The 62,959-nt window shown below is 35.8% G+C and overlaps 2 protein-coding genes and 1 long non-coding RNA gene across 3 annotated transcripts; 1 reads left to right on the top strand and 2 right to left on the bottom strand.

Annotated features, from left to right (window-relative positions):
- The first annotated feature begins 5,346 nt into the window (after positions 1–5,346).
- Positions 5,347–17,050, top strand: HEMD (uroporphyrinogen-III synthase family protein). Its single transcript, XM_039029274.2, has 9 exons — positions 5,347–5,634; positions 6,865–6,952; positions 7,166–7,232; positions 13,867–13,982; positions 14,481–14,576; positions 15,710–15,765; positions 16,226–16,311; positions 16,435–16,569; positions 16,655–17,050. Exons 1-9 carry the CDS (start codon positions 5,356–5,358, stop codon positions 16,719–16,721), a joined length of 990 nt encoding a protein of 329 aa, XP_038885202.2. The 5' UTR covers positions 5,347–5,355; the 3' UTR covers positions 16,722–17,050.
- A 1,464-nt stretch (positions 17,051–18,514) lies between these two features.
- LOC150036442 (uncharacterized) lies at positions 18,515–35,157 on the bottom strand. The gene is made up of 4 exons (XR_016529051.1): positions 35,035–35,157; positions 34,768–34,852; positions 19,667–19,802; positions 18,515–19,567 (listed from the first exon to the last, which is right to left on the bottom strand). It is a non-coding gene; the product is annotated as an uncharacterized LOC150036442 (long non-coding RNA).
- Positions 35,158–42,446: 7,289 nt separating this feature from the next.
- Positions 42,447–44,674, bottom strand: LOC150036441 (uncharacterized). The gene is made up of 7 exons (XM_090313127.1): positions 44,621–44,674; positions 44,494–44,563; positions 44,103–44,208; positions 43,644–44,009; positions 43,482–43,538; positions 42,796–43,138; positions 42,447–42,569 (listed from the first exon to the last, which is right to left on the bottom strand). Exons 1-7 carry the CDS (start codon positions 44,672–44,674, stop codon positions 42,447–42,449), a joined length of 1,119 nt encoding a protein of 372 aa, XP_090169253.1.
- Positions 44,675–62,959: the final 18,285 nt, after the last annotated feature.

The raw sequence follows: 62,959 nt of genomic DNA, 5'->3' as shown, positions 1-62,959 counted from the left end.
CAATTTTTTAATTGTTAATAATAACAATAATAATAATGATGATGATGATGATGATATATTACCGAAACATACTGTTTCAATTTTTTTTCTTTTTTAATTTTAAAAATCTAATATAATAAATTTAATTTTTATTAACTTATAATAAAAGAAACCATGTAATGTTTAATTTAAACAACTATGTATAACAATAATACTAATTTCCTACATAAAATTTACAATTTCAATATAAATATTAAATTTAGTTAATTTTAAATAATAAAAATAATAAAATAAAAAAGCGAAATTTTTTTTCCGCGGGACCCGAATCCCCGAATGAGGATTCCCTAACCCCGACTCCCCGAAACGGGGAATGGGGTAGGGATGCAGATCAAAAGTTCCCACGGGGACGGGGAGTGCATCCCTGTCCCGTCTCAACCCTGTTGCCATCCCCAACTATAACCCAGACTATAATAACCTGTACAACAAACACAGCCTATTAGACCATAGACTATAATAACCTACACACCAAACATAAACTACTATACCACAAACTATAATAACCTACACTTCAAACACAAACTATTATAACATAGACTAAAATAATTTGCACCATAAACACAAACTATTATAACCCACAGACTATAATAAACACGGACTATTATAATCCATTCAGCGTCCCAAATGCCTCCAAAATGTTACCAAATAGATTTATTCCTAAAAAATTGAAAACAAGGAAACAACAAACAAAAAAAAAAAACTATAATATTATCAAACGACTTCCATTATTTTGTTATTTTTTTTTTCAAAATAGTACTATGAACCTTTTTTTAGTGTTAAAAGACATTAAAATTGAGAATTCAAACCTTAAATCTTTTGATTGATGACATAATATCTTAACTAGTTTGAATTATGCTTAAATTGACATCTAATAACATGCACATGCTGCAGTGCGGTGACTTAAATGGTAAATATGACCAGATTTATTTAAATATATTCCTATTAAATAGTTATTTCAATAAACAAAGTGTTAGCATAAGTTTTAACTTTATCATTATCTACCTTTTGTGTTTGTTTATTTTTTTATTAAAAAAATAATTCTTTTTTTTTTTTTAAAAAAAAATGGGAAATTGGTTTATATTTTGGTTTGCCAGTGGTGGCGCTACGATCAAAATTACCACGGGCGAGCTTTACCGTGGATCATGTGTTACCGAATTCTTAATATATTTTACCTTTTCAAATTTCGAAGGGTCCACAAAAAGTCTCGTGATACGTAAATAACCAATTTTACTTTATAACTTCCAATCAGAGCCTATCCATCAATTTTTTTAGAACAACAATGGTCAAAATGTTTAGATTGAATCTCGTACCTTTAAATAAAAAAATCGTATAAATTATTATTGAGTTAAATTCATTTGAACTTAGATAGTATTTTTGGTAGATAATAGATTTATTGTGACAAATTATTTTTTAATTTCATCTTATTTCAACTACTCAAAATATTAAGGAGTTGTTTGGAGTGCTAACATAATATAAGATATAGGAAGTTCTAATGTTTGGAGAGTTTTGATGTCTGGAGAGTTATGATCGAGTATGTTCAATCACTGAGATGATATACAATACACGGAAAGAAAATGATGGTGAGATTTTCGTAAATAGGCCCACAAACAATTAAAATTGGTGAGATAGGATAATGGAGATGATATAGAATGTGGGGATATACCATCTCAGGTTACGCTCTCAAATAGCCCCTAATAGTTCAAAAAAATGTGTACCAATCTTTATTTTGTGGTTCAATTTGTCACCCTATAATGGTTGAACTTTCATTATTATCTTCCCTTGTTGTAACAATTTAATATTTAATAAGTTCTAAAATTGAAAATTTTGTTTCTAACATTAAATCTTGAGTTTTCTTTATTCTTTAAAGAATAAAATATTTTATATGAGGGGTTAATAAAGTTTTGTAATAAATTTGTACATCTAAGATAAATGTCTATCTTACCACACACAAACACACAACAAAGACGTATTATCTTAAATTTAGTATTTTCTCTCTGTTACTCTTTTAAAAACAATTGTCTAAAGGATGAGTATTTTTTGTCGTGAAGTTTTGAGTCCAACCTTTAGTATTTTGAACTACACAACATTTTAATTGGGTTATTGTATCATGGAGGGAACATGTCATTACATCGATAGTTAATGTAAAGAAATACATACCATAGAGGACTTGAACTTTTTTAAAGAGTGTAATAATCATTCCTCAACCTAATTGCTCGTGTGTTTGTTTCTCACTAGAAAAGTGATAAAAGTTTTCACTTTATGTCAAAGTAAGCTTAACTCAACGGTAATTAACATAACTTTCTATCCTAGAGGTTATTGCAGGTTCGATTGTTGTACTTAAAAAAAAGGGCCTCTCTCTATATAAGTGTCTTTAATGTGGCACATTTGATAAGCAATAGACATGCCACTTTATGGGTCATTTAGTTTAAGTTTTTATAGATGCCTGAGAATATATGTTAATAATGAATGGAGTAATAAAAATTAATCACAATAAATTCTTAATTTCTTATAAATAACCAGTGATGATTATATGTTCACAATGAATGATTAAATTAAAATTAATCTCAATAAATAATTACTTGATTATTAAAAAATAATAAAGTAATAAATTATTATTATTATTGAAAAAATGAAGTTTAATATTAACTTAATTTAACTAATCCTAGTTTATTAATTAAATATATTTAAGATAGTATTGACTAATAAATTAATAATTTATGTAAAAAACAATTCTATTCATTTAATAAATTTTTATTATAAAAATAAGTTAAGTAAATATTTTAATAGATCGTTATTGATTTATTAAAATAAATATTTATATTATTTTGGTTAAATTTAATTAATTCAAAGTAAAATTATATGTAAAATGAAAAAAAAGAAAGAAAGAGAAAATTTACCGTTTTGGAAGAGAATAGAAAACCCCGTGAAAAATGAAGATGCCTGACTTATTTTCAGGCAAAGAGTTGAAAACTTCGGTGCACTTGATTGGAAAATTATTGGTTAAAACTGCGTAAAAGTGTCCTACTCCCCCATAGAAATTTGCAGTCTTCAATTTCTAATAAAATCGTTGATGAATAAATGGTAGAAAATGCTTGAATTTAGAATTGGCACACAAAATTGAAGTGTTCTTATTTTTTATTTATTTTTGCGGAGAGCTTCGAAAATATTCTCATTCATGTGTTGTAAATATTATTAAAAAATAAATAATTTTAATATCAAATGGCAAAATAGTTTTTTTTTTTTTTTTTTTTCATGCAGACATGATTTTTTATGATGTCTTAGTTAAATCCTTTCTTCAAACGGAATATTGTAGTATTTAAAAGTAATAATCAAATATAGCACACGTATTCACATTAGATTTCTTAAAATATTAAGAAACGTTCAGAACAAGCAACTGTGAAGTTTAGAGAGTTGTTTGGTCATGAGACCTCTTGTGATCGATATTTTTTAATTGTGAGTCCGCATGTTCTTTGAACCAAGCAAAGAGAAGAGTTAGCAACTCCACTTTCCACTTCTAGTTATTTGGGCCAGACATCCCTTTGGTTAGTACTGTGAACTTAAATTTATATAAGTATCATACAAAAAGAACAATGTATATGATTCTTTGATTCATTCTTTTGGAGATGTACTTGGCCCTATAGTTGAAATGTGTTAATAAACAAAACAAACTTGTTGATCTTCTCGATAGGCTCTTGATTGGTTGATCACCTTCGATTGATTTTTGATTTACTAATCTTTGTAAATCGCTTGGACTTGATGATCTTTCATCTTAGACCAGCTCTTAGGCTTGTTGTTCTTTTTATAAATCTTGGATTGAGTTTGTTAATTTTGGATCTACCCTTACTTGTTAATCTTCCTAGATCAACCTTTTAGCTTGTCAATCTTCTTGAATCGGTCAAGACTGGAGACAATCATAGCTCTTGTCGTACGATTTGATGTTGGTCATATCTCCCTCTATACAAATTTGTTTTAGCTAAACAATCATTAATTTTTATACATTTTACTTTGCTCTTTCTAATTATATTTATAAATTGAGTAAAATTTTGACCAATTTTGAATTTTAATAACCTTACAAAGTTTATACCTAGATCATTTTCAAATATTAAAGTACAAGTTTTTTTTTTTTTTTTTTTTTTTTTTTTTTTTTTTTTTTTTTTTAAAAAAAAAAACTAGTTAGTTAATAAGCATGGTTAGAAGTAAAAGAAATAATCATTACACTAAAACAAAATTGTATCGAGAGAAATAGATCAAATTCATGCATGATATTTGATGTATTTTGTATTCAAAATATAGAATGATAATTCAATTACTTAAAAAGTTATAATAATAGTAAATAATATGACAAATATAAATTTACAAATATAAATTTATACCCATAAATTTTAGGTTGTATTAATTTAAACCTTAAGCAAACAATTGTATCAATTTAAATCTTAAACTTTGGGGATAACATCAATTTCTACTCCAAACTAATAATTGTATAATTTAAATATGAACCTTCGTAAGTACATCAATTTAAATCTTATTTTCATAATGGTATCCAAATAAAATATAATGGAAAATTTAAATTGATATAATTATTAGTTTAGTATTTAAATGAATAAAACATAAAATTCAAGAGTGAATTGATTTTTATTCTAAACGATAATAATAATAATAAAAAAAGAAATTTTCTATTAGAAAGACGTTTGGCTTATCATCTTTTTGAAGAGTCCTAAACCCCAATTTGTTTTGAAGTTAAGTATTTGCCCTACAAGATCTTTTTGCTTTTTAATTATTTTTTAGTTCTTCCTTTTTGAGATTCTTACTTCTAATCACTAAAAATGAAAGATGACCCGTCTATTTATATAATAGTTTTTGCGTAGAATAACTTTTAAGAAAATAGTAATTTAATTAAAAAAAAGAAAAACCCTTTTGTGTGATCAACTAATCATCACGGCGGTATTGGAAAGAAACCCACCGCCGAGCCCGGCCCTAAGAATCTGAGCTGGCATGTGTTCCAATTACAGGACGCACTGCATCCTATGGTTCGGCCGGGCAATTAGGACGCAAATCTGAAAGCAACCGACAACCTTCATAATTTCAATTTTTTAAAATCATAATAATTAATAATCACGAGCTCCTTTTTCTTTTAATGAAAAAAATTCCCGCCGTCCACTATCAATCGTCAAAATTTCCGTTACTTCGATGGCAGAAATCGAGTGTGGTTCTCCGTATCACAATAACGATAAAGAAACCTGTCAACGAATGAGAAGACGAAACGTGGCAGAAAAATTTGGCCCTTTAAATAGTGAGAATAATTAGGATTAATTAAGGGCCATGAGTTTTGTTATGTTAACATCTGGCCTGACCCTCTCAGTTTTTCATCTCCGCTCAACACGTTTCCCCATGGCTCCAATTTCTCTCTCTTCTTTCTCTCATCCGGCTTCAGTTGTTCCTTCGCCTTGTCTGCAACTTTACCGGCGAATCTTACTTCCCCGTAGAACTCCAACTCTTGTTTGTTCTTCCTCCACTTCGATTACGTCTTCCTCAATTTCGGCGCCGGAAGTAGTGGTTACAAGAGAGCGCGGCAAGAACGGGAAGCTCGTTAATGCTCTGGTAATTTCTCGCTCTCTCTCTCTCTCTATTGATTTTGTAATCTGAGGATGTTTTTGTTCGGATTGTTGATTTATCTTTTGATTCCTCGGGCTTTTCTTTTGCTTTGTTCTTGTCCACCACTTTGATTCTCATCATGCCAAGGCATTGTGTTAGTCTCTTGTATCATGTGGTGCAGCGATTTGTAACTCTTTGCGTTTACTGAATGTTGAAATAAGTGCTGTTTGTTCGAGTATTTTGATTAATTGTTGCCTTCTCAAATTCTTACCAGTTTTCTAGATCTTTCCGAAATTGTTAAATCATTTTGAGAATCGTACTACCTCTACAACTACTGGAATATTGTCGTTCTTGTCGTTTCGGAGGAGACAAGAATGAGCATTCCAGTGGATGTTTCTTGCCGCTGAGATAAATTGGAACTGTAATGGTTTTTAAGCACCAAAGTAGTTTCTGTTTTCCAATAATTAAAATATCTTCTATCATCGGCTGTAAGATAAGAAGGCCTCTAAAATCAAATGACTGATTTATACTCGAAAAATGCTTCGGTTCAATTTCAGTACTTATGTATATTCTCAGAACTATGTTGAACCATTCCAGAGCTCTACATGTGGCGGTAAACTACTAGCTAATCTCGATTCTTTTCTCAGAGAAAGCTTCTTCGTATAGCTACTTATTGGTCTTAGGAAGCATTGATATGAAAAATATTGGTACTCTTTATTGAGTCAAGAAAATGCTCATATCAACTTCACCTTTTCCATGATGCATTTTGTACTTTCGTGGTGATTTGATTAGTGCTTGTATAGGTGGAGTACTTGGATGGAATCCTGTTAATTGCTTAGTCTGGCATAGTATGTCATCTAGAAACTAATCCTTTGTGTCAATCAAGAATAAGTATGGTTTAGGATGGAGAATAGCCATTATGTTTTATCTCGAACTTTTGTCCATTATCATCCCCCAATGGATAAATGTTTCTGACATGAACATAAGGTTACATGTATATCAATGTTTCTCTCCTCGATTCCCTTCCACAAATAATAATAATAATAATAATAATAATAATAATAATAATCATAATAACCCTTAATTTGATTGCCTATTCTTAATGGAACTGTTGTGAAGGTAAAATAATGGGAAAGCAAAAGTAGTTGGCCTTCATATTTTTGCATGGATGAGCAAGCTACAAGTGATGTGTGAAACCAATATAGACTGTGTTGATATTCCTGATATTGATCACAGGCAAGGCATGGAATAAACTGTTTGGAACTTCCCCTCATTCAACACAGACAAGGACCTGACTTGAATAGGCTACACTCTGTACTTAGTGGTAAGTCCTTCACAAATGTTTTCTCTCCTTGAACTCCTAAAAAATCTTGCCATTCTTGTTGAAACGATTCTCTCCATGTCAAATGCAATGCCACATAATATTGCAGGATGTATTTCTGATGGCATTTAATTGACCGCAATAATTATTTGTAATTTTCAATGTTAAGATTATTTTAGACACAAGTGCTTACAATCTTTTCTTCTTCATTAACAGATTCTGTATTTGACTGGATTGTCATAACTTCCCCTGAAGCTGGCTTGGTGTTCTTAGAGGCATGGAAGTAAGGTTTAGAACTAACTCACTAGACTCTCATCATTCTTGTATGTCACGCAATTTCTTTTTTATTTTTGGATAGTTGTTAGTTTCCTAAAACTTCGCAAGCTTTGAAGTTGCGTAAAACTTGATTTCTATGTATAGGATGTCATTACTTTAAGAAATTCATACTCATCGTACTTGTTGGTCTAGCTGTTAATAATCTTTTTAGTAATGGATGGTTTATTTCAAGTTACAGGTGAAACGGCCTATGGAAACACCATATTACTATTTGATAATATACATTGTTATGCTTCTACCATCAGATAAATTATATTTTATGATGAAATATAAGAAAAGAGAGACTAATACACAGTTTACGTGGAAACCCTAGGACAGGGAGAAAAACCACGATATAGACCTGTTTCTTATTATTTTTAATTGATACACTGAATACAAGAGAATAGGGTGAATAAATAGACCCTAGAGAGCCCTAGGGTAGAAGACAATTACAATAATACCCTTAGGGAAAAAACCCTACTTTCAACACTCCCCTTCAAGTTGGTGCATAAATATCAATAAGACCCAACTTGCTAATTCAGTAGTCAAAATTTGGTCTAAGTAACCCCTTGATGAGAACATCTGCCACTTGTTGACTTGAGGGAATATAGGGGATGCAAACGCTCCCATTATCCAGTCTTTCTTTAATGAAGTGTCTGTCGATCTCTACATGTTTGGTTCTGTCATGCTGGACTGGATTGTTTGCGATGCTTATTGCTGCTTTATTGTCACAAAACTACTTCATTGGAAGCTCACTATCTTGGTAAAGATCAGACAACATCTTCTTCAACCAGATTTCTTCACATATCCCTAAGCTCATCGCCCTGTACTCAGCTTCAGCGCTACTCCTAGCCACTACTCCCTGTTTCTTACTTCGCCAGGTGACAAGGTTACTCCAGACAAAGGTGCAATACCCAGAGGTTGACTTTCTATCAACGACAGAGCCTGCCCAATCATAATCGGTAAATGCTTCAATAGTCCTTTTTTCAGACTTCCTGAACATTAGACCCTTACCAGGAGTCCCCTTCAAGTACCGAAGAATACACTCAACTGCAGTCATATGCTCCTCATATGGAGCTTGCATAAATTGGCTTACCACGCTTACTGCATATGAAATATCTGGTCTTGTATGGGACAGGTAGATCAACTTTCCAACCAACCTCTGATATCTTTCCTTGTTAATAGGAACTTTGTTGTTTATAACACCAAGTTTTGCATTATACTCCACGGGTGTGTCAGCGGGTTTACACCCAGTCATGCCTGTTTCTTTGAGTAAGTCCAGTGTATATTTCCGTTGCGATAGTGAAATACCTTCTCTTGATCGAGCCACTTCCATTCCAAGGAAGTATCTCAGCTTACCAAGGTCTTTAATCTTAAATTCTCCGGCCATTCTTGTTTTGAGCCTTGTAATTTCACCCTCATCATCGCTAGACAGAACAATATCATCAACATACACTATGAGGACTACAATCTTCTCGGAGTCGGACCTTTTTGTAAACAGTGTATGATCTGAGTGCCCTTGTTTGTATCTCTGTGCTTTAACAAATGTGGTGAACCTATCAAACCAAGCCCTTGGAGACTGTTTCAGTCCATATAATGACTTTCTCAGTCTACAAATCCTGTGCTTGAACTGACTCTCGAATCCAGGAGGAGGGCTCATACAGACTTCCTCTTCAATTCTCCATTCAGGAATGCATTTTTAACATCTAATTGGTGAAGTGGCCAATCTTTGTTTACAGCAATCGACAACAAAACCCGAATAGTGTTGAGTTTGGCCACGGGAGAGAATGTTTCAGAGCAATCAATTCTGTAGATCTGGGTGAAACCTTTAGCAACCAGTTTGGCCTTATATCGGTCCATTGTCCCATCTGATTTGTATTTTACGGTGAACACCCATTTACATCCAACTGTCTTCTGCCCTTCAGGTAAAGGCACCTGTTACCACGTCCCATTTTTCTCAAGAGTCCTCATTTCTTCCATAACAGCCGTTTTCCATTCAGAACTCTCCATTGCTTCACGAATACTGCTTGGTAGTGTCCAAGTTGGTAGTGAGAGCTTTAAATTCGGGAGACAGATTGCTATATGTCATGTAGCTGTGCATAGAGTACTTCGCGCATGAACGAGTACCTTTCCTCAGTGCTATTGGAAGATCGAGAGAGGCATCATGATTTTCCAACTCTCTAGGTTTCTCAGCATGATCTGTCATCTGTATATCAAGGATTTCAGTAGTATCTTCCACTTCCTTATCAAAGACTAGCATTTTTCCTTTACTGCTATCATTCTTAGCTATCTCCTCATCTGTCACATTTTCAGTATTTCCACCTCCTTCATCCTTATCTTCCCTGCACTTGTCAGTCTCCATACATATATCAACATCATTAGTTTCAGGAATACACGTACTTGGACCAGATGCAGGGTCTGATTCATGGACCGGAGTTGGCTGTTCAACAGGTGGCGTCCCTTCCTTTCTAAGATTCTTCCTATAGTAGGTTATCCATGGAATCTAGTTGGTAGGGAGGATAGGACAGGCTTTTTCAGAACTAGGAGAAGGTATCGGGGCGGATTCCCCTAAAGGGATATCATAGGAGGACCAGTTAGGCTCTTCACTCAAGCTCTCCCCCTGAAGATGACTAACGGGGAAGAAGGACTGATCTTCAATGAAAGTAATATCCATGGAGACAAAATACTTACGAGAGGACGGATGATAGCATTTATACCCACGTTGGTGGAGAGGGTACCCAACAAAAACACATTTCTGAGCACGAGGGGTGAATTTTGTGCGATTTGGGCCATGGGAGTGGACAAACGCGACACAGCCGAAGACATGGAGGGGTACATCAGAACTCAGGCGAGTAGTCGGAAAGGATTATGAAAGTCAAGGACACGAGAGGGCATGCGATTAATGAGGTAAGTAACAGTAAGAATGGCATCTCCCCACAGATAGGATGGAAGAGTGGCAGACAACATTAAGGACCGGGCAACTTCCACCAGATGATGATTTTTACGCTCGGCTACTCCATTCTGTTGGGGAGTATAAGCACATGAGCTATGGTGGACAATCCCCTTAGACACAAGAAAGTCATGGAAAGAGGTGTTCGTCCATTATCACTCCTCAAAATCCCAATCTTTGCATGGAACTGGGTTTCAACTATGGTATAAAATTGTTGAAAGATGGAAGACACCTCAGACTTATCAGCAAGTAAGAACACCCAAGTGAGGCGTGTGTGGTCATCTATGAAGGTGACGGACCAACGTTTACCAGTGGAGGTGGTAGTAGGCAAGGGTCCCCAGACGTCACTGTGAATGAGGGAGAAAGGACTGGACGACTTATAAGGTTGAGAACGAAAAGTAATACGACTTTGTTTGGCACGAATACATACATCACAATTTAGAGACGCTATATTAATATTGCGGAATAAATGTGGAAACAAATATTTCATATATTGAAAGTTTGGATGTCCTAAACGATAATGCCATAACATAAAGTCATTTTCGGAAGTAGAAAAATTTAAAGACATAAAACCAGTTCTATGATCCTCCCTAGAAGAAGCATCGTCAAAAAGGAAGTAGAGCCCCCTATCGTGCCGAGTAGTGCCAATCGTCGTCCCCGACTTCTGATCCTAAAACACAACAAAATCTGGTGAGAAAATGGCCTTACAATTAAGATCTCTTGTAATTTTACTGACCGATAAAAGATTATATGAGATTTTAGGCACATGAAGTGTATCACGTAGTACTAAACCATTAAAAGGAGAGGTATTTCCTTTCCCTGCAACCGGGGCAAAAGACCCGTCTACAATTCTAATACGCTCATTTCCCGCACTCGGACAATATGAAACAAACAATTCTGAAGAACTGGTGAGATGATCTGTGGCCCCTGAATCTACAATCCAGGGTTTCTTGTCATTAATGCTAATAAGGCCAAAAGATGGAAATGTACCTGATTGTGCAATGACACTCACCCCGACAACACTCAAATTGGTCTTATTATCGGTTGAGGGTTGATGCTGTGTATTCTCATTAACTGAGTCACTTACGAGTGCACGCCCAGAATTTGATTTGTCATGTGACTGTCGTCGCCTACTATTTGGGGGCCTGTCGTGCAGCTTCCAACATTGGTCCTTTGTATGCCACGGCTTCTTACAATGCTCACAGATAGGTGTGGGCTTTTTATCACTGTCGGCACTGGAAGCCTTTGTGCATCAGTGGAAACAACCACATAATTGTTTATAGCATGTGACCGATCCTCTTCCAGTCGAACCTCTGAACAAATCTCTCTGAGAGAAGGAGTAGGTCGTTGACCCAATATGCGACTCCGAACACTGTCAAATTTTGGGTTTAATCCAGCCAAAAACACATACACCCGATCTACCTTTTCAAGTTTCAAGTACCGGGCCCCATCTTATGCACAGTTCCAGACAACCTATCGGCAAAGGTCCATCTCTTGCCAATACACTGATAATTTATTAAAGTAGGAAGTAACATCCATGGTCCCTTGTTTGCATTCATGGACCAGTTTGTGTAACGTGTACAATTGAGATGCGTTCTGTCGCTTTGAGTACAGATCCCTGGCTGCCTCCTAGATATCTCTAGCAGTTGCTACATACAGTAAGGGTCGGCCAATCTATGGCTCCATACTATTGAGGACAGAACGTAATAGAGAATCCTCCCCTTTCCAGATTCTTTCTTGAGGATCGCCTGGGATAGGTTTCAGAATTTCTCCTGTCAGATACCCGAATTTGTGCCTTCCTTCTAGGGCCATTCTGATCGACTGGGACCAGGAGAAATAATTCACCCCATTCAGTTTTTCTCCTACTAGAAATCCTACAGTATTTCCCATTGAACCAGTTAAGTAAGTTGTATTGGGTAAAATAGAGAACGAATTTATCGGATTCTCTGTGGTGACTGATTGAGGGTTTGGGCCAAGGGCCGTTTCCAAATTTGAAATCTGCATTTGAAGATAGGCCAATCTGGGTCGAACATCGTTAGGGTACTGGGCCGAACCACCATGATTTGGTGCGGCTGGAAAAGAGCCTTCGACCGGCGGCTGGTTGTGAGAGGAACCAGCTGGGTATGCTGGAATCAGGGCGTCGGCCGGAGAGAACACGATTGGAGGTTGCGGCGGTGTCGGGTCGGTAGCTCGGATCCGTGCCTGGGAAAAACGCGGTTGGACAGAGGTAGATGCGATCGGCTGCGTCGGTTTCTCTCCTCGGGTCGGCTCCCGAAGCGGTCGTGGCTGGGCAGAGAAAGGAATGGCCGATGACTCGTGCGGCATGGTCGGCGCGAACGAGGGTTGTTGTGGCCCGATCTCACAGTTCTGTCCTTCGAAGGAACCCTCGATCGACGTTGACGGCGCCCCATGCGGCGGCTGGACGGCGGCTATGGTGGCTGGAAGAAGTTGCGGTAGGGCAGATTGGAGGTATTCTTTTACAGCTTCTTGGATAACAGCTTTTATGTCCATGATTGGAGCTTCGTCTGTAGATGTCTATGGTTGGTTCTCGTCAATGACGGCTAGGGTTTCGTCGCCATGCTCTGATATCATGATGAAATATAAGAAAAGAGAGACCAACACACAGTTTACGTGGAAACCCTAGAACAAGGAGAAAAACCACGATACAGATCTTTATCTTATTATTTTTAATTGATACACTGAATACAAGAGAACAGGGTGAATAAATAGACCCTAGAGAGCCCTAGGGTAGAAAACAATTACAATAATACCCCTAGGAAAAAACCCTACTTTCACCATTCTACAACATTGAGTGCGTTGTTGGGACCTTTTTTTTGTTCAAGCTGTATTGCTGTGTGGTACATGAGCTATATCATTCATTTTGAAATGTATTGTTGGTTAAGTGAGTCAAAATGTGTCTCTGAATTTTATTTTATCACTGGTCGTCACTTTCTTGCTGTTGAATAGCAATTTGCATAGTTAATGGGTACAAATTCAAGATTGATCAATACTTTCACATCGTGTTTTCCATTAAAGCTGTTTTAGGTCATCCTTGGGAGTGTTAACTTCGGGTGTCATACGGGCCTGAATTCTTTATAGTGTTAAGTAGCACCTTCGCTTTGTTCGTAATGAAAAGGTTTTCGGTGAGTGATACTGTTAAGAACCTGGAGTGTCCTTCACCTTCCTACGAGTAAATGACCAAGGAACAAAAGAAGAAAAGAATAGAAAGAAAGAAAAAGTGCACAGAAGGCTACAGATTTAATAATATTTCATTACTCATAAAGAACTTGACAACAGAGAATTGGTGATATCAATAAGCAACAATCAAGATAAGAAAAACAAAAGAAAACCAAAAGGGTCCAGCAGAATTCGAGAGAGCTGGGGAATCTCTCCATGAAAGCTTCCTTAGCTCTTATTTATCTCACAGAAATTCCTTGCCCTTCAATAACCTCAGGATGCTCTATTTAACGGCTGAAAGTGGTCCCCCCTCCTTAACCGAATTCACCTCCCTCTATCTCCTCTGAAAATGAATCTTTCCCTACTGCTTCTTTTGTAACAACTTCTTCTTGTTTATTCCCCTTTTTGCCCCTTCTTTTGTAAGTGTAAATCATTGGGGGTTTAACAGATACCTTCACATTGTTTTGTTCCTTAGGGCCGCTGGAATGCCAAAAGTTAGAATAGGTGTTGTCGGAGCTGGTACAGCTAACATTTTTGAGGAAGTGTTGCAATCATCAAAACTACTTGAAGTGGCATTTGCACCCTCAAAAGGTAAGATGCATGTCAAAATCACATCTCATGCATGATGCATGTATATGAATTATTTGTGGATTGCATTTGTTTGCATGATGTTATTAACATTTCTAGGTATATCATTTACTTATTGTCTTAAATCAAATAACATGACGAAAAACTCTCCAAAAAGACACTGCAGTAGTATGGAAATGGAATGTTAGAACTATATCTAAAAAAGAGAAATATGTCAAATGAATTAGATACTATTTGTGCTGGTAGATTCTATTCTTCAATCTTCACTCTGTTATGCTTGTTGTTGAACAATCACAATTTGCCAGGTGTTTGTAACTTCACAGTAGATTTCTTTTTCGTTTGTCTTTGTTTTTTTTCAAAAGAATTGAGAGGACAAAGACGATTTATTATTTGTATTATGTGTGTAGGATTTCATTAGAATAAGAATCCTTTTGCAGAGGTGCTTGGTTGTCCTGCACATCATAATTTGAATTAGTTTTTTTCTCCAATTATCTCTTTCAGCAATAGGCAAGGTCTTGGCTTCTGAGCTTCCAAAGTTAGGAAATGCAAGGTGCAGTGTCTTGTATCCTGCTTCTACTAAAGCAAGCAATGATATTGGTATGTTTTTTCTTTTACACTCTGAGAGCTATTTCCCATTAGATAATGTGGTAACAATGGATGTTTGTTTGTTGTCATCATCATTTTTTAAAAAACCACCCATTCTTGTTTTCTCATGCCATAACTAAAAGAAATTCAATTTGAACTGGAAGTATTGCTACTAAATTGTTGCTTCCTGGCATGCAGCTATAAATTGTATAAGGTTTACTTGATTAGCCACTCTTTGTGATAAGTCCAATTCTACCTGGAATGGTTAGCCAAATTTTCACAAATGAAAATTTAAAAAATATCTCGAATTAGATGAATAAAGTTATACTAGTGGCCAAGTTATTTATGTTCTAGCCACTGCAATAATTGGGAACTTTTGTTCTAAAGAGATCCAAGGAAAAACGTTGGAGATAGCGGTACTTGAAGTTAGATGTTGGCTCGTATTGCTAAAATCAATATTTTTTTTGTTTATTCTATAGCAATATTTCATATTTCATACAGATTGATCTCTCTTTCTGAATATATATAGTATATCCACATTTAACTAACGTATAACTTCAGCTATGAGTAATTTGAACTTTGGTTAGATATCTCAAATCAATTTTGAATCCCGAATGAAAATTTTAAATCAAGCTGCAATTATAATATTGAGTCATAGACTCATAACTAATGGTAACAAACCACTTGATGTATACTGTATCCAAGATATATTTCTCTCCCTGTTCCTCCCAGTTTTGTACATCCTTTATTAACAGTTCTTCAACTGAACTGGCAAGCCTCAGTTTACAAGTAGACAGTGATTTATGCAACATTTAACATTCAGACGACAAAATTTATGTTTTCTTTTGTGCACCTGATTTATGCAAACTGTAGCTGAGATTTTAAATTCTAATGTCAACTGATCTGTTTACAAGTAGACAGTGACAAACTTGAACCAATTATTTTATCTGTTAGCTGCTTTTTTTTATTAAAAAATTATTTTTACTTTTACTTTTATTTATTTATTTATTTTTGAGGTCTAGTATTTGTTAGTCACATTGTAGCACCAGTGTACTGGTGTGGTTTCGGTGTTCCGTCTATTATAACTGAAAGTAAAGTAATGGCTTCAAAAAATAATCTTGGTATCTCTTTTTGCTGTTGTACAGAGGAATGCCTTTCAAATCGTGGATTTGAGGTCATGAGGCTTAACACCTACACCACGGTAAAGTATTCACGTCCCTTGATATATATCTTGTACGCTGAAAATTTAAAGACAAGCCACACTGATTCAGTCCTCGCAATTTTTAGAGGGTATTCATTTGTTTGATCTGGAGTAAAGTTCTCAATAAATAAATTGTACAATGCAAATCTAGAGGGAATCAGTACTAGCAAACTATTATATGGGACATTCTTTTTAGTATACCATGCCAATACTTAGATAATTAGTTGTTGTATGGGGTAGAGGTTTTTTTTTTTGGAAGATACTTGAAGAGAGCCAGTACATTGGAGTAAAGGTGTAGGAGAAATTTACAAGGAAAAAAAAAAAAGAATGAAATTGAATTTGTTATTGAGTGCGAAATGGATATCTCCTCTCCGTAGGAATCTTGAATAATAATACCTTGTTCCTCCACCATTCTCTTCCTAAACTTTTTAGGCATCAGCCCTACTGATGTGCTTTTCAGGCACCTGTTGATTACGTTGATCAAACCATTCTCGAGCAAGCAAGGTCATTGCCTGTTGTCACAGTGGCTTCCCCTTCTGCAGTTCGGTATGCGGCAGTTTAAATTACTTGTACTGTCTGATTAAACTAGTTCTCCCCCAAGTGAAGAGGGAATTTGTAGTATGAATTTGTTTGTTCATCTTGGCATTGATCACGAATCTGTCGCAACAGCGCGTGGGTCAATCTTATTTCAGAGCCAAAGGAGTGGGAAAAATCACTTGCCTGTATTGGGGAAACAACTGCAGCAGCAGCGAAAAGATTAGGATTGAAAAACATTTACTACCCTAAGAATCCTGGCTTGGAAGGGTGAGTTATTCCGTACTTCGACTTAATTGAGTAGATCGAATATAACGAATACTGAATATATACAAGCATGATAATTGAGATGCAGGTGGGTTGATAGTATATTGGAAGCACTAAGATCAGAAGCTCAAGTGGTTGGTCACTTTTCAGACTAGCAAATATTTGAAGTTGTGAATTAAAGCATCTCATCATCATGGAATGATCACCCGTCCATTTGCCCGAGTATTTATTCGAGGTTAGGCGAATGGAACTTTTCTATTCCAGTAGTCCTACGTACATTCATCCCACAGTTTGTTGGCTTTGGTATTAGATAATTAGTGCCCATTGATCTATTTTCTTTATTGTTCTTTTAGTTAAACATGTAGGGTGAGAGACTTAAACCTTGACCTCTTGGTCGATGACACGTTATTGAACTAGTTGAGTTATGTTCGGTTGACTTTTATTTTATTTTAATAGAATGTAAATTCAGCTCCATTATCCCAAATATTTTTTCTTCTCTTCATCCAAACTTTAGTTTGAAATTTAGTAGCTCCAAATAATGAAGTTTCCACGAGCAGTTTGTAATCGAACATGCAAATAAATTGCGAAAATCCTAGCGTTTATATGTCAAAACTTAGATGTTAACAAACACAATGCGAGTTGGAAGTGAACTCATGTTTATTCTCAAGGTAAACAAGTAAATATAAAATGGTTAGATCAAACAAGTTTAGAGAAGTTTAGAAAAAGGAAAAAGAAAATCTTAAAGTTAAACTTTAAGATCTTAGAATTTAAAAGGATTTAATGGTCTCTTAATTTTCAACCCAAAAAATGGTAAACTAAGTTGTGAATACAGACACAAAATTCTAAACTTTCACGAATTTAGTTAACATGAAATTGAAAATTTGAAAATTTACAAACTATACAAATTGTGTTTAATTTAAAATTTAGTTAATGTGAGTTGTGAAAACGTAGGTTTTCTTCACGCTTTTCTTATAAAAATTAGGATAAATATAATTTGCACATCTAAACTTCGAATTAATAAGTGTATAATATAATTATTAGTTTAGGGTGGAAATAGATACTTTTTCTAAAAATTATTATTTAACATTCTCAATACATTTATTCAAATGGTCAAAATGAGAATTTTAAGCACATATAGGAAAAAAATGATAAATACCTATTTGAGCTATGTCACGGTTTCTGGATTAATTTTATTAAATTAAAAACATGTCTGTTTTTAAAGGAACACTTCAATAATTTTTACAGATTTTTGTTTTTGAAAATTAAATTTATACACTATATATATATATATATATATATATATATATATATATATATATATTTTACTTAGCTTCTTTTCTATAAATGCTTTAAAAAATAAGTCAATTTTGAAAATTAAAAAAAAGTTTAAAAAACTTGATTTTGTTTTTGAAATTTGGTTAATAATTCAAATATAGGTGGGAGAGATGAAAATCAGAGTAAAAAATTTATAAAAAATCAAGCACAATTTTTAAAAACTAAATAGTTATAGAATAAAACCTTAATAATCTTCACATTAATGTAATGGATGACAAATATGTAGGTATCAAATTGAAACACTCTTTTGAGAAGGAGAGAAAAAGGTTATTTCAAATATTGAAATAATCTTCAATTATTTGATAAATTTATGTTTTAGTTTGTGTTAAAACTCAAGCTTCAAGTGGAATGAAACAATTTGTAAACCAGCAGAGAAATAGAAAAGAAAAACCGAGAGTTGAAAGGGAGAAGAATCAAGACGAGCATTTATAGTGGTTGGACATGATGTCTACATCTACTGTGAATTAGAGAGCCATAGAATTTCATTTAACTTCAAGGAGGGAGAGAGTAACTATAATGAGAACAATCCCTCAGCAAGATGAACAAAACTTGCTCGCTCACCAAAATACCTCCAAAGCTAGAGAGTTCAAGTAGTAATTTCGTGAGTTGGATGAATAACGATAACCCGAGTTTGATAGTAATTAAAGTTAGTTAACCCAAGTTCTGATAATTACCACGAGTCACACAAATGCTGAGCTGTATTAATTCCCAAAAATAACAATTCACCCTCTTAACGGATGCAATATGAAAAAACACAGCTCTTTGAAACAATGCTAACAGAATGTCTGTTAGCCAACCCAAGCTTCAGCATGTCATGAAGGAAGATAAACCTGTCACCATTCAGAACCTTCGTAAACATGTCAGCTGGGTTTTGAGTCGCATGAACCTTAGCAAGTGAAATCTTCTTTTCGTTCATATCTCTGTTGAAGTGAAACCGCACATCAGTATGTTTGGTTCGATTGTGGAAGGTTGGATTCTTTGACAAGGACGAGGCAATTTGACTATTACAGAAGATCTTTACTTCACACTTTGAAGATATCAGTTCTGAAATAGGACCTTGCAACCATAAACCTTCCTTTACCGAATCAGAGTGACCAAGGATAACAAGATTCAAATAGAGGTGTCTCACAACTGGGAAAAAAATTTCAGTGTAGTCAACACCCTCTTCTTGTGTGTATCCCTTAGCTACCAACCTTGCCTTAAACCTAGGTTTGTTAGAGTGTGTAATTCCTGGTTTTAATTTGAAAACCCATTTGCAATCTACAATCTTCTGAAGCAGAGTTTTTTCAACTAAAATCCATTTACTGTTCTTATGAAGAGAATCAATTTCAAGCTGCATAGCCTCGATCCATTTCTCAGAATGTTCAGACTTTAAAGCCTTTTATAGTTATTTGTTTTGGACACATCACTATAATCCACACAATTCAAAGCATAACCAACGAGGTTAGAGTAATCATACCGAGATGGAGGAGGAATAACCCTTCTTTCTCTATCCCTGGTCAACTGATACCCATGTAGAGGCTGGTCTCAAGTGGATTGAGGATCCGAAACAACTTGATCATCTTCCTCTGGCAAAGATTCTACTTGTTCAGATGTTTCTTCAGCAGGGAAGTGAGCTTCGGTAGCTCCTTCAGGTTCTAACACAACTTCTTCAATACTTGTATTTCTAGAACCAAGTTCAATTTCAAAGGAATCAGGAGGATTCTGAGTTTCGAAACTTTTAGGCTCTTTCCAGGGCATAGAAGCCTTATTAAAAGTTACATACCTGCTGATCATACATTTATTATCACCGGCTTCAAGTGACCATAATTTGTAACCCTTAACTCTTTGAGGATAACCCAAGAAGATGCATCTTTTTGCCCATGGTTCAAGCTTCCCTTGTTTGATGTCGTGTGCATAACCTGCATCTTTGCTTTTTGACTCTTAATCTCAAACTAATTAATTAATTAATGGATTGATGATAACAAACCTGAATTAATTTATTAACAATTTGAGTGTTTGAAATGTCTATTACATAGAACTCGAAATAATTATTCCAATGCATTTTGAATCACTTGAATCGGAGCTCAAACGAAGAAGATATAGCCGAAACAAGTTTAACGGAAAAATCCCGAATTGACGATGTGATAGATTTTTTTTCATCAAAGTGGGTCAATTGAAAGGTGCCACTTGGAACATAAGAGGAATGACACATGGTGAACTTTTGATTTTTGGATTGGTTTAAAATGAAAATAAATTTAAAAAAGAAAAAAAAAATATAATATTATTTTATGTTTATGTCTAATGGCTAATTGGACACATGATGAGTTTTTACTTTTTGTTGGATTTAAAAAAAAAATGATTTGAAAAAAAAGTATATACTTCTTCTTCTAAGTGTATTACTTTTGTTAAGGCCACTCCCTCTATGTCTCAAAATGTCTCATCAGATGTGCCTAATTTATTGAAATTAAATTTGTGTCAAAGCATGAAAGTATTAGAAACATTCATGAAAAATCAAATTCTATGCCTAAACAAATTCATGTTAGACCAAAATATGGATTTTATGTCATGAAAAAGGTAGATCTATGCATGAAAAATCAAATTTTGTGCCTAAACATTTTCATGAAAATTCTAAATGTATGTAAAGTGTTAAATTTGTGCCTAAACATGTAAATGTTAGAGATTTGCATATAAAATAAAAATTTGTGTATGTTTGTCATTTTTGTGAAGTTAAAGGTCATATTAGACAAAATTATTTTGAATTGAAAAATGCTCTTAGAAAGAATTCCTTGAATAGAAATAAGGTACAAAATCAATTAGTTAAAAAGAAAATTTTGCCTAACATTGAAGTTATTCTTGTGGTAAAATTGGTCATAAAATTGATATTTGTTATTTGTCAAGAATGAATCCTAGTAATATTGGAACTAAATTTAAATGAGTTCCAAAATCTTTGCTCACTAACAATGAAGAACCCAAATAATGGGTACCAAAATCTTTTGGATGAGGTTTATTTGTAGATGTAATTCAAGAAGCAATTGTTGCTTGGACTTTCAGTGACAAATTAATTCATTTGGAGCAATTTTTATGGCTTGCTTGAATCTAACAGAAGAAAATAGCTTTTTCGGTAACTTTATATTTTTTTTATTATTGAGGTAATTATTCTTCTAGTATCTTTATGAAGATTAAATCTCTTGAATGTTCTTTTTAAAAGTTTGGATTTAATGACATGAGAATTGAATGTATATCTATCTATTTGGCATTTATCTATTTTGCTTATTATTTGCCTTTTTGACCAATTAGATGTTTACTCTATCCATGGTGTTTTTCTTGAAAAGTTTTGAGTTAAAAAGATATTGAGTTTGAAATATGTTGATTATCCTTTGAATGAAATTGATTAGAGTTTTTCTTAAATGCCTTTGAGCATGAAGTTATGCATATTCTATGGTTGAATGAAAATAATTTTAAGTATTTTATTTGTCCTATGTTGAAAAGAATGGATCATTGAGCATGTTGTTTTGAAAACTTAAATTCTTTTCCATAGGGAGAGCAGTTATTGAATTGTTTTACTTTCTTCATCTCCTATTAACATGTTTGCTCAAAATTGGATATGTTGATATAATGTTTATATTGATTTGCTAATTTGACTTTGCGATTATTGGTATCATTTGTTTTTCAACAACGATGTTTATTTCATAATATTTGTTTTTTTTTTTATTAGAAACGGAGTGCTTGTTTTAAGGGGGAGTTATACACTTTTTATAAATGAATTTCATGTTTGAATGAAATTGATTCCCATGTCCCTTTTTTATTGTGAGTCTCTCTCATGCTTACTGTTTATTTTTTTAGGGTGAGTAATCTTTGGAGTAAAAATGTATTTTAAAATTTTATTTGATATTTCTACCCTCAAGTTGATATGTGCTAAATGTCTTTTTATTCCTTATTAAAAGGAAGTGTTCAATTGATTTCAAAAGGGGGAGAAATTTGTGAAATTGTTCTTAAAATTTCTTATGATGCCTCTTGAAGTTACAATGTTGCTTATTCTAAGAAGGCATGTTGATAGGAGAAGAAATATGCAAAATTATGTGTTCATATTTTAAAGAACTTTCATGTCTTTGTTTATTTTTCTTATCTATTCTTTTTTATTGATTCCAAAAGGGGGAGAGACAATAAAAAAAGGACTCTTTTTAAATATAGAAAAATAAATTAAAATATTTACAAAATATAGCAAAACTTTAGAATATCAATGATAGACAATGATAGACAATGATAGACACTATCAATATCACTGATAGACACTGATAGAAGTCTATCCGTGTTTATCAGTGTCTATCATTTATAGTACTAAAATTTTGCTATATCTTGTAAATATTTTCAACAGTTTTACCATTTGAAATAATTTCCCTAAAAAAATGAAATTATGTTACTATTGAATATATTCATTGTTTTCAAGTTAATTGAAATTATGTATATGTGTTGATTGTGCATCAAGTACATATTTCATATTACACACCACTTTTGATTTCATTTTTCTTGGGTTGTTTGTCATCATAAAAAGTGGAGATTGTTGGCTTTTTGGCCCTTAATATCAAACTAATTAATTAATTAATATTTTGATAATAACAAACATGAATTAAAGTAAAGATGGAGTAGAAGACGTCCCTGGAGAAATTGGAGTGAAACCACTACAAGGAGTCTTCCAGGCAGGAGATTGATCTTGACTGCTTAGGTCAAGGGACTCGAGGAGGTCTTATGAATGTGCGAGTTCGAGGAGGCTATGAGTACTTTATCAGTTTTACGGATGATTACTCTAGATATGGGTATGTTTATCTGGTGCAACGAAAGTCTGAATCTTTTGAAAAGTTCAAAGTATTCAAGGCTGAAGTTGAGAATGCTTTGGATAGACGGATTAAAACACTTTGATCAGATTGAGGTGGAGAGTTTTTGGATTCAGAGTTCCGGGACTATTTATTAGAACTTGAAATCGTTTCCCAACTCTCAACGCTAGGTACACCTCAGCAGAATGATGTAATGTAGAGGAAAAACAGAACCTTGTGTGACATGGTTCGTTCGATGATGAGTTACACTTCCTTACCAGACTCATTTTGGGGTTTCGCAATGGAGAATGCAGTATACATACTCAACTGTGTTCCTTCCAAGAGTGTTGCGAGACACCTCTTGAGTTGTGGAATGGGCATAAAGCTAGTTTACATCATTTCTGCATATGGGGTTGTCCAACACATGTGCTTGAGGCAAATCCCAAGAAGTTGGAACCACGGTCGAGGTTGTGCCTCTTTGTAGGCTACCCCAAAGGTACACGAGGGGTTACTTTTATGATTCGTTCGAAAACATGGTATTTGTTTCCAAGAATGCTACTCTCCTAGAGGAGAATCATATCAGAGAGCACAGTCCACGTAGTAAAGTCGTGTTACGTGAGCTTTCCAATGAAACTACTGAAACTTCAACAAAAGTTGTTGAAGAGCCTGCTTCATCAGCAAGAGTTGTTGATGATAGTTCATCTGGTAGGTTGATTCCGCCTCACGAGTTGAGGGAACCTTGACGCAGTGGGAGGGTTACGAACCCGCCTAATCGCTATCTGGGTTTCACAGAAATCCTAGCTATGGTGGTAGATGGCGACGTTGAGGATCCGTTGTCTTATCAAAAAGCAATGGAGGATGTTGATCGAGATGAATGGGTCAAAGCCATGAATCTCGAGATGGAGTTGATGTACTTCATCTCAGTATGGGATCTTGTAAATCAGCCTGATGGGGTAAGACCTATAGGTTGTAAATGGATCTCTACAAGCGCAAACGGGGTGCTGATAGGAAGGTGCAAACCTTCGAAGCTCGACTTGTAGCAAAGGGTTTTACCCAGGTGGAGGGAGTCGACTATGAGGAGACTTTCTCACCTGTTGCCATGTTAAAATTGACCCGTATTCTCCTGTCCATTGCCACTTATTATAATTATGAGATTTGGAAAATGGACGTCAAGACGGCTTTTCTGAATAGCAATCTTGAGGAGACCATTTACATGGTGCAACCCGAAGGATTCGTTACCCAAGGTCAAGAGAAAAAAGTTTACAAACTGAATCGGTCCATTTATGGGCTAAAACAGACGTCTCGATCTTGGAATATTCGGCTTGATACTACGATCAAATCATATACTTTAACCAAAACGTTGATGAACCTTGTGTTTACAAGAAGATCGTCAATAGTTCAATAGTTTTCTTAGTGTTGTATGTAGACGATATACTACTCATCAGGAATGATATAGGTCTACTGATTGCAGTTAATAACTATTTAGAGACCCAATTCCAAATGAGAGATTTGGGAGAGGCTCAGTTTGTTTTGGGTATACAAATCTTTCAGGATCGTAAGAACATAGTGCTAACGCTGTCTCAGGCATCGTATATTGACAAGATCCTGCTTAAGTACTTGATGCAGGATTCCAAAAAGGGCCTACTGCCATTCAGGCATGGAGTCACTTTGTCTAAGAACATGTGTCCTAAGACGCCTCAAGAGGTTAAGGAGATGAGACGGGTCCCATATGCATCTTCCGTTGGCAGTTTGATGTATACAATGCTCTGCACTAGGCCAGACATCTGCTATGCTATGGAAATAGTCAGTAGGTATCAGTCTAACCCAGGTCAGGGTCACTGGACTGCAGTTAAGAACATCCTTAAGTATCTTTAGAGAATGAGGGACTACATGCTCATGTATGGGTTTAGGGATTTGATCCTTACTGGGTACACGGATTCTGACTTTCAAACTGATAAGGACTCTCGAAAGTTCACTTCAGGGTCAGTTTTTACTCTTAACAGAGGAGCTGTAGTATGACAGAGCACTAAGCAGGGGTACATCGTCGAGTCCACGATGGAAGCTGAGTACGTAGCAGCTTGTGAAGCTGCTAAGGAGACCGTCTGGCTCAGGAAATTCTTGATAGAGCTGGAAGTTGTTCCAGATATGTCTTGGCTCATCACCCTCTATTGTGACAATAGTGGTGCTGTGGCGAACTCCAAGGAGCCCAGGAGTCACAGGCGCGGCGAACACATAGAGCGAAAGTATCATCTGATCCGCAAGATAGTGCATTGAAGATACGTGATCGTCACGAAGATAGTCTTAGAGCACAACGTTGCTAACCCGTTTACGAGACCTCTCAAGGTCACCTTCAGAGCATGAGTCTACGGGACCGCTCGTGGCTGGACTAGGGCAAGTGGGAGATTTTATTATACTAGGTTTTTATGCCCTAATTTATTGTTTTGTACTTGTTTTTGTACACCCCATTTCGCTTTAGGACAAGTGGGAGATTGTTGGGGTTGATGCCCTAAAGTCTCATGTCCTATAGTTTGTAAACAGTTTGTACGAACACTTGTGATGTATAATATATGATATTTACTTCACTTCTTGACTTTGCACATTTGGATGTTTTATTTTCTTTACCACAAACCAATAAACTTAAAATCCCTGGTTGTCTTTATGTAACTTAAGCATGTATGTGGTGACATATAAGTGGATCATGTCTTAAGTGATAACCAAAATGGTCTGTAGTATATGGATATAGGAGGGAAACCTTATCCTAGTAACTCTACGGATGCGGCCTGCTTTATGGAATAGTTATAAGTGTTGTGGCTTGTCACAGATGGTCTGATCCTGGTCATTCGTGTAGGAGATATACGAGTGGGGGCGTCCTATACAAAGAGTTTGTATAAGACCTGACCACGAAGTGTTAACGTCTTGTCACTCCGTTCATGATAAAGACTTTACTTCACTAGGATGACCATAGGTAACATGACCTCAATCTTGAGTAAGTTGGGAACTCCTGCCATTGAGGGCGGTTCTTTGATTTGTTTGGGTGCGAGTGGCCAGAGCTCCGACTCAAACCTACCACTTTGGGGATTCGTCTGATTTGGGAGCTGGGAACTCAGCTACATAAGATGGAGTTCACTCATTCCCCAAAACATGTGTAAGTAGATAGATTACTCTCTTAAGGGTTGATTCTGGGGCTTGAACAATGTGGTGCCACACAACTTTTCATGGCTCGAGAGGTGTTCACACATAGTAGGACTATATTGTACTGTTCATTAGAGGGATAAGTGGTACTTAAAGAGTAAGATATAACTACAGGGGGAAATGGTAAATTATCCCAGTTGTATTTACGAGCATTTGTGAAGGGTCATTGTACTGATGATTGGTTATATCCAATGGACATAGAAATATATATGTGGTAAGAAGAGTTCAGCTGTCGGTCTTTAGTGGAATGCTTGGCAGTTAATGGATGATGGTTATCGTGGCTAAAGAGTTTAGTCAGTTATTCATGTACCGTTGGAGCTTCAAACCATAGGTCCATACGGTCCCTTTGATAGCTTGGATACCAGTTGAGAATCAGTTTTTGGGTCAGTTTGAAATGTACAAATTGACAAGAGGGAGTTTGATTATATATGATATAATTGACTTTATTTATGAGATACATTAATTTGGAGGAAATTGGATATAAATATGATTTATATCTAGTGGAGGAAAAATACTACGGTTAATATATGATATTAAACCATAGGTTATGAATATAATGTGATTATATTTATTATTTATTAATTGGACAGTTATGGGATAATTCGCCGACGTCTCTTCTGTTTTCGTAAATGATGAGTGAGATGAAGAATCGTTTTGAGACGTTTAAATAACTCACGGTGTGTTGCGATTCTAGAGAGTTATCGCTTAGTAAATCAGAGTCTATATGATAGTGTTGTTTACTAAACAATCACTTACACCCGCGCACGCTACTTACTAAATGATTGCTTATCTTCTACTAAACGATCATTTAGTACCCGAGCTTTACTAAACGATCATATAGAGGATCGCTTAACTTTTCCTACACGATCGTATACTTCACTTAAATGATCAATCATTTTGTCTATATGATAGACGAGTCTTTTTCCCACTTGCTTAAGAACCTTTGTCTACGTATACTTCACCTAATGCTTGAGAACCTTTGTCTATGTATCGACTGTTGGTAACCTAATGTATGCAATGTTATGACCAGACGTGACATTTGCTATGCAGTGGTGATAGTCAATAAATATCAGTCTAATCTAGGATTAAATCACTAGACAACCCTTAAAACTATCCTTAAGTATCTTTAGAGAACAAGGGACTACATGTTTGTGTATAAGTCTACAGATTTGATCCTTACAAGATACACTGACTCTCATTTTCAGACTGACAGGGATTCTAGGAAATCCACATCAGGATCAATGTTGTAGTCTGAGAAGAAGAAAGCAGAGTTGCATTGCTGACTCTATCATGGAGGCAAAGTTTGTAGCGACTTGTGAAGCTGTTAAAGAAGTTGTATGGCTTAAGGAAGTTTTTACTAATTTGGAAGTTGTTCCAGACATGTCAAATCCTATCACCATTTACTGTGATAATAGTGGTGTTGTGGAAAATTTCATGGAGCCTTGAAGCCACAAGCGTGGAAAGCACATAAAGCATGAGTATCATCTCATCCGGAAGATTGTGTATCGAGGGTACGTGATCGTTACAAAGATAGCTTTGGAGCACAGTGTTGCTAATCCATTTACAAAGGTTCTCATGACTAAAGTGTTTGAGGGTCACTTGTAGAGTCTAAGTCTATGGGACATGCCTCATCTAGTCTAGAGAAAATGGGAGATTTTCCTAGGCGCATAGTATATGCCCTAGTTTATTGTTTTTATGTATTGTACTGGTTTGTACTTTATATTTGTAAACCCCACTAGCTTTAGAACAAGTGAAAGATTGTGAAGGGTTATTGCACTATTGACTGGTTATATCCAATGGACACATAAATATAGCTATAGTGCGAAGAGTGCACTGTCGATCTTTGGTGGAGTGACCGGCAGTTAATAGATGTTGAATAATTCATTTAAACTAATTTATTTAAAGGAGTTTAATTAATTATTCAAGTACCATTGAAGTTTCAATCTATAGGTCCTCAATAGAGATTATTGAGAATCAAATTTAGATTAATTTGAATTGTTCAAATTAATTGAGGGAATTAATTATATGTGATATAATTAATTTAACTTAATTATATACGATATAATTAATATAATGAATTTAATGAATTATAATATAAAGTTTATTTGAGAGGAAATAAATATTTGAATATGATTCAAATATTAATAATATGGATGAGATTCATATAATTAAGCCATATAATTATATTTAGTACAAATATGATTTATATTAAATACCATAAATAATTGAGAGAGTTAAAACTATATGTTATATTGTATTTGATATAATATAAAAACTATTAGTTATGTGTTATCTTTGATATAACATATATTATGTTCTCAAGTATCTTCGGAGAATGAGGGACTACATGCTCGTGTATGGGTCTAGGGATTTGATCCTTACTGGGTACACGGATTCTAACTTTTAGACTGATAAGGACTCTCGGAAGTTCACTTCAGGGTCAGTTTTTACTCTTAACGGAGGAGCTGTAGTATGGCAGAGTACTAAGCAGGGGTACATCGTCGACTCCACGATGGAGGCCGAGTACGTAGAAGCTTGTGAAGCTGCTAAGGAGGCCGTCTGGCTCAAGAAATTCTTGACAGAGCTGGAAGTTGTTCCAGATATGTCTTGGTTCATCACCCTCTATTGTGACAATAGTGGTGCTGTGGTGAACTCCAAGGAGCCCAGGAGTCACAGGCGCGGCGAACACATAGAGCGAAAGTATCATCTGATCCGCAAGATAGTGCATCGAAGATACGTGATCGTCACGAAGATAGTCTTAGAGCACAACGTTGCTAACCCGTTTACGAGGGCTCTCAAGGTCACCTTCAGAGCATGAGTCTACGGGACCGCTCGTGGCTGGACTAGGGCAAGTGGGAGATTTTATTATACTAGGTTTTTATGCCCTAATTTATTGTTTTGTACTTGTTTTTGTACACCCCATTTCGCTTTAGGACAAGTGGGAGATTGTTGGGGTTGATGCCCTAAAGTCTCATGTCCTGTAGTTTGTAAACAGTTTGTACGAACACTTGTGATGTATAATATATGATATTTACTTCACTTCTTGACTTTGCACATTTGGATGTTTTATTTTCTTTACCACAAACCAATAAACTTAAAATCCCTGGTTGTCTTTATGTAACTTAAGCATGTATGTGGTGACATACAAGTGGATCATGTCTTAAGTGATAACCAAAATGGTCTGTAGTATATGGATATAGGAGGGAAACCTTATCCTAGTAACGCTACGGATGCGGCCTGCTTTATGGAATAGTTATAAGTGTTGTGGCTTGTCACAGATGGTCTGATCCTGGTCATTCGTGTAGGAGATATACGAGTGGGGGCGTCCTATACAAAGAGTTTGTATAAGACCTGACCACGAAGTGTTAACGTCTCGTCATATAACTCCGTTCATGATAAAGACTTTACTTCACTAGGATGACCATAGGTAACATGACCTCAATCTTGAGTAAGTTGGGAACTCCTACCATTGAGGGCGGTTCTTTGATTTGTTTGGGTGCGAGTGGCCAGAGCTCCGACTCAAACCTACCACTTTGGGGATTCGTCTGATTTGGGAGCTGGGAACTCAGCTACATAAGATGGAGTTCACTCCTTCCCCAAAACAGGGGTAAGTAGATAGATTGCTCCCTTAAGGGTTGATCCTGGGGCTTGAACGATGTGGCGCCACATACATTTTAATGCCCTGAGAGGTGTTCACACATAGTAGGACTATGTTGTACTGTTCATTAGAGGGATCAGTGGTACTTAGAGAGTAAGATGTAACTACAGGGGCGAAATGGTAAATTAGCCTAGTTGTACTTGAGCATTTGTGAAGGGTTATCATACTGATGATTGGTTATATCCAATGGACAAAGAAATATATTTGTTGTAAGAAGAGTTCAACTGTCGGTCTTTAGTGGAATGCTTGGCAGTTAACGGATGATGAATATCATGGCTAAAGAGTTTAGTCAGTTATTCACGTACCGTTGGAGCTTCGAGCCATAGGTCCATAAGGTCCCGTTGGTAGCTTGGATACCAGTTGAGAATCAGTTTTTTGGTCAGTTTGAAATGTTCAAATTGACAAGAGGGAGTTCGATTATATATGATATAATTGAACTAATTAATTATATATGATATAATTGACTTTATGTATTAGATATATTAATTTGGAGGAAATTGAATATAAATATGATTTATATCTAGTGGAGGAAAAATATTATGGTTAATATATGATATTAAACCATAGGTTATCTATATAATGTGATTATATTCATTATTTATTAATTGGACAGTTATGGGATAATTGGTCGACGTCTCTTCTGTTTTCGTAACTGATGAGTAAGATGAAGAATCGTTTTGAGACGTTTAAATAGTTCACAGTGTGTTGTGATTCTAGAGAGTCATCGCTTAGTAAATTAGAGTCTATACGATAGTGTTGTTTACTAAACAATTGCTTACACCCGCGCACACTACTTACTAAATGATCGCTTATCTTCTACTAAACGATCGTTTAGTGCCCGAACTTTATTAAACGATCGTATAGACGATCACTTGACTTTTCCTACACGATCATATACTTCACCTAAACGAGCAAACATTTTGTCTATACGATAAACGAGTCTTTCTCCCACTTGCTTGATCGTTGTATACGATCTTTTTTCCTCCTCTCCTCTACCAAATCCGAACAGAGCCCACTCTTTGGATTCTCACTCCGAGAATACTGAGGGTTCCAAGTGGTGGTGTCGTCCCTTTTTCTTCGTCTGGTCATGTGAAGACTGTTCGTGGTAGACGATTGGGTGTTGCGGAACGATAGCTTGTCATTCCAGCGAAAGCGAGATTTGCTGCGAAAAGAGTCTTCAACTGGTAAGTCTACTTGTTCTCCTTTTTATTTATCTCTAAGCATATCGGTAATTTAGTATTTTGATGCATATCTGTTTGTGTGAATGTAAATGTGGTAATTCTGTCATAATGCTTTTGGAAAAATCCACTTCCGCTCAAAGGTACTTTTGTATAAGAGTTCCTTTAGGGGTTTTTCTCGGGTGTTCAAGAATGGGTTCATGCGTCAGTATGTTGGTGTAATGGTTGGCGGCAACTGTTTGGCAGGACCTTTGGACGCAGGCTCCCGCATCAATTTGGAAGGGGTTAAGGACTTAGGATTTTTTGTTGTTGAAGACAAAAGGTTTAGGTTTCGTGAGGGCTTTGGAGGAGGTGGACGGATCTTGGGACGACTTTTCCGGAACGGATTGGGCAGATGGCTTGGGTTGGGAGGTGGTTTTTCAGGAAGAAGATGAAATGGTAGTGGATTTGGATAGGGAAAAGGGTTTTGATGGTGGAGATGACAATGACAGAGGTAAAGGGGAAACAGATGAAGAGGAAAAGGAACTCACCAGACTATTGCTGGCAAAGCTCAGGGACATTTTGGCTGTCTGAAGCATCCAACATTGTGCTCTGGTGAAAAACTTCAAAAGCTTTGAAGAACAATTGATGAGGATAGTCGGATGACAAGGAAAAAATGAAACGGGTAGGGTTAGGGCTTGAGAAATAGAAGAAGAAAGAAGAAGACGAGGGAGTGGGGGAGGTCTTTTTTGTAGGGAGATACAAGAAGAAAGAGAGGACAGACTTGACGGGTGACGTTTACACATGACATTTTGTTTAAGGATCGTAAGAATAAAATGCTGGCCTTGTCTCAGACATCATATATTGACAAGATGCTTGTCAAACATTGGATGTTCCAAGAGAGCTTTATTACTTTTTAGGTATGGAATTATCTTGTCTAAGAAACAGTGTCCTCAAACACCTCAAGAAGTTGAGGAGATGAGACGGATCACCAATGTATCGACTATTGGCAACCTAATGTATGCAATGTTATGACCAGACATGACATTTTCTATGTAGTGATGATAGTTAATAAATATCAGTCTAATCTAGGATTAGATCACTAGACAACCATTAAAACCATCCTCAAGTATCTTCAGAGAACGATGGACTACGTGCTTGTGTATAAGTCTAAGGATTTGATTCTTACAAGATACACTGTCTCTAATTTTTAGACTGACAGGGATTCTAGGAAATCCACATTAGGATCAATGTTCACTCTTAATGAAGGAGTTGTAGTCTGAGAAGCAGAAAGCAGAGTTGCATTGCTGACTCTATCATGGAGGCAGAGTATGTAGCAATTTGGGAAGCTGCCAAAGAAGTTGTATGGCTTAAGGAATTTTTTACTGATTTGGAAGTTGTTCCAGACATGTCAAAGCCTATCACCCTTTACTGTGATAATAGTGGTGTTGTGGAAAATTTCATGGAGCCTTGAAGCCACAAGCGTGGAAAGCACATAAAGCATGGGTATCATCTCATCCGGGAGATTGTGCATCAAGGGTACATGATCGTTAAAAAGATAGCTTTGGAGCACAATGTTGCTAATCCATTTACAAAGGTTCTCATGACTAAAGTGTTTGAGGGTCACTTATAGAGTCTAAGTTTACGGGACATGCCTCATCTAGTCTAGAGCAAATAGGAGATTTTCTTGGGCGCATAGTATATGCCCTAGTTTATTGTTTTTATGTATTGTACTGGTTTGTACTTTATATTTGTAAACCCCACTAGCTTTAGAACAAGTGAAAGATTGTGAATAGTTATTGCACTATTGAATGGTTATATCCAATGGACACATAAATATATTTGTAGTGGAAGAGTGCACTGTCGGTCTTTGGTGGAGTGACCGGCAATTAATAGATGTTGAATAATTTAATTAAACTAATTTAATTAAAGGAGTTTAATTAATTATTCAAGTACCATTGGAGCTTCAATCTATAGGTCCATAAAGTCCTCTTTGTAGCTCAATAGGGATTATTGAGAATCAAATTTAGATTAATTTGAATTGTTCAAATTAATTGAGGGAATTAATTATATGTGATATAATTAATTTAGCTTAGTTATATACAATATAATTAATATAATGTATTTGATGAATTATAATATAAAGTTTATTTGAGAGGAAATAAATATTTGAATATGATTCAAATATTAATAATATGGATGAGATTCATATAATTAAACCATATAATTAAATTTAGTACAAATATGATTTATATTAAATACCATAAATGATTGAGAGAGTTAAAACTACAGGTTATATTGTATTTGATATAATATAAAAACTATAAGTTATGTATTATCTTTGATATAACATATATTATGTTCTCTCAATGTTACGTGAGTTGTGTGGGTGGTTTTTTTTTCAGTAGACCTATCATCTTCAAACATAAAAGATGTAAAAAAAATCAATCTCTTTGCATTAACCAAGATTCACACAGAATAAAATTTCTTCTCTTTAAATCTTTCCTCCCTCTCCTAAAACATAGAGGTCACACCTCTTGTGATTCTCTTCCCCTATAGAGAATATAGGTAGTGTCCTCATTGGCGGTGCTTGGTTTGTGATTGATCGTGAACATTTTAGAAAGGGAATTTCGCGAAGAAGAAATTGTTCTTCAAGGGTAAGTTTTCTTGAAACCCTAATTACTTTTTCCCCTTCAATCGCATGCTGTAAAGTTTTTGTAATTTACATAATTATGTTATGTAAAATTTTGTTCTATGAAAATTAAAATTGGGAACTATCCCCGCTTCTGCATTGGAATTTCACGGTTCCTTTACATCTATGGTTTCAAACAGGCTTCTAGACAATTGTTTGACAAACTTTTGATGCCTTACTTCTTGGTTTTATACAAACAATGTCTATTATTCTCTCTTCATTAGAGGATCTGGAGCCACATTTGTTGGCTTGCTTGTTTATGTTCATGATAGTGTACTGACAGGTGCTTCTGTTGACATTATTTATGATCTTAAAATTCACTTGAGTACTACTTTTAAGAAGGATTTGGGGGATCTTTGTCACTTCTTGGGGCGTGAACTTGCACGTTTTTCTCAAGGTATGTTTATGTCTCAACGACATTATGTTCTACAAATTCTTAAAGATACCAGTCTTTTGGCTTGTAAACCTTCAAATTGTCCCATGGATCCTAATTTGCACTTGTCTCTTGGTGATAGTCCTTTATTAAAAGGTCCAATTGCTTATCGGTGTTTGATTGACAAACTTTTATATCTCACTATCTCCAAACCTGATATTGTTTTTGTAGTTCATAAGTTTAGTCAATATATTTCTCAGCCTCGTCAATGTCATCTTGATGTTGTCCATCATCTTCTTCAATATTTGAAGGGTTCTCTAGGTCAAGGGATTCTTCTTCGCCTTTGTACTAATTTTCAACTTTAAGGCTTGTTCAAATTCTGATTGGGCATCTTACATGGATTCTTGTAAGTCCACAACTGGTTTTTGTGTGTTCATGAGTGATTCCCTTGTATTTTGGATGGCTAAGAAACAAATGACTGTCTTTAGATCATCAATTGAAGCTGAATACAAGGTTCATGGTGCTACTACTTGTGAAATTATTCGGATTTCCTAATTACTTACTAAGTTATAAGTTCCTTTAACTTCTCATGCTCTCATCTTTTCTGATAATGCTGCTACTCTTCATATTGCTACTAACCCTATGTTTCTTGAGAGAATGAAGCATATCGAGTTAGATTGTCATTTTGTTCGTAAAAAGATGGTTAAAGGAATTGTGAAGCAACTTGTACGATCTCATCAACAACTTGCATACATTTTCACTAAAGTTCTCTCATCCAAAGTTTTTGTTCCATTATTATCTAAGATGAGTGTGATTGACATTCACCGGTCATCCCAAGGGGGAGTATTAAGGGTAGTCTTGTAATTTGTTAAGAGGGTAGTCTTGTAGTTTGACTTTTTTCTGCCATTTATTATTTACAAACTCTCAATAATGAAACAAGGAAAAGAGATTCGATTGGCCCAATGAAGTTAAAGATGAAGACGCAAAAGATAGATACATACGAGAGATCCGTTCCTGTGAAATTTCACGCTCAATCTTCAAGAATAAATCCTCGGAGTGTCTTCACCGAGAACAATGAATATCCAACTGCGGCATTGATGATACGACGGAAACAGTAAAAATAAGAAATTAAAGCCAATCATCAAAACAAGCAATAAAATCCAGAACAATAAAGCAGATGCAAGGAGAAAAAACGTAAGACAGCAGCAAATACACATCAAAATTCTTTCCTAAATGAAGAATAATAAAGAGAAGGAAAGTTAGAGAACCTGAGATTGGCAGTGAGATTGCAGCGTCGTAGAGGAAAATTTCGGATGCAGCCAGCGGAGGGAGAGACTTTTGAATGGGGCGGGAATGCTTTTACTGCCAGTTTGGAATATTGGTTCTGTAAACTAATGGGTTGGGCCTGAAAACTAGCACCACTATGGGCCCAAATTTTGCCGTATAAAGGCCTAAAATGTTGCCTTAAATGACACCCTACACTAGTTCCCCTCACATGCGATGAGTTAACATTATCATAGATGTGTTTGAAATACATTTTTAAATATTTAATTTAAAAAATAAATTATTTTAAAAAAATTAATGTATTTAGTAATCATTTAAAATAATTTTTCAAGTGTATTTTAATCTTTTTTATAAATAAAAATAAGTTTTTTTAAAAACATTTTTTTTCTCAAGTCAATCTAAACAGATCTATAATATATTTTACAATTTATATTTTAGTCATGTTTTTGCCCTTTTAAGTTTGGGAGCATAGTCTAACTGACATGAGTTTGTTTAATTGATTTCGAAATTAAAATTTTGATTCTCCTGTCTCATATACATATTTTGATTCATAAATGTAGTCTTTTCTTTTCATTTGAAACGCAACTAACTCGTCAAAGAAAAGGAAATGAATCTTAAAATGGGAGTCTAATCTCGATGAAGATGACAGGTTTCTGTAGGCCGTAGGCTCACAGAATTTTGACATTTTAATTTATGAGGGTGGATAATTAATGCTTGAAAATGATAGCTACCTATAGAAAATAGACTTTTCTCTTCTTTTTTTATTTTTTATTTTTTTAAATATATAGAAAAATAGACCTTGGCCTACATTTATTAACATTGCACGTTGATCCAATAAACAATGATTTTGGTTCTAATTTATATCATAGGAAAAACTAGTTGCACACATTTCAATAAAATAGATGTCATGTGACAAAAAAAATATTTATTTTATTTTATTTTATTTTTATTAGGTTAAAAAAAAGATATAAGATAGACTGTCCTAATTATTGTTTTTATAATATATATATATGTGTGTGTGTGTGATATATTTTTTTTATATAAAAAGAAAATTGAATAATTGGACCTTATATGCTTCACAATTACATGTTATAATTTTTATTTGATATTTTAATTACAATTATTAAATTCTATTGAGTATGCTGTCTTAGCGATAACGAAATCTTCGTCAAAATTTTCTTAAAATAATGAATGAAATCGAAAAAGATTAATGAATTTTAATGGTTAGTATCAGTAAAACTTGAAAAAAAAATTAACATGTAAAAGCTGAAATTAAAAGTTTAAATAAGAGATGGAATTAAAAAGAAGAATATGAAGGAGAAAATCTCTACGATTACTGTTACTATGATTATTGAAATTTGGAGCATAACAAAAGCTCATAGTACAAGTAGTTGAAGTGTCACATTAAAAACAAGTTGAGATGACTTTGACAACATTATATTTTGATTGAGGTGTGTACTATAATATCTTTGAAAGGTAATCAACAACATTGTTTTTTCCCCCTTTTTCTTTTCGATACGAAAGAAAAGAAAGAGAAATCGGGAAATAGTTACCAAAATTACGTTTTTATAAGAGGAAAATAAGAAATGAGAAAGAAAAATATTACCAAATAAAGTTTAGTGGTCTTTTTGGATTCACTTGAAAAAAAAAAGTATTTTTCAAAACCGTCATTTTTATTTAAATATTTTTAATAAAAATTGATTAAAATATACATCAAAATCTATTTTGAATAGTTGTCAAACATTTCAAGTTCTTCCAAATAACTTATTTGTTAAAAGTATTTAAATAAAAAAATGAGTTTTTTGAAAAACATTTTTTTTCTCAGGAAAACGAGACCTAAAATTTTAGGGACTATTTGATAATCAATTGGGGTTTTCTATTTTTCAACGTTAAAAATGTCTTTTTTAAAATGTTAGAAAATTTCAAAAACAAGAAAAGATGTTAAACTATTTACAGAAGTAACAAAAAACAAATAATGATAGACTTCTATTCGTGTTTATTACATAGTATCAATGATAAATTTCTATCAATTTCTATTATTGATAAACAGATATAAATTTCTATCTGCCTCTATCAAAGAAGATTAAAATTTACTATTTCGTGTAAATAATTTTCCTTATTTTTTTATTTTTGAAATTTTTTCCAAAAAAAATTGTTTTACAAACAGATTTTCATTGTTTTTAAAATGTACGCATTTTCTATTATAATGTGGTCCAGTGATTTGGATATTAGCATGGTTCTTAGCATGTCGAAGTTCAAGTCTTATTACAATTTTTTTTTTACCAATATTTATTTTATGTTATTAGAGGAATATTTCTTTATTGTTTTATAATAAAGTGATTTTGGAAAAAATATCTTTTTGGTCCCAAGGTTTTGGTTCTAGTGTCTATTTAATCTTTAAAATATTACACATTTAGTCCTTAAGTTTTTATTTTAGTTTCAATTTAATCCCTAAATTTCAAAATATTACAATTTTACCTTTTACATTTGAGTTTTATTTCAATTTAGTCCTTGAAACTTATACTTTTAACCTTGATTTTTCACTAAGTACTTATTTTCAGTCTTTAGTCTTAATATATGTTAAGAAATTTAAAATAAATAAAATTAATTTTCATTTTTTCATCACTTTTAAAATTAAATTTAAAATTTTACTTTATAATTATTTAAAATTAATTAAGAAATGTCGAAGTCATTGATTGAAAAGGAATAAAATCTAGAAACCTAAAAACCAAATTGAAACAAAACTCAAATCTCAAGGGTAAAATTACACTGTTTTAAAATTTATAGATTAAGTTGAAACCAAACTCAAAACTACTAAATGTAAAACATTTTGAAACAAAGAGATAAAAAAAAAAAAACCAGATCCAAAACCTAAGAACTAAAAATATATATTTTTTCCATGATTTTTCAACTTTCACATGAAATTGAATAGTAACTGATGTAAAAAAAATATTTTAAAAAAACTAATGTCAATAATCTATTTTTTTATTTTACTTTTAAAAAAAATTTACACTGCACAAAATATCTGTTTTTCCTTTTATTTATTTTCCATTTTATAACAACGATTTCCACTTTTTATCTGAAATTTTGATGGTAAATAATCTCTCTCTCTCTCTCTCTCTCTCTCTCTCTTTTCAATCTAGTTCCACATCAATTCTTGTTTCATTTTTTTTTAAAAGAAAATTAACAAAAAAAAAAAAAAATCTTAAAGTTCTTTTAAACAACATTGAAACTTAAAGTTAAGGAAATAGTGTGAATTTATTGGATTTGAATTAATTGTTTTGATTGTTTTCTTTTTCAGCTATAATTGGCTCTTATACAATATAACTATTTTCTTTTATTTCGTAGATTTATTATAATTTTATTGTCTTTTTTTTTACTCATAATTAATCACTACATCTAAAACATCGATATTATTTTATCAATATGAAAATTAAGAAAAACCTAAGATATAATTTTATATTTATTATATGAGGTGGAAAATATTGTAAATATAATCTGGTTTTATTTTTTTATAAAAAAATATTAAACTAAAAAAGTCATCAAAACCTACTTTGGTTTTTTAAAAAACATAAGACAAAAGCACAATTATCAAATACTTTTTTATTTTCAAATCCCAAAAAAACAGATAATAAAAAACAATTATCAAACGTGTTAAAAAAAAAAAAAGCAGCAAAAACTATAACCAAATATATATGATTTTTGTTCTTTAAAAAACAAAAAACAAAAAATCCATATCTATACTTTATTAAAAGGGGCAATATGGAAGAAGTTTTACATTCCCTTTTTGCCCCTATATTTTTAGTAAATTACTACTTTGTACTCCAAGTTCCATCTTTTGTGCATGACTTTTCATTTGGTGTCTATTAAACGATTTAGGACAATAGAGACCCAATCTTATGTCGACAGGACACAATTCATTAGACACAAATAGTTATACATATTGAATCGGTATATCAATTCATATATGAATGTGACTCATTTATAAAAATGTGACTATTTGAGTTTAAGTGTATGTTTATTTTAATCTTTGTAATTAATGCTAATTTTACAACATTTTTTTTTTCTTAGAAAGAGATTCCATTGACCTATATTTCTATCTCTACTATATTAAAAGGGATATGTAGGGAGAATCTTTACATATCCTTTTTACCTTTATATTTTTATTAAATTTCCATATTGTCCTTTATCGTGTGGTCGTGACTTTTCAAATGCAGGTGTCCGTCTAAAAGATAGTGAATGGTGACTTTTCCAATTTTTAGTGTATAAAATAAATTTATATATTTAAAAAATAAAGCCTAATTTGAATAAGTGCAATTGACATTGAGAGGATGCAACTCTTCAAGATAGGATACAATAGATGTCAATTGGATGCATCTGTTCAGGGTGGAGGTGATTACACACATCGAATTGGTGCATTGATTCTTCAAATGTATCTGTGTGACGCACGTGCAAAAGAAAAATGAATTAAATATTTGCATCAACATTCTAAAAAAAAAAATCATGAGATCTAAAGTTGAGAGAAATCAGTTGTAAAAAAGTTTAGAGAAAATACCAAAAAAAAAAAAGATTCAATTGAATGAAAATAGTAATTAATATGGTGAAACAACGCATCTTTTCGTGTGACTTCATGGTAGATATATAAGAACATTAGAATAAAATTAATTGTATTATATAGATTACAATACTGGAATATTAACAAATTAATTCGATAATTTAATTACTATAACAAAATTTCTCTCTTTGTGCTAGATATTTTTTTTTTTTTGAAAAAAAATGATAATATGATAACATACAAATAAAAATTGTTTCATTATCTAACTTTTAACTAAAACAAAATTGTATAATATTTATTTATTATATACTAAAAAATCACTATTTAAAAAATAATTAGAACTATAAGATTTCACATGCATTACACGTGTTTCTTGACTAGTAATTATAAAGTATAGATATTTCAGTATACTTAATCAACATGGATAACAATTAATAAATATAAATGAATTCTCAATATTCACACTAAACCTTTAAAAAACAAAATAATAAACTATAAAATTCATAGATATATGCATTACACGTGAGTTATTACTAGTAAATTTTTAAAAAACAAAAAACTAAGATCTCGTTTGGTAACTATTTAGTTTTTGAAAATTAAGTATATAAATATTCATTCCAACTCTAAATTTCTTGGCTTAGTATCTATGTTTTACCAATATTTTTCAAAATCAAGCAAATTTTTTGAAAATTTAAGACTCTATTTAGTAACTATTTCGGTTTTAATTGTTTTAGTTTTTGAAAATTAAGTCTATTTTCTCCTCATTTCTTATAATGATTTGTATATTTATTAAGTACAGTCGTTGAATTTTTAACCAAATTCCAAATTCCAAAAACAAATATTTAAAAGCTACGACCATAACTATTTTGTTTTTTTGTTTTTGTTCTTAAAAATCAAGCCTAATAACATTATATTCACTTCCAATTTTCTTCCTTTATTATATTTTTTTTACCAATGATTTAAACAACCAAGCCAAATTTTGAGATCTAAAAAAAATAGCTTTCAAAAAGTTGTTTTTGTTTTTGAAAATTGGTCATTCAACAATTGTATTTAAGAAAGATACACATCATTGTGAAAAATTAGATGAAATAGGCTTAATTTTTTTTAAAAAAAAATAAATGGTTACCAAATGAGGCTTGTTTTTTTTAATTTTCAAATTTTGACTTGATTTTTAAGTCATCGGTAAAAGGTATAGAAAGATATTTAGAAGTAGAAATAGTGTTTATAGGCTTAATTTTCAAAAAAAAAAAAAAAAAAAAAAATTAAATGGTTACCAAACGAGGCCTAAATTGTGGTTTTTAAAAACTTGTTTTTGTTTTTTGAATTTGGCTAATAATAACTATTTTACTTAAGAAATATGCAATTCATCATAAAAAATTAAGAAAAAATAAATTTAATTCTAAAAAATAAAAAAATCAAAAATCAAAAACCAAATTGTTGTCAAATAAGATCTAAATAATTATGAAACCGGCCTTAAAAATTGAATTGACTGACCAATTAGTACACCATCAGTGTTCAAATCAAATGAGCATTGTTATTCCCCCTATCTTAACTTCACCTTATAACTTGCTCCATTAGTTCCTCCTTGCAAGAGATTGAGTGATAAAAAATCCAAGTTAAATTAGAAATTTTGGTCCTAAGAATATAACAATTCGGTTAGTATGATTTTAAAGATTAGATTTTAGTTTTTATCGTTTAATAAAATATTCAGAATAAGCCTAGCCTACGATAATTTTTTAAATTATGGAGACTAAATTTGATTTTTTAAAAAGAAATTATAGAAAATAACCAAAGTAATATATTAGAGGAAATAAAAAGGTATTTTTGTAAATACATGGAAGAAGATTTGGCAATGAGGTTGGTAAGATGTGAACGGAAAAGGATAGAGCAACAGCAAAATAATTATTAATTGGATGAAAGCCATAAAGGAAATAATGAAAGTGGAAGAAATTAGAAAACGTTATCCATTTTTGTTGCATGCGATGCGACTGAGTTAATTGAAAGCCCCAAAAGTCAAGATCGTCCAAAAAGAGAAATATATATATATATATATATATATATATCCGTACAAGTAACAAAGCACCGACCGTCAACTGTCAACAACTGACCGAAAAATACAACTTAGCCTTCCCCTAAATTTTACACCTATTCAATTTTCCAACCCCCAAAAAGAAAAACACTTTTCTTTCTCCATCCCTTCACTAATCATTTTTATTTGTCAAAAATTAAACTGTATCAACAAAGGAAAAAAAAAATGCTAAATTACAAATTGGTGTATAAATAATTAGTGCGAAAGTTGATTGGCAAGTGGTTAAGATCACTTTCATCATGTTCAAAATCATTCCGAATCATACTTGTTTAATTTTATATTTTTAAACATAATTTTTATATTATAAATTTTGATTTTTAATGATTAAAAATACTTTTGAAATGATTTTAATTTTTAAAAATAACAAATGTGATTTTAACGTTTTTGAATTGGTTAAAAAAGATGGTGTATTTTGGTGCCCCATTCTAGGCAGTTTTCGTTTTCGAAATATTAAAGATCTTGTTAACATAGCCATGCAGGGGCGGTTTTCTCTATTTTAAGGTTTTTTTTTAGAATAAGTGATATTATTATACAACAACAAAGATGATCCCACAGCCTGAGATCAAGGCATCAAAGCATAAGCAAAGACAGGGCAACAAAACCACAACAATACCAAAAGGATAAGACTAGAACAAAACCAACACATAGACGTAAACTCGCAAACCACTAGGAAACAAGGCAGAGAAACCCCACCAACTAGTGGCTACAGTAAAGCAGAGAACAACGTGAAGGAAAAAACAACCGTACACACACTAGATAAGACCAAGAAGGTCAACCCGCCAAGAAGTAGCACGAGCATGAACCGTAGAGACCATAAGGTGAACCAGAGCAGACACTGACCTCGGTTGACCACCATGTAGCCGCCGATTATGCTCCTGCCAGATGTAATATATGGACGCACACCAGTAAACACGGAACAACTTACTATGCACCCCCTTACTCGGCCCCACACAACACAACCAACTCAACTCTACATCCCAACCAGCCACCCGATGCGTCGAACTCAACTAACGCAACACACTAGACCACACCTCTCTCCCAAACCCACGGTCAAAAAATAAATGATCCCGCGACTCCACACCTTCCCCACACAGAAGATACCCCCTCTCTGACAACACCCCAACTCCTCAACCAATCCCGCGTACCCAACCTATCCTTCACTACTAACCATGCATAGAAGGAGGGATGCGGAATACCACCCCCTGCCCACAAAATACCAGCCCAAGACACCCTAGGACGACGAAGACGAATACTCTCCCAAGCACTAGCGATAGAAAACCGACCACTAGCATCCGGCACCCAAACCCAATAATCCTTTCCTCTCACCCTAGACCCCACTGCCTGGATAAGACCCCATATATCGAGCAGTTCCCAAGACACTGTAGGCCACCTCCAACCTCCCTCACCATCCAAGAACTCCGACAACCGCGCTTCCAAAGTACTCCTTGCATCATGAACCACCGTAGACTCGTATGAATCCAAAATCGCGCCCCCCGATAGTCAAGGATCCCACCAAACAAAACAAGACCGACCATCACCAATGATCAAACGAACCAGATGCTTGAATTTATCTCTACTTCGAAAGATAGCCTTCAAGCACCAAAACCTCCCAACCTCACTCCGAATAGCCCACAACGACCGCCCACACAAAACATACTCCTCCACCCATGCCACCCATAGTGACCCCGATTTAATTAAGAGAAGCCAGAGCAACTTCATAATAACAGCTTGGTTCCAATAGGCCATATGCTTCACACCCAACCCCCCTCTCTCAGTGGCAGGCATACCTCATCCCACGCCACCGTGCACCACCCCGGCTCACCACACTACCCTTCCATAAATAACTACGTAACAGACGATCAACCTCATGAGTTACACACGCAGGCAACGCGAATATGCTACACCAAAAAACCTGAAAGGATTGTAAAATAGACCTAACAAGCTACAACCTCCCAACAAAGGAGAGGGACCTCGCTACCCAGCTTCTAATACGAGCTGTAATCCTCTGTATCAAAGGCGCACAATCCACAACCCTCAACCGACCCGCCAATAAAGGTAAACCCAGATACCTAACAGGCAAAGAACCAAGAGAGACACTCATATAAACGGCTAATTCCTCTCCCTCCCCAACCTCCACACCCGCAACAAACATGGAACTCTTCCCAACATTTGCAACTAACCCAGACAACTCTACAAACTCTGACAATACCTGCCTCAAAAAATCCAAAGAATCTTTCTCAGCCGCACAGAAAATCATCAAATCGTCTGCAAAAGCCAAATGAGTTATGCCCACGCGTTCACACCGATCATGGAACCTAAACCACACAGGAGGTTTATTCAACAACCTAGACAAAACCTCCATCACCATCACAAACAAAAAGGGAGATAACAGGTCCCCCTGCCTCAACCTCTTCCTACCAGGAAAAAACCCTTCAAGGGAACCATTAATTATCACAGAGAACTTAGGCGAAGTAACACAAGCCCTCACCCAACTAACAAACTGAAGGGGCGTACCTATTGCCAATAACACCCCAAATAGAAAATCCCAATTCACCGAATCGTAAGCCTTCTAAAGGTCTACCTTTAGCACACAACGCGACTTCCCTTTGCCCTCCTTATAGCTCCCCACGAGCTCCTGACACAATAAAATGTTATCGAAAATTGACCTACCCGGAACAAATGCAAACTGATTACCACTGATGAAATCAGGCAACCACAACCACAATCTCTAAGCTAAGATCCTTGAGTTACACTTATACACAACATTGCAACATGAAATAGGACGAAACACCTCCATACATTCAGCTCCCTGCCTCTTAGGGATGAGAGTAATAACAGTAGAATTAACTCCACCAGGCAGGTAACATGTCTAAAAAAAATTCAGAACAACGTCATAGAAATCATCCCCAACAACACTTCAAGCAACTCTGTAAAAATCCACCGAAAACCCATCAGGCCCAGGAGCATTCTCAGATTTCATAAAAAATAAAGCCTTTTGAATCTCCTCCCGACTCACTTGTCGACCAAGTGCCTCCACCCCCTCCTCGGGCTAGCTGAACTGCATAATATCCCCAATTCGAGCAGTAAGATCCCCATACCCCACATGTTGGGCCCCTAAGCAACCCCGAAAGAATTCTACCGCCACCTCTGCCACCCTGTCATGCTCCGTCTGGCGAGTCCCTCTAGCATCCACGACTGTAAATAAACCACTGCAGCTACGACAAGAACGAATACAACGATGAAAAAAAGCTGTGTTCATATCATCTAACTCTAGCCACCTGACCCTAGCTTTCTGTCGGAGCGACGCCTTCTCCAATTTTGCCACTGACCAAAAAACCTCCGTGGCCCGAGCCGCCTCCGCACACACCGACTCTGAATCAGGAATCCTTTCTACCGTAGCCTGAGCAACCTCCATAACCTGCCTAGCCGCCCACACCTCATTAGCTAACACAGAGATACGCCTACCAAACGATGCACGAAAAAACCGCTTCACTGCCTTTAAATTTCGCACAAAACTAACCATAGGAGACACATGCTCAGACCTTCTCCACACTGACTTGATAGTGTCAAGAAAACCCTATGCCTCTACCCAATGAGAAAAATAACGAAACGTAGGAGGTGGCCTACTCCTCGTCTCCCCTGTAGAAACCAGAAGAGGGCCATGATCAGAAATCCCCCACTGACCAACTCTAACCTCCGAATATGGAAAAGCTACCTTCCACGCCTCATTTGACAAGCATCGATCCAAGCGGCGGAAGATACCATATCTCTATTTTAAGTTTGATATTAAGTGGTTGGTTTGTCTTTAATGAAATGTCATTAAAAGAAAATGTGTTAAATAGGTTTTCAAATTAAAAAAAACTTTAATGAGTTCACAAACTTTAAATTTTGTGTTTAATGTATCAATGGACTTCAAAAGATGTCTACCAAATCTATAAACTTTCGTTTTCATTTTCGTTTCTAATTGTTATTGCAGTGTGATTGGCTAATATTATCACATGACTACAGTGTGGTTGGTTGATTTTATTATAGGCAAAACTCAAGCAACATGTTGTGCAACATGTCAAAGACATTATTAATATTATTACATGTCTGGCAGCAGATTCGACAGAATATCTTTTCCTTATTTGTCTGCGTTGATTTGCAGATTTTCGTGGCTGCTTTCCTTATTCTCCTGCACATAATATTTATTCACTTCTAAAAAATATTTTCAAAGTTAGCTTTATATATATGATGATCTTTTCATTTTTAGGGTTAGCCGCCTTATTAGTAAAGTGTGTATTGGGAGTTTTGAGTTTAGAGTTTGTCTAAGCCTTAACCTCTATGCATTATTATTGAAAATCCTTGTATTTTTCTTTGAGATTTTGGTTTAGCAGCCATTATAGAACTTGGGAGGAATTTGATTTGATATTGTATTTAGGGGGAGCCTAAGTACGTTGAAGATAATGAAAACTCATATTTAGGGGGAGCCTAAATTTGATGAATGTGAGAGGATCTGGAACCAAAGTACATTGAAGATAATAACAACTCATATTTAGGGGGAAACTAAATTTGATGAATGTGAGGGAATCTCACTCTTAAGGGGAACCTAAATATGTCGTATTGAGGGGATCTCATACAAAACATGGAGAAGCATTTTTGTGGAAGTGATGGGAGCTCAAACTTAGGGGAAGTCAAAATTGAAAGGTAGTTGTACATGAGTCACTGAAGAGGGAGTCTATCAGATAAGTACTTTCGTTGTAATTGCTAAACTCTTTATATAGTGAAGTTTCAGCCCACCAGGCATACAACCCTCCAGACATAGGTGAATTTTCACCGAACTGGATTATCAATCTCTGTGTCTTTACATTTCTGTTTGCTTTCGTGTTGTCCACTTGTCATATATATTGTCTGTAACATCGTGCTTGACATTGTATCCTGTGTTAGATCCACCATATTTTTTTTAATTAGTATCAGAGCAGGTTGATTGCTAGTTCATTGAGTATTCAATGGAGTCTATCAGGGAAGGTGGATCAACTACTTGTCCTCTTGTTTTAGATGGAACAAATTACTCATACTGGAAAGCTCGAATGATTGCTTATCTCAAATTAATTCATAGTAAGTCGTGGAAGGCTATTGTTATTGGTTGGTCTCCTCCTCAGGTTGTTGATAAGAATGGAGTAGTCAGTTCAAAACCTAAAAAAGATTGGATAGAGGCTGAAGGTAAAGTATCGTTAGGAATTCATGTGCTCTGAATGCTATTTTCAACAAAACTGACAATAACATTTTTCAATACATGTGTTTCTGCTAACGAAGTGTGGGAGATCATTGACATGACACATTAAAGCATCTCTAAAGTGAAGTTGTCTCATTTGTAGATTTTAACTTCAAAATTTGAATCTCTTAAGATGTTGGAAGATGGAAGTATTGTCGAGTTCAATGCTCGCATCTTGGATATTGCAAATGAATCTTTTGCTCTTTGTGAAAAAATGTCTAAAGAAAAACTTGTTCGAAATATTCTATGTTCACTACCAAAAAGATTTGATATGAAAATTATAGCTATCGAAGAGGTCTATGATATTGCTACCATGAAGAGGGATGAGTTGTTTGGATCTTTGCGAACCTTTGAATTATTTTTTTTGCAGTCTATTTCTAATGAAGATCAAACTTGAAATAAGGCAAAGATACAGAAAAAAAAATCTTGCTGATACTATGTCTCTGTTAACTAAACAATTTAGCAAAGTTATAAAACACTTGGGTAGGGAGGCCGAGAACCTTCATACTTCACATGTCAAAGATAACAGTAGTAATAGCAACTTTATTATGCACGAAAATTTTAAACCATCTGGAAGAAAAAGAGAAAGTGAATGTGGTTTAAGCAATGCTCAGGGCAACAAAGATCGAAACTTCAGGTATAGAGAATGCGAAGGATTTGACCACTTCCAAGCTAAGTGTCCAAATTATCTGAGAAGACAGAATAAAGGATATTCAGTGACTTTGTCAGATAATGAATCCGATTCATGTAGTGAATCTGATAAGGAAATTCGTGTCTTGACTGTTTGTGCTGCATCTAACAATATTAAAAAGCCTGGGATATCTAATAAATTTTTGAGTAAAGACTCATGGGTATCCAATCATGCTTCAATCCAGATTGATAATTTATCACTAGAAGAAGTCCTTGAAAAGTGGGAGGAAGACTTACAAGTTTTGGAGTTGCAAAAGGAACGGATAAAAAAAAATAATTGAAGATAATCACGTTTGTTAAGCACCATTTTTTAGCTAAAGAAAGAATTGAGGGCATCAAAAGTTGAACTTGAATTTGTTGTGTTGTATGTCCTAAAACTTGCAGTATGTAATCTTTAAACATATTCTATTTGCAATAAAGTTGATATTGAGGTTTATTCAATAAAGTTGTAATTGAACATGTAAATTGCACTCGTAAATAATCTAAATCTAATAAACTAACGAACCCCTAGCTATAGCATGAATGCTTAAATTTTATGTAGAGATATAAAAGTGGATCAAGTTTGAGTATATAGCCAAAATAATCTATAAGTATAAGGATAGGGTTAGGTACCTTATCCTGGAAACACTATGGATGTGGCCCACTTTGTATATGATAAAAATTATGTAATCCCGAAATCGTTCATGTAGAGACATGGGAATGGGAACATCCTATGCAAAAGATGTTTGCAAGACTAGACCACGAAATAGTCACTTTTCTTTATAATACCGTTTATTGTTAAAATCGACTATTTCAGTTCGATGACCAAGGTAAGTCGATCTCACCCCTGAGGTAACTATGAGCTCTTGTTTATTTTGGATTATCCTTTACTCTGCATAGGTGAGAGTGGCTTATCATTGCTACCCGGTAAGCCTCCGCTTTAGGGGTAAGACCAAGTAGATAGCTGAGGACATAGTCCTGCAAGATGGAATTCGCTTTTACTCGACATCAGGGATACTAGATAGGTTGTTCCCTTAAGTACTGACTCCTAGCCTTGAACAAGGGCCCCCCACCCTTTTTATGTCTCAGATGGACTCGGTTTATTGGTAGGATCGTAAATCAATTGTTCTTTAGTGGATTAGTGGAGATTTAAGGAGTAAGATGTATTACAGGGGTAATGTTGGGTTGTATGTCCTAAAACTCACAGTTTGTAAAATTAAACATATTTTATTTACAATAAAGAAGTTATTGAGGTTTATTCAAGAAAACTGTTATTGAACGTGTAAATAGCACTTGTAAAAAACTAAATCCAATAAACTAAGATTCATGGCTATCTATGAGTAGTTGTACTTTATGTGGAGATATAAGAGTGGATCAAGTTCGAGTAGATAGCCAAAACGGTCTATAGTATATGGATAAGGTTGGATACCTTATTCTGGAAACATTATCAGATGCGACCCACTTTGTTTTTAGTACAAACGATGTGATCTTGAATCATTCATGTGGAGATATGCGAGTGGAGGCATCCTATGTAAAGAGTTTGTATAAGATCGAACCGAGAAATAAGTCACTCTTAATTTATAACGTTGTTTACTGTTTAAGACTAACTATTTCAAAACAAAGACATAGGTAACTTGACCTTAACCCTGAGTTAACTATGAGCTCGTGTTTATTCGGGATTATCCTCAGATTTGTATGAGTGAAGGTTGACTCAATAGTGCTGTGTTGGGTGGAAAATTAGGGATGGGGTTGCGCACGCAATCATGCGTTAGACATGGCTTAAACTATGCATTTACGTCCATGCGTCAGAGGTTATGCTTTTGGAATGAAAATGCGTTAATCTAGTATGCAATGACCACGCGTTCCTATCACAAGTTTTCTTTCCTTCTCGTCAAGTATAACGAAAATGCAAGTTTCTCGGATAATCCGAGGTCGAACACAGGGACTTGTCATTCAATAATGCTTGTGAAGCAATGCGTTTGAGGCGATGAATAAAAATAAAAAAGAAGAAGTTTAATGGATATACATACTACTCCTACTCTTAACTAAACGGATAGAGCAATAGGAGACTTGTGATGAGAATTGGTAGATACACAACAACCGTAATGCATAGTAGTGTTTATTATCTTAAATCGCTCGAGTAATCCTAGCTCGTCACACTAACGCATCGCACACCTCTCGGTGGTTAGTCGCATGACTATATCTCTATAGTGCATAGTCGCGTCGAGCATAAGATTGTGCCTACCTCTAGGACAATGCATACTTTACTTTAGTGCGTTCCATCTCTTACCTTTTCAAGCAGTTAGACGCAACTAATTAACTTATAGACAAGCATTGCAACAACTCATAGAAAAAAGTTGCTATAGCCTTTCACAAAGTAAAGAGGATTAACTTACTATACTCACACAACACACACCTCTCGGTGGGTTGCTACAAGCGTCCTATCTCTAGGCTACATGATTAAGTATGCGGTCGCCTTTGATAAATAAATGATGAAGGTAAATGATGATAAAGATAAAGATGATGAAGAAGATGACATTGAAGGAATCAAGAGATGCATTGATTACAACATGTCTTAATATCTTAATCTAAAATGTAATACAATATAGAGATTAGAAGAGAAATGAAGGACTCTACGTCAAGGATGTCGGTGGTGCCATGGATGAATGATGGAGATGTCTCTCTTGAGCTGTATCTCCGGTGAAAGCTCCGGTCGTCACTCGGTCTGGTTTGTGAAGGTGAAGAATTCTCATTGAAAATCTTGCTCAAGCTCTCATCTGTGATCGCAAACCTCTGCCTTCGGATGTTTTGAAATGAAGGTCTAAGGGGCTATTTATAGAATTTAAACATTAACGGTTATCATGATTGCGTTATGGCTCACTGCTGCTTTTTTCGCGGTATGGGTATTGTCACATCGTCTTATGTTGTTGATACTCCCAAGGTATGCGTCCGAGTTTAATTCAGCTGAAGTTATCAATGCGTTCTACCCATCTTGCGATTTTTTATTATGGCTATCACTCCGTGGCCGCAGTCTCCTAGTGATTACCGCATTCGCTTGATCACCACAACTTCCATTCGATGGACACATGAGATCACCACATGCATTCGTCTATGCAATAGCTCAGTTTTCAGCGCATGTGTTTGTCTTTGCGTTCGCCTGGCTTCAGTGCATGCGTTTGATTACGAGTGCTTATTTCCAACGTATGCATTTGATTCTTGTGATAGCTACCACTTTGGCACAGTGTAACGCATAATATTAGGTCAGTGAGGATTTAGGTGCTAATCGACGCAAAAGTCAATTTTTAAAAAATTCTAAGTATTGTCACCGCGTTTTCTACTTGTTAGCCCTCATAATTCTAAATAAGAGGTTCATAATAACTGGCATTTATGCCAGTTATCACACCCCTAAACTTAGAATCATGCTTGTCCTCAAGCATGCGTCATACTTAAGAAATTGTTACCTCACCTTCCGTTGTTCCTTTGCGATGACCAGCCTCTCAGAATATAATTAACTCGTACCTCTAACCATGGCCGCAATGCTCTCCTCTACTTCAGCTACTTCTTCAGAAAGATCTTTTCTATGTTAAATTTGGCAAGCCTTCGCTCAAAAAAACTTTTAGTCATTCTCTGCAACCTTGCGTTCGGCTCTTGAAAATGCGTTCGTTCAAAACAATTCAAGAATATGCGATTACTTATTCGAATGCGGCATTGAACCTGGTTACGCTCTTCGTTTTGGCTTACCCCCACGTGTGTCATGCAGGCATCCAACTTCGGTTGCGTTCCATTTTCAACTCAACTCATGTCTTGCTTAAGTTGGCTTGCACCACTGTAACACGTTCGGTATGTATGATATTAAATGCTCACAATGATGCGATACTACTACTATTTATGCGTTAATTAGGGATTGCTCAGGTAGTATGCCTTGCGTTGTCACAAGTTTTCTTACGATGAAACCAAGTGTAATTCCACCGTAAGTTTCTCGGTGTGATCCAAGGTCGAACACGGGGAAGTGGTGCCGGTTATTGCGGTATGTTCATGGTATATGCGACCAGGTTTTTAATTCTTTATAAAAGGTGTGTACAGTATGTAAATTGCAGTAAAATAAAGGAAAGTGGTAAAGATGCGATAAGACATAAAAATACAATAAACCTAAGCTAGATGTTACAAGATATAGGCTTTACGTGCAAGATACTAGGATTAAGGTTGACTGTGAAGATTGTGCAAAGACGTGGGATGCGACGAAAAGTCTTGTGAACAGATTAGAAAGAGAAAGATAAGTATTACAAACAAAGTAAGTTCTTAATTGAATTGATATTACAAATAAGTTCTTAATGGAATTGATAGTACAAATACTGTTCCGCTCTTTTCTTGGCGACCTCTCAGTGATCAGCCACATTTCCTACATGTGTATTGTGAAATAGAGTCTAATGTAATGAACTCAAGGTTGCTTCCATGTCTGGAAGTACTACTCGCTTTAGTTAACGCATTCTTCTGACCTTTTCTCGATAGATAAGAATGACATCTTCACTTCTGCTCTCACAGGTGAAGATGCCGTCTAGTATGCTTTAGCTAAACGTATTTTAGAACTTTAATACATATTAAGTTCTTGGTGATTAATATTGCTCATCAAGGGAATAAGAAAACATCATGAAGAAAGTGACTAATGGGTGAACGGAAATAGACAAAAAATGGTAAATGAAATCTATCGAAACATTTAATATTTCTACTAAGTGTTTGATACATGATATGTGAATGAAGAGATAAAGAAAATATGGAATACAATGAAAGAGAGATAGAACAGATACAATCCGGTGCCAATGTCTTGGCATAGATTCGATGGAGATCTGCTCGCCGGATCGGATGGTTTCGATGGCAGGAAGAGCTTCCCTCTCAGGCTTGCTCTAACGGTTGCATGGGTCTCTGCACAGAGCTTTGATCGGGTGTATGACAGGTCAAATCTGAGATTTACCTTTCGGCCTTATCTTGTTCTCTTCTCAGATTTCTTCTTTTCAGCACCCAGCTCAACCTTTTCTCTCTAAAAGCTTACAGCACTTAGCCCAGTATCTAATAGCATACTTTTCTATAAAATCACTGGGGTATTTATAGGAGTAGATCATTTGACTCCGGTCTTGTGGTCCCCACGTGATGGTTATGGTAATTTCGCAGATGGATGGATATTATTCCTTCTGTTATGCCATCAGACCATCAATTCTACACAACTGTTAGTTGTACACGTGTCTCAATCCTCCGCTCTCGTGTTGCTCAGTTGCATCTTTCGATCATGGGTTCGCATGTGGTGTTTGTTTTTATTACTGAAGCGTAGCTCTGGACCGACTATCACATTGCGTCGTTACTTCGGTAGTTGTCTCTTCATGGTTGATCGACGGGCGCAATGTGACAGATATATGTTGATTAGTTTCTCATGAGCCTTGAGCGCAAGCGATGACTTGGTCTCCTGCAAAACAGAGTAAAGTTTGGCTTGTCCTCCATCTTTTTGGCTTTAGTAGGTGTAATTGCAAACATTTATAATTATTGTCATACTAGGTTAATTTTCATACAATTGACGCATAATTACTAACTTTTGGCCGCAATATCTATATAAGGTGGCATAAATAACTTGTATTTCTTCAAGTTATCACACCCCCAAATTTAGATATATGCTTGTCCTCAAGCATATCTTCTACTAAGGCAATCATGCTCCATTCCTATCCTATATTTCTGCAATGATTTGTTGCTCCGAATGTTACACTTAGGCACATTACCTGACATTGCACTTTCCTTCTATCCTTGCTAATTCTTAGCAAGCCTTACTTTATTCTTCTATGTAACAAAATTCTTCTCAAAGAAACTTTTCGAGTTTTCAAAATAGAAAGTTTATCTCTTCTTTATCAAAACAACTTGATGTATCTATATGTAGTGAACAACACTTTGCGTCATTTATTCACTTAGAGACAGTTGGTCATGGTTACACTCTTCGTTTTGGCTTGTCCCTACGGGTGTCATGCGAACATCCAACTACGGTAGTGTGCCAGTTCTAACTTTAACTCATGATAATCAGAGGAGTTGTCCCTTGCATTCTTTCTTTTTACCTTTTTGGTTTATACAATGTCGTTCTTGGAAACCCACCTTCGTTTTGCCTTGCTCCTACGGGTGTCATATGAATATCCAACTACGAGCAGGCTTCTTTCACAACTAAACTCTTATCAGGTTGGGAACAATTTTAAAATTTTCCGTTGCGCTGACATTGGAGTTTTGCAATTTTTTTTAAAAAAATGAAAATGGACGCATTTTTTGAAATACTGCATACTTCTGATTTCATATGCTCAAACCTTCCCCAACCCCAAATTTAAAGATGAGCAAGATCCTCATTGCGTTGTTTGGATAGATTAGACAAACACTTAGAAGAAAATTTCAAAAAGAAGGTTTGAGTAGGACTTTGAAAGATAAAAGGTAAAGTACTGCTAAACTAAGAGTTAACTAAGTGTTAGTCAAAATTTACTAAGCATGGAAAATGTTTCTAAGTGTAACATATAATACAGCATAACAATGCAATGAAGATCATAAAAATACAAGAGTACAAATATAGCAAAGATTAACAAAGGAAGATAAAGAAAGAGGCACAGACAAAGAGTAGAGTGAATTATGTACTTTGATTGTATTGACTATTAACAAAGTATGCGAATATATTACAAATGATCGAATTACAAGAATTTTTCTATTGCCTGTATAGGAGTCAAAGACTTCGGTTAACTTACAATTTGCATCGGAAGGGTGCATGAGGACGGGTACACACATACATCCCTGCAGCACACCCCTTAATTAAATACATTTCTGGTGGATACCTCAACATAGTGCATTTAACTAAGACCAGGCAAAGGACGCATATGTGCGCAATACACCCTTCATCGCAATGTATTTGGGTGTATTAGATGCATATCTCCTCTTCTTTCTATTTACTACACCCAACCTCTCGTTATATACCAGTTTATTTTCCTCTCTTCTTAACGCAAGTTGAAAAGGTCTTGTGGTGATTTATCGAACATTCACAAAGTCATATGCCCACGCTACTACATTTAACGTATGTAAACATATGAAACTTCTAGAAAAATAAGGCCTAATCCTATTAAATAGTGATCATAAAATGAAACAAACGGTAAAAGAAAGCCATAAAGAATGCAAGTAAATATAGATGGGAAGGCCGACTGAAAGAAGTTCATAGAATTACCGCAATCGCTTTCCCTGCAAGCATTTTAATCCTACTTGCCCAAATCAATGGTGTCCATGCGACGATCGAATTTGCCCCCATAATAGGGTTTGATCCGCTGACCATTGACTTTGAATGTGCTGCTCCCATCCAACGTTGTTAATTCCACTGCGCCGTGGGGAAAGATTGTCCTGATCCGAAATGGCCCAGGCCAGCGAGACTTCAAATTTCCAGGGAATAGTCGTAGACGCGCGTTGAATAGCAATACCTACTGACCTTCGATGAATGTCCGGTTATTTATGCGGTCATCATGCCATTTCTTCATTTTCTCCTTATATATCTTGGCATTTTCATAGGCATCCCTTCACCATTCGACCAATTGATTCAATTGTAACTTCTAGACTTTCCCTACACTTGCTAAATCGAACTTCAGCTTCTTGCATGCCCACATTGCCTTCTGTTCCAACTCAAGCGATAGATGACAAGCTTTTCCAAAGACCAGGGCGTACGAAGACATGCCAATTGGTGTTTTGTAGGCAGTCCTATAAGCCCATAGTGCCTCGTCAAGCTTGGGTGACCAATCTCTTCTGGCAGTATTAACCACCTTCTCCAAGATCGTTTTGATCTCTCTGTTAGAGATCTCTGCCTACCCATTTGTGGGTGATAAGCAATTTCCACTCGATGGCTGACGTTGAATTTAGTCAACAGGTTAGAAATTATGCGATTGATGAGTGAGAGCCCTCATCGCTGATTAAGGCACGTGGCGTTCCATAGTGCGCAAAAATATTCTTCTGCAAAAACTTCTCCACAGTGGTTGCGTCATTCTTGGCACATGCGATGTCCTCAACCCATTTTGATACATAATCAACCGCAACCAAAATATATTGATGACCTTCGGATGGTGCGAACGGGCCCGAAGTCAATTCCCCATACATCAAATACTTCAACTTCTAAGATTGACGTCAATGGCATTTCATTTCCTTTAGACATATTCCCTGTCCTTTGCACCTATCGCATTGCACAACATAGGCATGGGCATCCTTGAACAGAGTTGGCCAAAAGCAGCAGCACTGTAAGCTTTTGTGGGGACTCATGATAGAGTTCTAAAATGCTCTTGGTTTTGTGCTTAGGAACGAACTGACATATTATATGATCAGGTCCTTGTCGATATAGGAATGGATCGTCCCAGAAATAAAATTTTGCGTCATGTCTTAGCTTCTTCTTCTGCTGGTAGGTATAATCATCCGGTAGTTGACCGTAAACTATAAAGTTTACTATGTCCGTATACCAGGGAATATTAATGCCTACTGCCATCAGCAGCTCATCGAGGAATCTTTCCTCAATATCTTATTCTATCCCTTGAACCTCGCAATTTTCCAGTCTTGACAAATGATCTGCAACTCGATTCTCGGTGCCCTTCCTATCTTTAATTTCTAGGTCAAATTCTTGCAGGAGCAATACCCACCGTATCAATCTTGGTTTTGCATCCTTCTTCGTCATTAGATATTTAATCGCAGAGTGATTTGTATACACCACCACATTTATTCCGATCAGGTACTGTCGAAACTTCTCCAGTGTAAATACCACTGCAAGCATTTCTTTCTCTGTGGTCGTATAGTTCTCTTGTGCGTCGTTCAATGTTTTGCTCGCATAATAAATGGGATGCAAAACCTTTTCCCGGCGTTGACTCAAAACTGCGCCCACAGTATATCCGCTAGCGTCATACATCAATGCAAAGGGTTGCGTCCAATCTGGCGCAACCAAAATCGGAGCGAAGATAAGTGCATCTTTTAATGTGTTAAATGCTTTAGTGCAGGCATTATCCAAATTGTACTCACGGTCAACTTAGAGAAGTGCACTAAGGGGTCTTGCGATCTGAGAGAAATTGCGAATAAATCTTCTATAAAATCCCGCATGACCTAGAAAGCTCCTTAGTGTTTTTACAATCATCGATTGGGGTAATTTGGAAATTGCGTCGATTTTTGCTTGATCAACTTCCAATCCTGCCTTGGAGTTTAATGACCTAGAACTATTCCTTCCTCCACCATGAAGTGGCGTTTTTCCCAATTCAGTACAAGATTTGTTTCCACGCATCTCTTCAAGACTTTCTCAAGGTTGGTCAAATAGGGGTCATAGTTACTGCCGAAAACTGAGAAATCATCAATGAAAACCTCGACTGACTCCTCCAAGTAATCCAAAAATATTGCCATCGTGCATCGTTGAAAAGAGCCTGGTGCATTACAGAGTCCAAATGTCATGCGCTGGAACGTCAACGTACCAAATGGGCACGTGAAGTTTGTCTGGTCCTGATCCTCCCATGCAATTGCTATTTGGTTATACCCGAATAGCCATCAAGAAAGCAGAAAAATTTGTTCCCTGTAAGTTTGTCCAAAATTTGGTTAATGAAGGGAGTGGAAAATGGTTCTTTTTGGTGGCCAAATTTAGCTTTTGGTAGTCCATGCAGATTCTCCACCCCGTAGTTGTCCTTGTTGGAACCAATTCATTCTTGTCATTGGTGATGACTGTCATCCCTCCTTTCTTTGGAACACACTGCACTGGGCTTATCTAGCTGCTATCAAATATCGGGTAGATGACGTCGACATCCAGCCACTTCACTATTTCCTTCTTTACAACCTCCTTCATGGCAGGATTTAAGCGACGCTGCCTTTCTACTGATCCATTCTTTCCTTCCTCTAGACGAATCTTGTTATGCAATACGAAGGATTGATTCCTCGAATATCTGCCAAGATCCATCTTAAGGCTTTTGCGTTGTTCCTTAGGATCCATATGAGAGCATCTTATTTCCCCTTACTTAGTGATGCAGATATGATAACTGGTAACGTGTCGTTACTTTCCAAGTAAGCATATTTAAGTGCACCGACAACGAATTTAACTCTAACACAGGTGGCTCTTCTAAAGATGACTTAATGCGCCGTGAAGTTTGTTCAGATAATCGAGCAGTTCGAAATTAGATTCAGCATGAATTGGGGCGCAATCCTCCTCCAATATTGCGCCGTCTTCAAAATATTCCTCCTCTCTTTCCTTCAGGGGTTCGTGCAGCTGTTCTCCCTACAGTTCTTCGATATATTGGTAGTTTTCTACATCTTCTGGATACTTCAACGCATTGAGTACGTTGAACTTTACCTCTTGATCATCGACCCGGATGGTCAACTCTCCTTTCTGCACATCAATCAATGCTCGCCCTGTGGCAAGAAATGGGCGTCTCAGGATGATAGAGCTTTCTCTATCTACCTCATAATCTAATATAATAAAATATGCAGGGAAGATAAACTTGTCTACCTGCATGAGAACATCTTCTATCTTGCCCTCTGGAAGCTTTATTGATCTATCGGCTAACTATAATGTAATCGTGATTGGTCTGGCTTTGCTGATGTCCAGCTTTTTAAAGATTGATAAGGGCATCAAATTTATGCTTGCCCCCAAATCACACAGTGCGTTCCCGACCATCTTCTCTCCTATGGTGCAAGGTAATGTAAAAGTCCTAGGATCCTTCATTTTAGCAAGGAGATTATTTTGAAACAAAGCGCTACACTCGTATGTTAGTGTAACTGTTTCATTTTCTTCGATCTTTCTCTAATTGGCTAGAATGTCCTTGAGGAATTTCATATAGCTCAACATCTGCTCTAATGCTTCTATTAAGGGAATATTAATATGCAGCTGTCGAAGAACGTCCAGGAACCTCTGAAATTTCATACTATCATCTTTCTTTTTCAGTCTGGATGGGAAAGGTGGAGGATCCTGACGTGTTTCCTACTCACTTTTCATCTTAGTAAGGTTCTGTGCTTGCAGTGTGTTGTTGGTTGGCGGTTGCGTTGATTGAGAATTTAAATCTTGAGAAGCTTCATCTTTTGTAAATAATCTTGCTTCTGAATTGGGGTTGCTTTCATTATTTTGTACTTGGTCATCATCAATAGTTAAATCAACTGGTACTGTTACCGTATCTGGTACCTTCGGCGCAATGAGGGTTGTTGTTCTGCCGCTCCGCAATGTCACGGCATGACATTGTTCTTTACCTTTTGGCCCCAATATTTCTGAACTTCCTTGTGATGTACCAGGCGTTTTCTTCTTTAATTCTCTCGCAAGTTGATCTATTTGGTCTTCTAATTCTTTGAGAGAGTCAGCTTGCGACTGTCTCATTGGCTCGTTCTTTTCAATGTAATGTTTCATCGACGTTTCCAGAGACGAGGTACTGTAGAAGGTATCATATGCAAACAGTTCGTTGCATGGCTGTGTACCCTGAGAATCACTTGGACTGCAATCCGGAGGGTTGCCTTGATCCTCTCGATAACTAAATTGATAGAAACTATGGTCTTCGTGAATGAGATTCTCATATAAACCGAAAATTGGGTGATCCCCCCAATCATGGTTGTGTTCGTTGCCCCATGGTTCATCATAAATAAAATATACGGGTTGTTGATCCCATGGGCAGATGTCTGCTAGATGCACCTCTCCTCATTCAGTGCAATCCATAGTGGTCAAATGAGTCACCGCGTTAACTTGCGCTACTCCTTGGGAGAGAGTTTTGTGTTGATTAGCCACCGTTTGGAGGAAAGATGTCATCGTGGTCATTTGCTCGACCAGTGCGCTCATTTTGTATGTTGGCACATTGGCCCTTTCTACTCTTTCTGGTTTCAGACATCTTACCTCAAGCCCATTATCAATCCATTCATCAGAATGTTGCGATATACGATCCAATATGCCCTTGCTTCCATATAAGACATTCATTAATCCTCCATCTGCAGAGGAATCGGCAACTGCTCGCGTTGATGGGTCTAGACCATTGTAAAAGGTTTCCATCAAGATACTATCAGGAATCCCAATAGGCGGACAGTTCTTTACTAACTGCCAGAATCGCACCCAAGCGATGCTCAGGATTTCATAACTCTTTTGCTCGAAATTCAACACCTCTCTTCACCTCCTTACGTTGAAAGATGGAGGGAAGAATCTATTCATGAACCTATCAACCAACTGTCCCCATCCATGAATTTCGCCCGGCTCTAATGCTTGAGCCCACCTCTTTGCTTCATCTCGCAATGTGTACGGGAATAGATGCAGTTGAAGACTTTCTTGAGTTTCACCAAGCGAAGAGAATGTGCTACATATGACTGCGAAGTTTGTTAAATGTGCGTGTGGGTCTTCTCCTAATAATCCTCCGAATTGTTCCACATTTTGAATCATTTGCAACATGATAGGTTTCATCTCAAAGCTTGCATTCCCCTCAACTACTGGTTTTGAAATTTCTGGTTAAAAATTGTAAAGATCTGGTGCTGCATATTCCCTCATAGGGATGTTCTGATCATCGACAAGAGAAACAAGATCTTGCAATGGAAAATCTCCCCTCAGGTTTCCAGCAGGAGCCATATTCTCTTCAGCCATACTTCTTTGCCAGTTAATTCAACCCTGATGAACTCTACGCGAACAATATACTTGATCTCTGGGTCCATTAGAGTTACCAGACCACCCCTAGTACTCTTAAGTCGTCAGACTGCTCTCCGCGTTAAACAATCAGTACAAAGTGATCTGTCATGCACATAACATGAAAATATTCAACATTAACTATTAACTAGCTTCCCCGGCAACAGTGCCATAAACTTGTGACGTGTTCAGTATGTATGATATTAAATGCTCACAATGATGCGATACTACTACTATTTATGTCTTAATTAGGGATTGCTCAGGTAGTATGCCCTGCGTTGTCACAAGTTTCCTTACGATTGAACCAAGTGTAATTCCATCGCAAGTTTCTCGGTGTGATCCGAGGTCGAACACGGGGAAGTGGTGCCGGTTATTACCGTATGTTCATAGTATATGTGACCAAGTTTTTAATTCTTTATAAAAGGTGTGTACAATATGTAAATTGCAGTAAAGATGCGATAAGACATAAAAATACTATAAACCTAAGCTATATGTTACAAGATACAGGCTTTATGTGCAAGATACTAGGATTAAGATACTAGGATTAAGGTTGGCTGTGTGCAAAGACGTGGAATGTGACGACAAGTCTTGTGAACAGATTAGAAAGAGAAAGAAAAGTATTACAAACAACGCAAGTTCTTAATTGAATTGAAAGTACAAATACTGTTCTGCTATTCTCTTGGCGTACACCTCTCAGTGATCGACCGCATTTCCCATATGTCTGTGGTGAAACAGAGTCTAACATAATGAACGCAAGGTTGCTTCCATGTCTGGAAGTACTACTCGCTTTAGTTAACTCATTCTTCCAACCTTCTCTCGATAGATCAGAATGACATCTTCACTTCTGCTCTCATAGGTATGTTGTCTAGTATGCTTTAGCTAAACGTATTTTATAACTTTAATACATATTAAGTTCTTGGTGATTCATATTGCTCATCAAGGGATTATGAACACATCATGAAGAAAGTGACTAATGGGTGAACGGAAATATACAGAAAATGGTAAACGAAATCTATCAAAACATTTAATATTTCTACTAAGTGTTTGATACATGATATGTGAATGAAGAGATAAAGAAAATATGGAATACAATGAAAGAGAGATAGAGCAGATACATTCCAGTGCCAATGTCTTGGTAACGATTCGATGAAGATCTGCTTGCCGGATCAGATGGTTTCGATGGCAGTAAGAGCTTCCATCATAGGCTTTCTCTATCGATAGCAGGGGTCTCTGCACAGAGCTTTGATCGGGTGTATGACAGGTCGGATCTGAGATTGATCTCTCGGCCTTATCTCGTTCTCTTCCCGGATTTCTTCTCTTCAGCACTCAGCTCAACCTTTTCTCTCTAAAATCTTACAACACTTAGCTCAGTATCCAATAGCATACTTTTCTCTGAAATCATTAGGGTATTTATAGGAGCAGATCCTTTGACTCCGGCCTTGTGGTCCCCACGTGATGGTTATGGTAATTCTGCAGATGGAGGGATATTATTCCTTCTGTTATGCAATCAGACCATCAATTCTGCACAACCGCTAGTTGTACACGTGTCTCAATCCTCCGCACTCGCATTGCTCAGTTGCATCTTTCGATCATGGGTTCGCATGCGGTGTTTGTTTTTATTACCGCATGCTATCGAAGCGTAGCTCTGGACCGACTGTCGCTTTGCGTCGTTACTTCGGTAGTCGTCTCTTCATGGTTGATTGACGGACGCAATGTGATAGAGTTGCATTGATTAGTTTCTCATGAGCCTTGAGTGCAAGCGGTGACTTGGTCTCCTTCAAAACAGAGTAAAGTTTGGCTTGTCCTACATCTTTCTGGCGTTAGTGGGTGTAATTGCAAAAAATTATAATTATTGTCATACTAGGTTAATTTTCATACAATTGGCGCATAATTAAAAGTAATGAGCACATTGCAATGCCTGGTTAGCGGATGCGGTGAATTATTTGTACCATCATAGATGCATCGCAAAGGACCGCAATCAGACAAGGAGAATTTCAAAAGGATAATGCATAAAAGATCACAAGAGAAGAACCTTAAGTTGAATAACGCATGCGACAATGCGTTGGAATTCATACGGTTGAAGCCATGTGTTGAAGGATGTGGAGGACTCTTCCATTGTAATTGCGTACCGAGGAGAGTTATTGTCACATCTACAAGGAGTAAATGCACCACAACCAATGAAGCAGCCGCATATCCAAAATAACAATAAATAAAAATAATAAATTAAACTAAGAATGCAACAAAAAGATAGAGTAGAAGACGTCCCTGGAGAAATTGGAGTGTTGTCACAGCAAGGAGTCTCCTTGCAGGAGATGGCTCTTAACTGCTTGAGTCAAGGGGCTCGCCCTGACCATTGGAGGTTCCAGCAATTGTTGAACACATGATGTTTGTCATGTGCCTAAGACTGCTTCCAGCTCATGCGACAGATAGTCCTTTTATCTCGGGGTCAATATTTGACTTTTAAAACATCACCTATACTTCAAATATTGTTTACAGCTTGGTCGCACAATCTACAATATGCCTAAGATTGAAAGGGTGCCTGTGAAATCACAAAACATTAGCTGCCAAGTCCCCAGCAACAGCGCCAAAAACTTGTTGGGTGAAAAATTAGGGATGGGGTTGCGCACGCATTCATGCGTTAGACATGGCTTAAGCTATGAGTTTACGCCCATGCGTCAGAAGGCATGCTTTTGGAATGAAGA

The sequence above is a fragment of the Benincasa hispida genome, chromosome 4, assembly GCF_027475165.1.
Source record: "Benincasa hispida cultivar pf3 chromosome 4, pf3_genome.v1.1, whole genome shotgun sequence".
In the NCBI taxonomy this organism is placed as follows: domain Eukaryota; kingdom Viridiplantae; phylum Streptophyta; class Magnoliopsida; order Cucurbitales; family Cucurbitaceae; genus Benincasa; species Benincasa hispida.
This window is presented reverse-complemented; position numbering and strand designations above follow the sequence as displayed.

Excerpts from the sequence above, each read along its gene's own strand:
- LOC150036441 (XM_090313127.1), bottom strand. The coding sequence starts at position 44,674 with ATGAAATCTGAGAATGCTCCTGGGCCTGATGGGTTTTCGGTGGATTTT. Across the intron at positions 44,209-44,493 it reads TAAGAGGCAGGGAGCTGAAT|GTACGCCCCTTCAGTTTGTT; the intron begins GTATGGAGGTGT and ends TATTGGCAATAG. Across the intron at positions 44,010-44,102 it reads TTTTTTCCTGGTAGGAAGAG|GTTCCATGATCGGTGTGAAC; the intron begins GTTGAGGCAGGG and ends TGTGTGGTTTAG.
- HEMD (XM_039029274.2), top strand. The coding sequence starts at position 5,356 with ATGAGTTTTGTTATGTTAACATCTGGCCTGACCCTCTCAGTTTTTCAT. Across the intron at positions 5,635-6,864 it reads GGAAGCTCGTTAATGCTCTG|GCAAGGCATGGAATAAACTG; the intron begins GTAATTTCTCGC and ends TATTGATCACAG. Across the intron at positions 16,312-16,434 it reads GCTTCCCCTTCTGCAGTTCG|CGCGTGGGTCAATCTTATTT; the intron begins GTATGCGGCAGT and ends CTGTCGCAACAG.